The sequence below is a fragment of the Miscanthus floridulus genome, chromosome 7 (assembly GCF_019320115.1).
Source record: "Miscanthus floridulus cultivar M001 chromosome 7, ASM1932011v1, whole genome shotgun sequence".
NCBI lineage: Eukaryota > Viridiplantae > Streptophyta > Magnoliopsida > Poales > Poaceae > Miscanthus > Miscanthus floridulus.
Window position 1 is genome coordinate 83,095,038 of NC_089586.1, and position 72,089 is coordinate 83,167,126.

Below are 72,089 nucleotides of genomic sequence, written 5' to 3' on the forward strand. Positions count from 1 at the left end.
GAATACTCGGCAATCATTAATAGAATGAGAATTAGTGTTATGGAAACCACAATACTTTTTGTCTTTCACTCCTTCAGGACGTAGCATAGGATGTCCTTCTGGCAGCTTGATGCGCCCTTCCTTTATCAACAATGCAAAAAGTCTATCTGCCTTAGTAACATCGAAATCATAGGTCCCCTTTTGTTGCTTCAACCAGCGTTGACTAACTTGAGTGGGTTCCTTTGCCCAATTTAACTCAGCTGCAGCTATCTCATCTTCATCAATATACTCAGTCGCTTCATCCAGAAAACCTTGATACACCTTATTAGTGGCATTGTTCTTCTAAAAGCGATTATCTCTCCTAAATCCTTGGGCTTGGTTACTCATAGCTGCTAAACGCTGTGCAAGTTGGCCAAGATCATCAAACTCCAAACCGAACAACTTCTCCCTGATATTCGGTAACATTCCTGCTATAGCTATTCCAGGTAGTTGATCATCTGGTAAATTTAAAGAATAACACATATTCTTGGTCTCCCTAAATCTGCGAAGATATTCCAATGGTGTCTCATTTGTTCTCATGCTCAGACTCATGAGATCAACTAACTTCTTCTCATTAGTACCCGTATAGAAATATGAATGAAACTTCTATTCTAGTTCTGCCCACGTACCAATGGAATGAGCTGGTAGAGACGTGAACCATGTGAAAGCTGGTCCTGTAAGAGACAAAGGAAAATATCGAATTCTCCAAGCTTCATCTGAAGCAGCTTCTCCAAGCTGCATTAAGTATCGACTGACGTGCTCTATGGTACTAGTATCATCTTGACCAGAAAACTTAGTTAAATCTGTCGGAGGCTTCACCCTTGGAGGTAACGCCACTCTGTTGTACCATTCTGGATAAGGAGACTTGTATGAATAGGATTGATTCTTTGGCTTCAAGCCGAACTGATTTTGCATCATATCGGCCATCCTGTGCATCAAAACATCAATGCCTGGATCCTGATTTCCTTGTACTTGCACTCCAGAAGGCAATCCTGAAACACTTCTATACCCTGGATTTGGCATAGCATTGATAGCACTGTAATCAGTAAATTCTTGATACCCATCACCATACATATTCTTTTGCAATCTGTTTGATATTGGAGAAACTCTATAAGCCGAAGGTGGCACTTCCCCTGTGGTACCAAATGTCACCTGGCCATAGGTGGGATGTGATTGCTTTTCAGTATGAGTCAATCCACCTATATTTGAAGGCGACGCTACTTCTTTTCCAACAGGCCTCTCTTGATGCTTTGGAACATTGAAAAGCGTCGGCCCATTGAGTGGTCCAACATTTTCTTCGAAGTATTTATCAACCATTGGACCAAAAGTACTGATCATGATTGCCCGAAAGGTATTCAGAAAAGCTGTGTGATGGTTTGTCATGGTTTCTCCCATGGCTTTATAGATCAGGGCTGCCATCTTCTGAGCATCTTCCTCTTCAGTGTAATCAGTTTGATGCGGAAGAAGAACCCTTGGCATTGACTGCTTTTGAAACACTTTATTGCTCTTGTTTTTGGAAAAAGACATCAAACACTTCCGTTGGTATTGCTCACATGCTTGTAGCACTAAATCCTTGTAATTATCTGGCAATTCTGCCATGCTTACGTCCAGAACATGATCATTGTTGATCTCAGATGCCATCTTGAACTAGCAGACTGTCCCACCGGGCGTGCCAAAAAGTGTGTTGACACAAAATGTGACGTACTGTGCCTCACACACAGCAAGCCGAAAAGCGTGGCTTCAATTGGGTTCCCGGGTGTTTCGTGATCCGGAAGCGTGCCAGTCAGTTTGACCTGAAAACTAACAAGGGATAAAACAATTAAATGTCAAACCGGAACATGTCGGGTAATACCGGACAGTTCCACATGTACGGCCCTGAAGCCACTTACAACGACATACGGCTATAGAGAGCTGTCTGCCAACAAATTCATAAACCATTCAGCTAATCGTAAGGTAAATGCACGTAAAAACCTAATTGCCGAATGCATGTGCATGGGAAGACACGTTTGAACAAGTGAAATTAATTATGAGTTAATGCATAACCAAGCTCGGCAATCCAACCGAATTGGGATCCATGAAGAAGGAACGTACAAATAAAAGCGATTAAACTAAACTAAAACCTGCATCTGCCGCACGATACCTAGTTTCGTTAAAGCTTAAACGTGATTAACATGCATGAACCCGCAACATGTGACGATCTAGATTAAGACAATTCGGCCACTATGAGCATGTTATCTATTTTGCAAGGGTAATATAAGAATAGACAATGATCGTTGAAGCACGAGTAAAACCACAAGAGAAAGAAGTCCGAACAATATCAATCTAGATTGGGCAGAAGTGTGTTACAAATATATAAGAGGTTTAAAACATGCAACACTGGATAACTTAATGAATCTATTTAGATTTGCCATATCTAATATAGAGCCGATAACTATCTCGCCTTCACTAAGCATATGAGTAAACGCCTGCCGCACGGTATCTACTCATAAACGAAGCATAAGCAAAGACTTCTTGATTGTCAAGCAAAGATCCGCCGCACGACCATTGAAAACAAACAAGACTGCTTGCACCATGTCTAAATCCACCGTATGATACTAAACATGATAACAAGGTTGTCGGAACTTACGGAGGTCGACGGATCGATGATTCCTCTCGAAGAACTCGACGACACGACAAGAGGACTCGAAAGTTAGCACGGGGCCGGTTGTATTGATTTGGTTGTGAACCCTTCTTACAATGGTCGAGGGTCAACATTTATACCCTAGACAAAATGTGAGTCCTAAAGGACTACGATTTACAAAGGAACTTCTAAACAAACTTGGAAACTTACGATTCCTTACCCTAAACTTATAGATTCCTTTATTAATACAACTCTCATCTTTCCGATCGGTCTTGCCTGCCATCTTCTGTTTTCCCGAATGGAGTTACCGCCTTCCAGAATAACCGACCGCACAAGCATTTAGCCGACCGCTTGCGTTGTTTGCCGAACACCCTTCTTCCCGCATGTGGGTCTACCTGTCATCTTCCAGAATCGACCAAAATCCAGTGTTAACAAACAGTCATTTTAAAAGTTCATAGATGAAATTGAGCTCGAGAAATAGTTCAGGGATTAAAACGGCTATTCTGCTTTTTTTAATGCGTTTGGAGCGTGTTTGCATGCCTAGAGACAAAATCTGTTTGTCAGGCACTTTATCTTAGGCCGTTAGTTTTGGTCGTCTGACGATCAAGATCACTGCCACAGCCTGCGCCGGAGCCCTCCTCTCGGCGACTGATCTCGTTATGGCCCGTTTGGTTTGCTGAAACTTAGCTGAATTTATTGAAAACACTATTCTGCTGAATTGTTGTGAAAGAAAAATATTATTTTGGCTAAAAAACAAGCTGAATTGTTGTGAGAGAAAAACACTATTTTGCTTGAGGTTGATTCGTTGGTGCTGCAACAGGCTCTCCACTCGTCTTGCATGGACTTGGCTCCCTGTGGTATGGTGACTAGAGATGTTCGCGAATTACTTAGCGATTGTTTTGTGTGTAGCGACATCTTGTTAGTTCCAAGAACTTGTAATTTGGCAGCTCATAGTTTGGTTAGCCTTGGTTTGAGTTGGGACCCGGATGTGTCCTGGACTAATCCCCTCCCAGAGTTTGTAAAAAGTTTCGTGGCTTGTGATGTTGTCGTGCACACGGTCTCAATATCAGGGCCCTAGAGCCAAAGTTTGAATATATATAAAAAAAAATCGCTGCCAGTGCCACAAGCTGTCCGCGAGGCCACGAATCAAGCACTGCCGAATTCGTGCGCTGTGGGCTTTTGCCGCCTTGGTACGGACGTAAGGAGGTGATGGTCGTAGTAGGACCGACGCCGACGGGGTGATGGTCGTACGTGGGCTCTCGTCTGCTCTTGGGCCTTGGAAAAAGGACAATGAAGCAGCGATGAGCAGAGCGGCCTGCTGGATCTCCGGTCCGCACGTCCGTCGCTAGCTCGGCCCGTGTGGCTGGCACTGCTACGAGGGCCGGAGAGGGAGGGAGAGAGAAACGGGGTAGTTGGGTCAACACTCAACCGGTCAATTACATTACACATACATGAGATCGGAAAAAAAGTTACTCCTTTAATTGTTGGTTTCTAGCACATTGATCAAAGCACATGATTGCTAAGTTTCATTTTTACCACAATTTTTTTTTCTTTGTGAATGTAACGTAGAATCATCTGTAGGTTTGCAAAGTTTCATTTTTTAGGTTGTATATGTAGATTTATTTTTCAGTGGATTTACACCCGTTCCAATATTTAGTGCATGTTGTATTTGCATCAGATACGCACCCGCAATATATGTTTTGCCAAGGTGTAGTCCAAATAACGCATGTAACCCAACTCACTTGATTAAGGCTTTGTTTGGCTGCATATAAATCTACCCCCAATACACATGGTTTGGGAAAGATTGAGGTGGAGCCAAACAAGTCCTAAGGTGGGTAGCCCCTCTATCATTTTAAGCATGTAGTTTGATGATAGGGGAAATTTAAACTAATTTAACGAGACGTTCGTTGGTGTATTTATTTGGAAAAAAAATATAGTTAAATTGGAGAAATTTGATTCAGGATAAAACCAGAGTGAACTACAGCCGGGAACCGAGGGAGTATGCTTTACATCTACGGTAATTCTGGTTGTAGTTCATGGGCCACAACGCTGGCCTAACTACCCCTTCTTGTTTGCTCGGGAGTTTCTAAAAAAATTGGTCTTCCTACCTTGTGGCCCTCTTTCTTCCCCAATGCGTCGCACCGTCGCCTACAGCCCTACCGGCCACCAGTGCAGACGCGTGCCCCCACCGCCTCCTCGCTACCCCTGACTCGGCATCGCGCCGCCTGCCCCGCCCACCCGCCGCACCGCCACACGCTTCCTCCCCCACGCCCCGGACCACCGGACCGCCAACTCCTTGAACTCGGGGTGGGAACCGAGGACCGCCGGCTGCCCTTCTTTTGAGATCCGTCCATCGTCTCGTTGAACTCGATGTGGGCGCCATTTTCTTCGCTCCTCGCCCCGGTAACATATGCTGACGAGCCTCCATTCTCCCAAGCAGCAAGGAGATATTATGCTGAAAGCGCATGTTGCAAACATATATTTTCAAGTGGTTTAGATGTTTCAGAGGTATGTTGCAAGTGTTTCATACGGACGTTGAAAAGTGGATTGAGATGTTGCATATGTTGCAATGGTTGTACCCATATGTTGCAAGCTTTTGTCCCCAATGTTTCATCTATTTTTTCTAGATGTATGTTGCAAGTATGTTTATTTGAATGTTGCATATGACACATATGTTACAATTATTTTATCTGAATGTTGTGTATGTTTTACAATGTTTTTCAAATGTTTCAGATGCATGTTTCAAGTGTTTCATCTGCCTTCAGACGTATGTTGCAAATGTTGTATCTGGATGTTTCAAAAGTAGATCGGGTGTTGCATCTCTATCCTCGCTTTCTGTCGTCTCGCCTCGGTGTCTCCTCCCCGGTGCCGGCTGGCATCCACCGCCCCCTCCCTCTCTTCTCGATGCTGGTGACGTTCGAGGAGTGCGCAGGCTCCCATGGGCATATAAAACGGCACGAAAACGACACACAAAACAGCTGTAGGCACGGGCGTCCGGACGCCCCCGTCCGTCTGGACGCTAGCGAGCCGCTTACATGCATGAACACCGAGCATCGATCAACACTTCATTGTTCTTTCGTTATTGACGTTTGATTCGATTGGTATATATGGTGTGTGTATATATACACCTGGATAAAGATAATGATAGATTATGCAATGACCCACGCCCAGAGATATAGAGAAGGATCGGATGAGCAATCCATCATCCATGATGGTCTGTCACGAGCGAGTTTGATGGACGCTAGCGTGTGCTTGCATGCATGCATATTCAACAAGGACACGTCGATTGATCGATATGATTGATGATTGATATATATATCGCTAGCCGTGCACGTCGCACGTCAACCCAATAATACATGCGAGATGATCCATCAGTTGTTTAATTAATTTTGAGATTGTTGAGATGCATATGTGATTGCGACCCATCCATCTATCTATCTATCTTTTTCTTTTGAGAAATACACAGTACAGCACACTCATCATCCCTGCAAGTTCCACCACAAAAAACCTAATCAACTAACCTATGATCAGTTCACTATCTATCTGTTTATCTGTCAATATTAATTCAGTTCTTACTAGAACCCGATCGAGTGGTCGTGATCAATTGATCAATCAAACCAATCGTGATGCATGATCAAACTCGTGATTGGGCCTGCAGGCGTCTAGGTAGCAAGGAGTACATTCCATCACTTGCGGCTGTGAGCGTGCGCGCGTGTCGCCGTCAACATAGATAACTCTGAGTGCGAATATATGCTAATCTAGGTGGTCATCTGTCAACACGTGTAGAGACGGACCGACCGGCCATTGTCAGCCTCTCCTCTTTTGTCCTGCTCGCTGGCTTAACCCTTCAGCCTGTTCGTTTGACTGTGGTTTGTCGTAAACGATCAGAAATTTTCAGTCGGAATAGTATTTTTCTCTCATACAAACCAATCAACAGTACTTCTTCACGAACCAGCAATGATACGAACCAGCCAACCGAACAGGCTGCTTGTCTCTTTGTACGTAACTGTGAAGCTTAAACCCGTATTCTAGCACTGTAATTCTACTTAGAGGTGTGTGCAGGTTTGGCAAGGAATTCACCACATTATTGTCCCTCATACATACAGCAAAAAATGTACACACATGCCTCCCATAGATAGCACTACATCTATATTATATTATTATTAGTAACATGCATGCACAAAGTCTCCTTTGCATTATATATTCTTCTGACCATTGCTTTTAGATTGTCAATATATGAACAAAGTTTAAGAAAGCATAACGGTGTACAAGTATGCATGCACATATATATACATAATCATCGGTGTCATTCTTCTTAGGTGACAAATGTCAATAGTGTGATGTGTATAATAGCGGTTAGTCGTATAATTGTTTATTAAGCCCTATCGACTCCACATACATTATTGTATATTCTATTACTACTCGAGATCAGGTTCAGCTTTCGATTCAAACGGAGACAGTTTCTTCTAATCTTCTTCTTCTTCTTCTTTAAGAATTACACGTTACAACAAAGACGCCCACAAATAAGCTACCTGAGCTGAGCTAGAAAAACTTCGCATTCCAAACTTGTCATGTTTTTCAAGGCATTGCGAAATCAAATACCTTTCTTCAATTTTCATCCATTTTTTTTCGTCGACTCCACTCGCAGCAAATTAAATGATCTTTCGAGACGCTGGCTTGCCACCTGATCAGTTCAGCAGCACGAGTAATCAACACTTGACAGCTTCGTCTTGCCGTGGCCGGTGACACTCACGCTAGACACCCAAGGAAAAAGATGTTCCAGTGCATCACACACACGTACAAGCCAGCTCAGTTAATGATTGCCATTCGGAGAGCCGGGTCAGCGTACGTACGTCGCCCAGTTACGTTTCTTCTCCCAACAAGGTTGCCTATAGCTGGTCAGTGTCACAGCTCATGATCGATGTCTCAACAACAAAATTAGTATACGCCACTGGCACACAATTGGCAAAGGCAGCTTTTACCATGCCGGGATGAGATATATTCTTCTGCAAGCCATAACATAAGGTACAGCGACAAGCTTCGCAGAGTCAATTACGCAACCACAGAAAATCCAAGATCTGCTGATCTAGAGATGCGACACTGTCATGTTCGGGCGCAAGTACACCAGGCGTCGCGGAGCCAGGGACGTGCGCCGCGCCCGGGAACGCGCCGAGCAGCAGGCTCAGGCGGAGCAGGGCCCAGCCCTGGCCACAAGTCACGATAGTGGCTGAGAAGGAAGGAATTGTTAGCTGATTAATAGCCTTCCATTATTTGTTATCTTTCTATTATTAGTTCCTAAATTAGAGGAGCTTGTTGCTCCGGTTGGTTGGGCCTGAGGCCATTTATCTCCTGTAACCGCACATTCAGAGGACTAAGAAAAGATTATACCTATCTAATCCCTCCTTCTCTTCAGCCGCCAGGGGGCATAACCCGGCGACGTTCATCGGCGTGGGGGCACAACCCCGCCGGCTACCACGGATCAAGGCTACGAACTACGTAGCCGAGGTCCGCCCGTTCTTGGGCTTGACGCCCTTGACAACCTGGTATCAGCGTCGCGTCGATCCTCCCAATCCGCCGCCTCCAGCCCTTCTGCTTCCACCGCACCACCACCAGCCCCACCATCCTCCCCACAATCATCGGCTGCGTCTTGTTCTGTGCATCCAGCCATGGGTGACGGTGAACCCAGCCTCGCCGACGTCGTCCAGATGTTGAAGACCCTCTCCGCCGATGTGGCGGGCCTCAAGGAGAAAGCTGCCCAGTCCTCCGCGGCGAGTAGCCACCAGGACGGCCAACACCATACCGATCGACCGCCCCGGTTCCAAAAATTGGATTTTCCCCGATTTGACGGCAAGTCTGATCCGCTGCTGTTCATAAATCGGTGCGAGTCCTATTTCCGCCAGCAGCGCACCATGCCGGAGGAGCGCGTGTGGATGGCCTCCTACAATCTGGAGGACATTGCCCAGTTCTGGTTCATCCAGCTCCAAGAGGATGAAGGCACGCCGCCCTGGGGGCGCTTCAAGGAGCTTCTGCAGCTGCGGTTCGGGCCGCCCCTGCGTTCGGCGCCCCTCTTCGAACTCTCCGAGTGCCGCCGCACGGGGACCGTCGAAGAATACTCCAACAGGTTCCAAGCGCTTCTTCCTCGCGCCGGCCGTCTCGACGAAGACCAGCGGGTGCAGCTCTACACCGGCGGTCTGCTGCCCCCGCTTAGCCATCAAGTGCGCGTCCACGCACCGTCCTCACTCGCGGCGGCCATGAGCTTGGCGCGTCAGATGGAGTTGGTGGAGCTAGATCGCCTCAGCCAGGCGGCCCCCAGAGCGGCACCCCGGGCGATCCTGCCGGCGCCAGCACCTCGCCCGGCGGCTCCCGCACCGCCCGTCCTGCCAGCGCCCGCACAGCAGGCGTTGCCCGCGCCCAGGGTGCCCTTGGCCCTCCCAGCACCACCGCCCAGGGAAGGGAGCCCACCAACCAAGCGCCTTACCACGGAGGAGCAGGCGGAACGGCGTCGTTTGGGCCTCTGCTACAACTGCAATGAGCCCTATTCACGCGGCCACAACCGGGTGTGTCGCCGCATATTCTACATCGACGGCGTCGACCTCGCTAAGGACGACGAGCCCGGGGAGGCGCCCGTCTTCTCCCTCCACGCGGTTGCCGGGGTGGCCGTCAGCAGCACCATCCAGCTTCGCGTACGTGTGGGAGCAGCAGACCTCACCGCGCTCGTCGACACGGGTTCCACGCACGGCTTCATCGGCGAGGCCGCAGCCCAGCGCGCGGGGCTACCCGTCGAGACGCGCCCTCGCATGACGGCCACAGTGGCCAACGGGGAGCGCATCTCCTGCCCTGGTGTCCTCCGTCAAGCTCCGCTCGTCATCGATGGCATGACCTTCACCGTCGACCTGTACCTCATGCCATTGGCGGGCTACGACGTCGTCCTCGGCACCAACTGGATGGCGCCGTTGGGTGACATCGTCTGGAACGTGGCGGCCGGCACCATGGCCTTCCAGCACGAGGGGCAGACCGTGTGCTAGCGCGGCACTACACCCCCGTCCCCTCCACGTCTGCATGCGGCCACACCAGTGACCGAGCCCCTTCTCGACGAGCTGCTGGACGCGTTTGAGGACATCTTCGCGGCGCCAACCGGCCTGCCACCGGCCCGGGGGCGCGCCCACCGCATCACTCTCAAGCCCGGCTCGGCCCCGGTGGTGGTCCGCCCATATCGCTACCCCGCCGCGCACAAGGACGAGCTGGAATGCCAGTGCGAGGCCATGATGGAGCAGGGCATCGTGCGGCGCAGCGATTCAGCCTTCTCCTCTCCGGTGCTCCTAGTCAGGAAACCGGACGGCTCGTGGCGTTTCTGCGTCGACTACCGCGAGCTGAACGCCATCACGGTGAAGGATGCCTACCCCATCCCAGTCGTCGACGAGCTGCTGGATGAGCTCCATGGCGCGCAGTTCTTCACCAAGCTCGATCTACGCTCGGGGTACCACCAGGTGCAAATGTGGGCCGACGACGTCCACAAGACGGCTTTCCGCACCCATGACGGCCTCTACGAGTTCCTCGTCATGCCGTTTGGGCTGTGCAACGCCCCGGCCACGTTCCAGGCGCTCATGAACGACGTGCTTCGTCCTTTCCTTCGTCGCTTCGTGCTGGTGTTTTTTGATGATATTTTGATCTACAGCATGTCTTGGGTGGACCACCTCAGGCACCTTCGCATCGTCCTCACCGAGCTCCGTCGCCACTCCTTGTTCGTCAAGCGCTCCAAGTGTGCGTTCGGCGTTCCGTCGGTCGCCTACCTCGGCCACACGATCTCGGCGGCAGGCGTGGCCATGGACTCGGCCAAGGTGCAGGCCATCGTGGAGTGGCCGGTGCCCCGTTCCCCGCGGGCGGTCCGCGGATTCCTCGGCTTGGCGGGCTACTACCGCAAGTTCATCCACAACTACGGCTCCATCGCGGCACCCCTCACCGCCCTGCTCAAACGGGACGGCTTCGCTTGGAGTGATGAGGCGACTGCAGCCTTCGCCGCGCTCAAAGCCGCAGTCACCACCGCGCCGGTGTTGGGCATGCCAGACTTCGCCAAGCCATTCGTCGTCGAGTGCGATGCGTCATCCCATGGATTCGGGGCTGTTCTCATCCAAGAAGGCCACCCGATCGCCTTCTACAGCCGGCCGGTGGCGCCGAGACACCGGGCGCTCGCCGCCTACGAGCGGGAGCTCATTGGGCTGGTCCAGGCAGTCCGCCATTGGCGACCTTACTTGTGGGGGCGCAGCTTCGTCGTCCGGACTGATCACTACAGCCTAAAGTACCTGCTGGACCAGCGCTTGTCCACCATTCCACAGCACCATTGGGTGGGCAAGTTGCTGGGCTTCGACTTTTCCGTGGAGTACAAGCCGGGAGCGGCTAACGCCGTCGCAGATGCGCTGTCCCGGCGGGATACTGTGGATGGGGAGCTGCTGGCCATCTCCGGGCCGCGCTTCGCCTTCGTCGACCGACTCCGCCAAGCACAGCTCCAGGACCCGGCTCTGGTGGCACTGCACACCGAGATCGCTGCCGGGGGCCGGCCTGCGACCTGGACCATCGTCGACGGCATGGTGCTGTTTGGGGGGCGCCTCTACATCCCGACAGCGTCGCCACTGCTCCAGGAGCTCCTCCGGGCGGTCCATGAGGACGGACACGAGGGCGTTCATCGTACCTTGCACCGCCTCCGACGTGATTTCCACTTCCCTAACATGAAGGAGGAGGTGCAGGCGCTGGTGCGGGCTTGCGCGGTCTGCCAGCGCTACAAGTCTGAGCATCTTCACCCCGCGGGCCTCTTGATGCCGCTTCCGGTGCCGCAGGGCATATGGACCGACGTCGCGCTTGACTTCGTGGAAGCCTTGCCGCGCGTCTGCGGGAAGTCAGTCATTCTCACCGTGGTGGATCGCCTGAGCAAGTATTGCCACTTCATCCCGTTGGCCCACCCCTACTCCGCCGAATCTGTCGCCCAAGCATTCTTCAGTGAAGTCGTCCGCCTCCATGGGGTACCGCAGTCCATGGTCTCCGACCGGGACACTGTCTTCACGTCTCTGTTTTGGCAGGAACTTATGAGGCTGATGGGTACCAAGCTCCACATGACGACGGCGTTCCATCCGCAGTCGGATGGGCAGTCCGAGTCGGCCAACCGCGTCATCATCATGTACCTGCGGTGTCTGACGGGCGATCGGCCGCGGCAGTGGCTCCGGTGGCTGCCGTGGGCGGAGTACTTGTTCAACACTGCCTACCAGTCGTCGCTGCGTGATACGCCGTTCCGCGTCGTCTACGGGCGCGATCCGCCGTCCATCCGATCGTATGAGCCCGGCGACACCAGGGTGCCGGCAGTTGCCAAGACCATGGCGGAACGCGAGGAGTTCTTGGCTGATGTCCGTGCCCGCCTGGAGCAAGCTCAAGCCACTCAGAAGCTGTTCTACGACCGCCATCATCGTCATGTCAGCTACCAAGTTGGTGACTGGGCGCTGTTTCGTCTTCGCCAGCGCTCGGCCTCCTCATTGCCCCAGGCCACCGGCGGCAAGCTCAAGGCCCGTTTCTGCGGTCCGTACCAGGTCGTCGAGCTCATCAACGACGTCGCTGTGCAGCTTGCCCTACCAGCCGGCGCCCGCATTCACAACGTCTTTCACGTGGGGCTGTTAAAGAAGTTCCAAGGAGAGCCTCCAGCTGCAGCACCGCCTCTGCCTCCTCTCCGACATGGCGCCATTGACCCCGAACCTGCGCGTGCGGTGCGCTATCGCATCGTCAGTGGTGTGCCCCAGGTCCTCGTCCAGTGGCAGGGTGCTTCAGCTGCCTCGGCGACGTGGGAAAACACGGCGGAGTTCCGCGCCAAGTACCCGGCGTTCCAGCTCGAGGACGAGCTGATTCTCGGCGGGGAGGGAGATGTCATGTTCGGGCGCAAGTACACCAGGCGTCGCCGAGCCAGGGACGTGCGCCGCGCCCGGGAACGCGCCGAGCAGCAGGCTCAGGCGGAGCAGGGCCCAGCCCTGGCCACAAGTCACGATAGTGGCTGAGAAGGAAGGAATTGTTAGCTGATTAATAGCCTTCCATTATTTGTTATCTTTCTATTATTAGTTCCTAAATTAGAGGAGCTTGTTGCTCCGGTTGGTTGGGCCTGAGGCCATTTATCTCCTGTAACCGCACATTCAGAGGACTAAGAAAAGATTATACCTATCTAATCCCTCCTTCTTCTCTTCAGCCGCCAGGGGGCATAACCCGGCGACGTTCATCGGCGTGGGGGCACAACCCCGCCGGCTACCACGGATCAAGGCTACGAACTACGTAGCCGAGGTCCGCCCGTTCTTGGGCTTGACACCCTTGACAGACACACACGAGAGCAAGTATAATAGCGGGCTATAAAAAAGCTAAATGCTGAGGTGAAGAAAAGAGAAAAAGAGAGAAGAAGCGGAATGAGCCGGCTTAGACACGGAAACCAAGAAACAACTTTGTGAGAGAGACAAATGAGCCATATATTAATAGCGAAAAGCTAATTATTATATCAGTGTGCTGAGAGGTACGTTGAGCCGACTGTATTATTAGCCTTCTCTCCGGCCATTTACATCATCGTAACGTCGATTCGTGGGGTCTACTCTTAATTATACAAGCTTACACTACTATATGCATCGATCTCTTATAATCATTTTGATCATGGTTGCACAGAAGTAACTAGTACTCCGTATGTATTTACAGTACAAGTAGTCTACATTTACGCACACCGAGATCAGAGCTTTATTTTGGGCATCATATCACGAGGTCGCCGACGGCTGGCGGCGGAGCACTGGGTGGACGGTGAAGGGACCGAAGTGAGGCCTGGCGAACAAGGTTGGCACCGAGGATGGTGGTGGCACTACTGCTGGTGGTGCGCTGATAGCAGTGTAGTGAGTGTCATTATTATTATCGCATGAGGGGCACACTCGGGCAGTGCTGAACCCCGCTGCAGGCAGATGATGGCCGTAAAACGGGTAGGCAGCGATGGTGGAAACACGCTGGGCACGCAGCTCTGCCACCTCCCTCTGGAGCCTTCGGTTCTCCTGTGATAGGTTCTCGCAGCAACGCTTCAGATACTCACAGTCCACCTCCGTTTGCTTTAGCTTAGTTCTGCCATGGTAGATTCGATGATATGATGACATGTTAATAAGTTATAGGTAAGAGCCCAGGGCACCGGCACAGTCGTACCAGCTTAATTTTAGTAATGATGACTGATTTTGATGCCATCTGATAGAAAAGAGGTGGGTGACATTATATTACCTCGCTCTTCTGTTCTGAAACCAGACCTCCACCTGGCGCGGTCTAAGGCTAAGCCGGTTCGCCAAATCACTCTTCTGTTTCTGTGACAAAATATCAGTAAACAAATATTTGATCAGAACTCAGTGAAAATCGAAGCTTATTATTTAGTTACAGTGTAACAGAGTGCTCGTGCTAAAAGCCGGAGAAGCAGCCAACGATCCCAGTGTGAAACAATAATCTTTCTAGCCGATAATGGTTTTATAAGTTGATCCCCAATAGTTAAATTTAGAAAACATTCCATTTTGTTAGAATGATAAACCATTTCCCCAATAAACAAACCCACTCAGATTGTTTCACGCATAAATTCTTTGCCTGGCTGCCTGCATATTTTATATATAAGCTCATACTCATACATGCAAGAGTGCAAGCAGCATGCCCTTGATTCTTACAAAACTTCCCATCAAGGACCATAATATATATTAACTGAGTTTCCCGAGGGCAATATCTCTACTTTGCAAAAAGAATTGATTACTGTTTCTTGGTGATCATAAGACTGTCATACAGCAATCACAAAACAATCTGTACCATACAGGCACAGCTACCAATCTTTCTAGTCTAGAAAAGAACAAAAAACAAACAAACAATCATCCTGCTGTACTCTATAATTACTCTCATTATGCTGCATCACCTTAAATCCTTTTTTAGTTTGTCGCTTTAGATTACACATCATCGCTTACAACTTTTTGTAGAAATCTTAACGAGTCAAGGACATCTTACGAGGATAGGGCACGTAATATATTCCACAGATACAGGGAAATAAAGTAAACGCAACAGGATAGACACATACTGGGGAAAGTGTGCTGTGTGCCTTGAAGCTATCCTCCAGGAACGCAGATTGCTGCTTGGACAGCCTCAGCTTCTTCCTTGTTCCCCCGCCAACCCCACTAATCGCCTCATCCTCTGCAGCTTCCTGATCAGCTGTCTGCTGAACAGGAACCTCCAAAGGCAAGGACGAAGTTGACAAAGATCTTCCTTGTGCTGTGTCTCCATCCACCAAAACAGTGTTCACATCAAATCCTCGTACGCACACCTCTGAATTCATGGTTCCTGTACAGAGGACTTGTTACCATCCAAGAACTTGCAAGCCCTGAAGCCCATATGTACTTGACCACAACATACCTTATAGGTACCTACGTACTTGGAAATTAGAACCAATCAAACTAGCATACAATTTGCACATATAATGTGTTCTGTACCTATTTCTGCTGAGGCAGGCAGCAAAGGGCAGATGAGGCTCAGCTTGACAGGTGACTCGATGTATGAGCGTGTTTCTTCTTCTTCTTCCTGCACATCTTCTGCTTGCACGAGTGTCTTTTGATTGTCTTGTTCAGCTCTTTTGGCAGTCCCTACTCCTAGCTCTAGCGCAAGCTCATGGCCTTCTCCTTCACCTGCGTGTATAGGAGTCAGTGCAGGCGTGAAAGTGCTCTTTGCTGGAGCTCGAGAATCCCCCAGACTAAGCTCAAGCTCCATGTCAAGAATAGAGGAAGGATATGAGTAATGGGCTTAAGAGAAAGCATCAGGCAATATATATAGTACTGTATGGGTAATCAACTGTAGAGTCTTACCACCTGTGACCGGAAGGTCCCGGGTTCGAGTCGCGGTCTCCTCGCATTGCACAGGCGAGGGTAAGGCTTGCCACTGACACCCTTCCCCAGACCCCGCACAGAGCGGGAGCTCTCTGCACTGGGTACGCCCTTTTTTTTGTATGTGTAATCAACTAATCAGAGTTGACCAAAAGAACACAGTACCAAGAAGTAAAGAATAAAATAAAAGATTTGATTACTATAATGCTTTGTAAGGGTGCAATCTGGCTAATCATTATTGGCCCTAAAGTTTTATGACCACCTTGTCATTTGTTTAAGGTTCTGTAAGGTTGTTTGCACAGAGGATTTCCACGTGTACTTTCTATATACAAGATGTTGAATAGAAATTCTCCCTCAGAGGTCAACTAAGTTGACATGCTAATGATATAGGGCTCTTAGAAATAATATAAATGTAAAAGCATCAACATTAACTCTCAAGGTTTTCTTACTACTATTTGCATCTCTTGCCGACATAGCAGGACATTTAATCCTTTTTGTACATTAGGCAACTAGCCTTTTCCTATTCATATGGCCCTTGATATTTAATCTATAAAAAAAATCTTAATATTTCTGATAAGCAGAAAAGAACCATGCCAATTAATAAAATGCTTCTAGAAAGAAAAGGAAATCAGATAAAGAAAGTAACAAATATTTGTGCAACTTCTCCTCTAAGCGAAAAGGCACTGCAGAAAGTGGAATATGCTTTTGTCACTGAGGTGTTAAAACTTAAATTATCATTAGACTTTACAAACGATGACACACATGTTTGAATTAGAAGTGCACAGTTGAAAAATCGCACAGAAGTGCACTGAGCTGGGAGGCTCTATAATCTATATACTTTACATATGAAGTTGCCCGTGAGGCATGATATAATATCTGGACTAGAAAGCACACCTTGAAACAAAGTTTTTTTTTTACGGGTAAACTTAAAAAGTTTAAACGTAGATCTCATTAAATATGACAATGAAACTAAGCTAGAAGGCATTCGTTTACTGCATAAGTGATTAATGGCATGCATGAGGATTACAATAAAACTGAATCCAGTAGGGGCAAGGTGCGGTTTTCAGGACAGGCTGTTTTTTCTTCTTGTTTCATATATGTATCCAGTAGGGCAACCCTCTCCTGTTTCCTCAAAACAAGAAAACTGAATCTATCAGTAGTGACAACCCAAGATTCTGCAATTCGGATTATGTATGTTGCAGGCACTTTTGACTATTCCTACAGCAATCAGCAATATGCACCGATGTGCTCCAATCATCATGTTATTACTATTGGGATGTTAGAGGGTTATTACTATTGGGATGTTAGAGACAAGGACTGTCTCCTTTGTACAAGCAAAAGAGAAAACTGAGCAAGACTTGCTCTGGCAGGCTGCGTACCCAAACAAATATGTACATTTCTTTCAGTAAAAATTTCAGCAGAACCTTCCATTGACAATTAGAAAACTAGTAACATGTGTACAATACTGTTTCACTATATACTTTGCCTATATAATACAACAAATAGTTGATTGGGAAGGCATAGGCTATAAATAAAAATAACCAATTGCCTATTGACAACCTACATACCTGAAATTTAATAGGCAGAAAAGTTAGTGAATTAAGGTCATCAGGGATCTCCTGAGGCTACTCCCACTGCATTGTATGATGTTGCTCTCATCAAAGCAGCAATTTCATATAGACATATAAATGCAAGTATGATACAAATACAACAAACCCATTGCATAGTATATTGGTGTTCTTTCTTAGGAACGCTAAACCGATTAATTGTTGCATGTGCTGTATATATATATCACAATAGGTCCAAACCAACATGGTTTCTTAGTCTTGAATATCGAGCCCAAGTTGTATCTCTATGAAGATACATCTTTATTCTCTCTCTTCCTTAACTCTATGCTATGTCACAAAAACACTCATTTAATGTATATTATACAGTGCACTTGGAGGGCCTAACATGTAAACGAAACAATATAGTTTAGTTAAGGGCACAGTTAAACTCAACATACAGGATGAAAAGACAAAAACATTTGGTTCTTCTCCCAGATGATTAAGATATAATTCACCAATAAAGAAATAAGACACCAAAATCATAAGGCATGCTAACTTATTTCGATTATTTTTTGAAACAATATCTATCATCTATGGCTTGTTAATCAATAGTTCCTTTTCAAGAGACTGGATGGAAATGTCAACAGAGTTAATATTAAACAATGGAATGTCAGCTTTGTTTTTATAAAAAAAAACCTCTAGTTTGATGGATTTTTTTGACATTTTATATTAAATGTTGCACAAACAAAATTCTGAAAAACTTCTAATGTTGATATGGCTGCATTGAATTTAGGTTCCAAAAGTAATACTCAAATGTAATCAGAGACCAAAAAAAGGCTACAGATTATTGTATAGTTTGCTTTCATGACACATCATTGTCAGTCAGAAACCTTCAGCATTCATACTATGAAATCGATCACTCATGCAAAAGAGGAGATACATTCAGTTTTCTATACGCTTCTTAGCGTTTACTTTTTGTTCAACCAATTATTACGAGAATCTTGTTTACTAAGTCATTTTTCTCTTGTTTTTTTATGTTCGAGCAGTAGCTTTTTCTTTGTCATTTTTAATTGTAATGTTCTCAGTGCCATGTATGGAGGTAAAGACTTGATGAATGGGTTAGAAGTTATGCTCAAGGTTTGAACGCATATTAAATGTCATGACATTCGAGGAAAGCCCATTCCAAACTGACCACAATGCCGAAAGACAATGAGGTAACAGAAATATGTTAAAATCACACACATGTGAATACAGTGCAGCTCTACAAATTGCCTCACTGTCCATAAGGCTAACTGGCTAAGGTAGATAGGACAATGCAAGTAAGGAAGCTTAATCAGTGTGTCACAATCAGACAGTGTGATGCAGCAGAAAGATTCCACAACAAATTTTACTTTAATGAGCAATGATTGAGGTAACGAGACCGAAATTTCATGTTCTTAGTAATTTCTCTCATTCAGTGAACATCAGCAAAGGAGCTAAAATTACTGGGACTTATGTGATCACATATCAACCTCTCAAATAACAGATTTCCATTTATTATTGATCTTCTCAACCACAGTAAATAAGAGAAGGGAGATAAATTACACAGAAGTCTATATAATCGAGAGAAAAAGAATCCTGAATTCTTAGTCACAAATTATTTAAGTGTAAGTGGGTAGGGATGCATATGCAGCTAGCCTTCTAGGCATAATAGATTGAGAGTTTTGGAATTTCAGACAAATATAATGGCACCTATATTTTTCAACAAACTCTAGGATGCATATTGTTCAATTGACAGAAACTCAAGACATTTCGTTGAGGACTTTTTTTCTGACCCAGGTGCTATTCTTCAATCAAGGCAGAGTTTCAAAGTGTTTGGTGGGACTCAAGTTTTACCTTTCTAAGAAATGAGTGATGCATCAACTCCATTCTATATGCTGTAACAAAAGCAGTTGTCAAATATTAGCGCCATGCCACCTTTACAAACTAAGAAGATATGCACATAAATCAAATTCATCTAGTGCCATTCATTTAGACGTGGAATTGTAACAAGGTATATCCCCTTATTCATTAAGTGCAAGTTGGTATGCATATGATGCTTTGACACAGGAACATTCAACCAATAAACGGAAGAAAGACGGTTTCATTAGCCACATACCTCAGACCTGTTGGAAACTTACTTGCATTGCCTATCTTCTTCAAAATCAATCCAAAGTCAACAAAGTACTAGTGGGCTAGCGGCAGCTATAACTGGTTAATAAGCAAACATATCATTGATTCTCTATTGAAGGAGAACCGCATATCATATACCATAAGAAGAAACAACTACTGTATCTGAAGGACATGACTATATGCTCATCAATTACCTTGATACAAATTGTGGTGATAGATTAAAGAAAGTGTATAAAGAATTATTTTTATAACATAGCAGTACAGTATATATAGTACTACTGCATATAAATAGCTAATAAATCTGCACAGATTGAGCTGAATCAAGGGAAACAAAATAAAAGTACTCCAAACTTTGCTATGGAAAAATGAACAGAATTTAAAAAAAATCAATAGGACCACATCTTTATGTTGCGTGAAACCTTGACAATGCAAATTTCAATAGCTATTTGCTACTGCCAATTTCAATCATGTTTAGAAGCCACAAGGAATGATCCGTTAGGTGACAACAAATGACGATATCAGTACTACTTAAATTTTGAGCTATATAATCACCATTTTTTAATAATAGAAGCCAGTAAGGCTACACGTATAGAATGTATGATGTCAAAGAATCTGAAATGAATAATGCATTGCATTTCTATCACGGCACTGGATGGATCATGATTTGACGATTGAAACAATCCGTAAAGATCTATTGTTCATGCACACAATTATTGTTTTTGAATTAAGCAGCACATGACATGACATGCTAGCGTAACTTGCGTGTTCATTACAGGAATTGAAGTGTTCTCCAAATCAATTATTATCCATGTATAATAATTCTAAAATCACCATGATGACATAGTTCAGAATACTAGCATCGCAACTAAAAAAATTGATGTGCCATAAATACCAACTGATCATGTAACATGGTTGCTTGAATAGTAAATTGCACATAATGATCATTTATTTACTATTAAAGCTGAAAAGAAAATGAACACTGCTTGTCAACTGACTCCTTAAATAATCAAGCACACAACATAAGTTGTTAAGGGAACAGTGACGAAACACTTTGTATTCATGATCAACAGTTACGTACTTCCAAATATTGATACTTTAGAAGAGTGGCTAAGGTCTTAATCTTCAGAAGATGCTATAATTCTTGATTTTGGGCTGCTAACTATGATTTTGCTGATTTTAAACCCAATCAAACAAACGATGACTTAAGAAAGACAGATGATCTGAAGTGAAATTAGCAATAGATCATACAAATTCAGTTTTAAGCTCTGAGAAGTCAAAGTTCAGTTCTGTCTTGTATGAAGTGTACCGTTGCTTAGCTTGCTATTGAATTACTTTATCAGATGACAGTATGACACCAGAAACAACTGTAATAAATAACAATATTTAAAACAGAGCAACAAGCATTTTTCGTTTGCATATTACCCGATACAGTTATGAGTTATTTTGATGGTTTACAGTTCATGAGAACAAATTGGCTCTAACATAAAACTTTTGCTGGAAGATGCAAATTAAAAGCTTACTGCCAAGGCTTACTATGTACAAGAAGTCAAGAGAATAAAGTAGTAAAATACTGTCATTACGAGAGCACTACTAAGGTTGAATTAATTACAAAGGTTGACTTTTACGTTAGTTTTACTTCAGGACATATTCTTCCAGATGGACACGTGTTTGACCTTCAGCAAAACATGTGACATAACTTAATGCAGTAGATCTGGAGGCTTATGGAAGAATTTTTGTTGGAGAAAATCCTTCCTTTTTATACACTATGACTTCTGTTGTATATGCTGAGTCTAGTTCTTCAGATCTGGAATACTACATACCATTTGTTTGTAAACAATGTCCTCACATATCAACAATCAATGAGATATCTACGGCTCAGCAGTCACTCAGTTGGACATTCCTGATAACCTCAAGAAAATCAAGTTCTTGTTATTATTCATGGTACATGGAATTAGTTGAAAACAGAATTCCATATGACTTGATGTGTGGAAGAGCACAGATAGCAAACGCATACACCTCTGAGAGTAAAACCAGCATATAAAATAAGCCCAGTATCTGAGCACTACCTCTATTGATGGTATTATAATATCATCTTGCCAGACTTGGCATGTGGATATCTGATCCTATTTGCTCTAGTATTTGTAATCTTTCAATGGCATGTTGTGGGTAAAGCACGTGCAGTGGAATAAAGCAAATATTCATCACACGCAGGAGCAAGAGCAGTAGTTTTGCTAAATGCAATTGGACAAACTGAAAACGTGACACCCGGGAACGTGATTCTATTATATTACACTAAAACCCCAGCAAAGCCATCCTTAGGCTGCCCATATATCCTCGTGAATGTCCAGAGCGAGGATGTAAACCAAAACGTCGATACTCGATAGCAGAAATGCTACTGTACATGAGTACATCGCTCAAGCGAGATTTGGCACTACCACTAGCCTTTTTCAGTTTCGATCCTTGACCCAGACTGGGAACCCCCCATTGCGACTGGGAAGCATCCGCGCGGTCCCTGAAGCCGAAGCCACGCCTGACTGAAATAACTGTGCGAGGAGCAGAAGCGTACCTAAGCATAAGGAGGGCGAGGGACCAGGCCGGGATGGACTCATTGGTCGGCCGCGGCGGAGGGCGGCGGAGGCGAACCTACCGCGCCGCCCGCCTCGGTGGACGCGCCAATACAGGTGGGGAATGGAGCGGACGGAGGAAGAGAAGAGGTGGTGGTGGGGCGGGCAGCGGTTAGAGTAGGCCCAGCCCAAGAACCAGAACGATTGTTTATCTGGGCCCCAATCTCGGCCCCGGTCCCTTTTGCATTCAACATTCATCGCGTTCCGCCTCTCTCTTGATCTTGGCACAACAAGCTTCTGACTGTTCATTGAAGGATGCACAGGAATGACCGAGGGTCATGCCGGAGTGGTTATCGGGCATGACTAGAAATCATGTGGGCTTTGCCCGCGCAGGTTCGAATTTTTGTTTGATTTGGAACCTGATGCAGCCGCGTCCCCTCCCCCCAGCCATGCGTCCTTCTCTCTCTCCTCTCCCGATGTGGCGGCGCACCAGCCGGCGGTCGTAGCGGCGCTGATACGCGCTGCCTCATTGCCGTGCCCTAGGGCTGCCTGGCGTCACCCCTGCCGCCGTGACGTCGTGTATGGCTGGCCGCCCTTGCCTGCGTCGCCGTCACATGCCCTAGGGTTGGCCGCCCTCACCTGCGCCACCACCACGACGATCCCGACGAGTCGTCGTCACATGTCGTCGTCTCCGAGCAAACTGTGCCATGTGCGTGCCTACTCCTGATTAACGATTCCAGATGTCCAGGATCTTTTCCTTTCGTATTGATTCAGCTTTGGTTTTCACTATTGCTTCTTGTTTTCAGGGATCTAATCAGGGGCGGATCCAGGGCCCGGGCTGCCCGGGCTGCAGCCCGGGGCGAGTCTATGTAGCCCCTTTAACATATGTGGTGTTTAGCCTTAAAAAACTATGATCTTAATTAGACAAAAGGAGGCCTAGGAAGCAAGATCAGACTATTTTGAACGTGAATCAGCAGCTCAGCTCGGGGCGCAGCCCCGTTCTGGATCCGCCCCTGGATCTAATGGAGATGTGTTGTCTATTTATTTTTGGTGTGCCAACTAATGTACCAAGGTGCCTTCGTGATGATATCGGCTCCCCCTTCCTCCTCTAGAAATTGTCGCATTGGTAATTGCTGCTTTATCCATTTATTCATTTTTTCCCTTTCCTGATTATGTCCGGAGACACCACGGTGCATTGTGGATTGTGGTGGACGTGCATACTCATTGTTTTTTGCAAGTTCATTGCCAGGAGTGTATTGCTTTTGAGAAAAAAAAGTTTTCTTTACACGCTGGTTTCAAAGGCAAGACATGTTAGTGTTAGCATTATATATCTTTGTTATGGCTAGCAAAAAGATTCAGAGCCAACATCAAATTAAAATTCTTTTTGTGCATGCATACTCCCACGTTTTTCCCTAGCTGTTACTGATCATGTGTAGCATAGGTAAATAGAGCTGCTTACTTCATAACTGATTACTCCTCAAGTAATCTTGCTGAGTTAGTTTTAGTTTCTCCTAATCTGTCGCCACATAATTTAATTAGTACGTGTCGGTTGTTTTTGAAGCTAACATGTTATCACAGAGTATTAAGTTTGTCTTTATATATGGGTCTTTTAGAGCAATTAGAAATTTCGGCTATGTTTGATTTCTTATTGGCTAATTTGTTGCCTATGAAGGTTGGAGTTCGACACGAACAAGATGTTGGTCAGGAGATCCATTCCTTTTTTCCTCAAACTGAGCAGCTGCTGGGAAGGACTACCTCAGCGCATGGAAGGTGCTCGATGTATTGCCTGTATCCATACATGTGTAAAATTGTTATTATAGTTCGCTTAGATTTGTTTGCAATGCTGGTTCAATGAATGCAGCGGATATCTTTTTCTCCTATAGCTGAGAAGAAGCATGGAAAAACCTTTCTTCTAATATAAAAAGTAAAATTTTCAGCGATTACTTAAAAGGCTATGCTACCTTTTTTATCATCTAGCTACAAAATTAGAATTTTCCATCAGGAGTGCAAAACATTTCATTAGGTAATCACCTAATCCATTTCCACCCAATGTATGCGAGTACACATGTTGACTGAGTTATTGGAATAAACTTAGTTGCCTTAATTTATGAAAATACAGGAAGACGTAACTTGAAAGTGTTTTCTGATGATGATATGGCGTTGCCGCCGGGAAGAGCGCAGAGGAGAACGGAGGAGTAGGCTGGACTGGGAATTGGAGCGGAGAGGATAGCGTGGCAATGGCGCAATGGGGAGATCACCGGTGGCCCACTGAACCGCGCGCAGCCACCGTCGAAGAGGAACCCCACCCGCTCAGGGAGGTTCTATTCTTCTTCGATGCCAATTACATTATTCCTAAGCCACCTTTATAGTTTAGGTGCTTTCCTAACAAACCAAGACTCAGATCCTAACAAACCAAGACTCAGATCCTAAAATTCCTCCTGCCTGATTGCCTTTCCAAACCAACTAAGACCGACTCAGCCACTGTTGGCCGTGGTAGGCCTGGACCTACGCCGGTACTGCCGGCCTACAAATGAGTCCACAACATTTCCCTCCTCCCCAACAAATAGCTCGTCCACAAGTTGAAACGCTGGGTAGCGCTCCTTGAAGTCGGCAATCGGTTCCCAAGTAGCATCAGCAGCGGAGCGTCCATCCTAGTGAACTAATAGCTCCCAACAGCCCCTGTTAAGGCGAGCCCGGACCACTTGAGACGACGAAGGAATCACACGGCCCCTCAAAATGTCTGGGAGTGGCATGATGGCAGAAGGAGGGTCACCGGTGTACTTCTTCAGCAGAGCAACATGAAAGACATTGTGGCTACGTGCCTTCGGAGGGAGCTGCAGGCGATAGGAGACTGCACCAATTCGCTCGATCACCATATATGGCCCATAGAAACACGGAGCAAGCTTGGAGGGTTGGCGGACGTGATGCCCATAGCAGTCCGCTGATGGAGCCAAAGGAGCACCCAGTTGCCAATAGCAAACTCCACATTGCGACGCCTCTGATTGTGATGCTCCCGCATAGTGTCCTAGGCAAAAACAAGACGATCACGGATCTCTGCCAAGAATGTGTCACGATCCCGGAGCTGGTGATCAACAGCAGCCACACGTGCAGCGCCTGGCGTGTAGGACACCAGGGCCGGCGGAGCCCTGCCATAGACCACTTCAAACGCCATGGCTCGAAGTGCAGATTGGTAGGATGTGTTGAAGCAAAACTCTGCCCAAGGCAGCCACTGCAGCCAGGAGCGTGGGCAGTCGCCAGCCAAACACCGCAGGTACATAACGATGATGTAGTTGGTGACTTCCGACTGGCCATCTGTTTGGGGATGAAAGGCCGAACTTTGCAAGAGCTTGACACCGGCCAGTTTGAACAATTCCTCCTAGAAGTGACTAGTGAAGACCGTGTCACGATCGCTGACAATCGAGCATGGAAAGCCATACAACCGGATGATGTTGTCGAAGAACGCCCGAGCCATGGACTGTGCGGAGTAGGGATGGCTCAAGGCCACAAAGTGGGCCATCTTGGAGAAGCGGTCGACGATGGTCAAGATAACTGACTTCCCGCCGACCCGAGGAAAGCCCTCGACGAAGTCCATGGCGATGTCACTCCAGACAGAGGATGGTGCATGCAGGGGCTAAAGGAGGCCAGCCGAGTGGAGGTGCTCTATCTTGTTGCGCTGATAGATGGCGCATGCCTTGATGAAGTCGCGCACCAGCCGGTGCACACGGCTGTTGTAGAACGAAGCCCGTAGCCGGTGCAAGGTCTTCTAGACTCCCTCATGGCTGGCCTCATGAGCATCCCACAGCAGCTGTGGCCAAATGCTGGAGGTCTCGGGCACAAAGACCCGACCACGGTAGAGCAGCAACCCATCGATCAGCTGCCATCCATCTAGGGTTGTGCCAGCCATGAGCTAATCCCGGAAGGCCTGAGCCACCGGGTCAGCCTGTAGCTCCTTGCGGAGGGTGTCGTAGTCTGCAAAGAGGGGCCCGGTTAGGGCCAATGCCGTGCCCTCCTCATCCCGCCGAGACAGCGTGTCGGCGACGGTGTTGAACCTCCCGGCGCGGTACTCAACCGTGAGGTCATAACCGAACAGCTTGGAGACCCAAGTATGCTGCGGAATGGTCGTCAGGCACTGGTCAAGGAGAAACTTGAGGCTCTAGTGGTCGGTTTGGATGGTGAACGCGCGACCCTAGAGGTAAGGCCACCAGTGACGGATGGCCTTAACCAGCCCAATGAGCTCCTGCTCATACGCTGGAAGCTTGGCATGGTGAGGCGCCACCGGTCGGCTGAAGAAGGTGATGGCGCCATCACCTTGGTGCAGCATAGCGCCAAACCCGGCACCGGACCCATCGCAGTCCACCACAAATCGCTTGGTGAAGTCTAGAAGTTGCAGCAAGGGAGTAGTGACCAGGGCTGATTTGAGGGCGAGGAAGGCGGACTCCACGTCAACCGTCCAAGTGAAGGCCTCCCGCTTGAGGAGGGTTGTAAGCGGCGCCGCCACACCACCATAACCGACGATGAATTTTTGGTAGTAACCGGTGAGGCCCAAGAACCCCCGCAGCGCTCGGGCCGTACGGGGGCATGGCCATGCCTCCATGGCCGCCACCTTGTCGGCATCCATGGCAACCCCCTCAGCTGAAATGATATGGCTGAGGTAGGCCACTGATGGCTCGCCGAAGTAGCACTTGGACCTCTTGGCAAAGAGACCGTGATCACGCATCAGCTGCAGCACAGTCTTGACATGTTGTAAGTGCTCAGCCCATGTGGGGCTATAAATTAAGATATCATAAAAAAAACCAAAACAAAGCGGCGGAGGAACGACTTTAGCATGTCGTTCATAAGCGCCTGAAACGTCGCCGGCGCGTTGGTGAGGCCGAAGGGCATGACGAGGAACTCGAAATGCCCGTGATGCGTCTGGAAGGCGGTCTTGGCGATGTTGTCCGGATGCATGCGCACCTGATGGTATCCGCTATGAAGGTCGATCTTGGTGAAGAAGCGGGCACCCTTGAGCTCGTCCAAGAGCTCATCGACCACCGGGATCAGGAACTTGTCTTTAACGGTGACGGCGTTGAGAGCACGGTAGTCAACGCAGAAGTGCCAACTCTTGTCGTGCTTGCGGACCAGGAGCACGGGGGAGGACAATGGTGATGTCGACTCTCGGATGATCCCCTGGCCGAGCATGTCCTCGCACTGCCGCTCGATTTCGTCCTTGAGGAGCTATGGGTAGCAGTATGGTCGCACCGCCACAGGTGGGGATGCCGACAGGAGGTGGATTCTGTGATCATGTTGGTGTGGTGGCGGTTAGCCCCGGGGCTCCTCGAAGATGTCGTGGTACGAGTGCAGCAGCTCCTCCAGCACGGCACGGGGGTCAGCGAGGGCACGATGAAAGGTCCTTGTTTGGTTTTGGTAATTGAGTGACAACTTAGGTGGACTAATTGTGTTTATGTGAGATACACAGGTGATTAGTCCATAGGTACATGTGTGTGAGCAACATATGCCATGAAGGTGAAAATGGCTTGGAGATGTTGCAAAGCTCACACATGTGATGATGAAGGAGCTTAAATGCACATGAGACATGACATTGAGTCATGTGATCAAGGCGGAGAAGATCAAGACAAGACTTGGCTTGGTGGACCGGTTGCAAGCGTGAAGGGCAAGTCGAAGGCTTTGGAGTGATGGACCGCGTGGCGGTGAAGCTTGAGCAAGACTTGGCGCCGATGGACGATGGCAACGGTGAAGAGCAAGTAGAGTCAAGATCGATGAACCTATATGATCATGTGATGATATGAAGTGGGTCATATCATTGTTGATCGTGTTGGTGCATGTGTTGCATCGACATTGAAGGAGATGGAATGGAATACGCAAGGCAAAGGTATAACCTAGGGCATTTCATTTCACCGGTCATAGGTGTGTAGAGAAGTTTATGACCGGGTTTAGGATAGATGGCCGTACTATCAAGAGGGGCAAACTTGTTTGCATATCGGTCATCTAGTGCCACTCGAGTGATCTAACTTTGCATTGTCGCTAGGATCGAGTGGCGTGGCAAGTTGAGTGGCTAACATCCTTTGGGAAATGATTGTGAAAATGCTAACACACATACACATGGTGGTGTACACTTGATGGTGTTGGCACATTTACAAAGGCGGTGGTGTTTGTAGGGGTGAGATGGGTTTGGGTCCCTCTCTCCCTCCCGCCGAGCTTGTGAGGCGGGATTCGGCGCTTTCGGGAAAATGGAATGTCTATTTTCTATTGCGCCGGATGCAAATTCTTATGGTTAGCACACTTGAGCAAGGGTGAAGAAAATGGAGAAGATGCTGGCGTCGGTCAACTGACCGGACGCTAGATCTGAATGCACCGGACGCTGGCAGGCTGCGTCCGGTCGCGCTGACGTACGGTGACGCAGTAGCTGGAGAGTGACCGGACGCTGGCTGCGTCCGATCGCGTTCGACCGGACGCGTCCGGTCATGCTCGGGAGCTTACTGGAAACGACCGGACGCTGGGGGTTCAGCGTCCGGTCAGTTGAAGCTGGAGCGTCCGGTCAGGTCAAGTGACCGTTGGAACCGGGACACGTGGTCGTCTGTGAGCGACCGGACTCTGAGGTCCAGCGTCCGGTCAACACGACCGGAGCGTCCGGTCGGCCCGACCGTTGCCCAGTGAAGGGGTAACGGCTAGTTTAGCCCTTGGGGCTATAAATAGAAGTGGCCTTCGGCCATGGCTGGTGTGGAGCACCTTAGGGGACTTTGTGTCCATGCTTGAGAGTGCTTGGGAGCCCTCCATCACACACATACTTGATAGCGATCATCCGATTGTGTGAGTGAGCGATTCTAGTGCGATTGCATCGTGAGGTTGCATCGAGTGGCACTAGGTGATCAAGTTGCAAGCCGGTGGTGCTTGTTACTCTTGGAGGTTGCCACCTCCTAGACGGCTTGGTGGTGGTCTCCGTCGAAGCGCGCAAGAAGCTTGTGCGGCGCTCCGGAGAAGTGCTTGTGAGGGGCATTGTGCTCGCCCCGCGGGAGTCGCGAAGAGCAACTTTAGTAAAGCGTGTCATTGAGCTACCCTCACTCAAGGGGTAGGTTCTTGCGGCGCCCGACGTGCGGGCTTAGCGGGTGATGCTAATTAGCCGCCGAACCACCAAGTGAGCGGTCGACACAACGGGGACTAGCGTGTTGGCAAACACGTGAACCTCGGGAGAAAAATCATCGTGTCAACCTTGTTCTTCCCGTTGGTTTGCATCCCCATTACACAAGCTTGCAATTACTTTTATACATATTAAGCTTGTGTAGTTGCTCTTGTAATTAGATAGCTTGTGTAGCTTGCTAATTACCTTCTTGCTTGTGTAGCATAGAAGTAGCTACCTTGCGTGGCTAATTTGGTTTTGGTAACCTTGTTAGTCACATTACTTAGTTTGTGTAGCTAAGTATTTGCGCTCTCTAATTAGGCATTGGTTGCCTTGTTATTGAGCATTGCTAGTGAGCTTAGTTAGCTTTGTGCTTTTGCTTACTAGCATGTGTAGGAGCTCCCTTGTTGTTTAAAGTACTAGTGGCATAGGTTTGTGTGACCTTGCTCCTAGAATTGTTTAGGAGAGCTCTAGCTAGCCCGGCACCTTAGTTGCATAATTAGTATCTTTGCAAGGTGCTAGTGAACATATATAGAGGGGTATAGTCTTGGCTAGACCGATTGTTTTAATTCCGCATTTATATCGGTTAGCCGAAGCGATTAAGTTTTAGAAAAGACTATTCACCCCCCCTCTAGTCGCCATCTCGACCCTTCACACGAGCAGCCACGCCCTGGTTGTGCATGCCGGTCTAATGGTGGGAACGACCATTGTACCAGAAGGACATCGCTAGGGCGCCGAAGTCCTAGACAATTGGTCCCAGCGTCCGAAGCCACTGGACGCCAAGCACCAGGTCGAAGCTGCCCAAGTCTAATGTGAAGTAGTCGATGGCGAAGGCCTCGCCGCCGATGGTGACCGGGGTAGCGAGATAGACCCCCGGACTACGCACCCGATCACCGTTGGCCACCATGACATTGAGGCCAGCGCGTGGGGTGACATTGAGACCCAGGCGCTTCGCGAGCGTGGAGTGGATGAACGTGTGGGTGGAGCCGATATCCACTAGGGCGTGTAGCTGGACACCCCCACTGTCGCCTGCAGCCGCATAGAGTCAGTAGAATTGAGGCTAGTGAGGGCGTGGAGGGAGATCTCTAGGTCATCGATCTCGCAGAGCGGATCTTCCTCGTCGTCCGCTAGGTCCATGAGGAAGACGCCCTTGGCGGCGCACTTGTGGTCCTTGCTGTATGGCTCAGGGCAGAAGTAGCACTGCCCATTCTGCCATTTCTCCTGCATCTCCGTCGGCGTGAGCCATCGAAAGCGTGGCCGTGGACCCTCCGTCCTGCCGTCCATCACCGCAGCACCGGAGGGAGCGGCCAAGGCCGATGCCATAGCATGGCGGCTCGAGCCCTTAGGTGCCGTCGAGCTATTGACCATGGATGACTCGGTCTGACGCTGCTTGAACGCCCGAGCGAGACTCATGGCCTTCTAGAGGTTGGTTGGGTACTGCATCTCCACGTCATGGGCCAGCGGCTGTCCCAACCCGCCCGTGTAGAGGTCGATGATGGTCCATGTGGCGAGGTCGTCGCAGCGCACGAGAAGGGACTAGAAGCGCCATGAGTATTCCTCCACCATGCCCGTACGGACCAAAGCCTTGATCTCCGCGATCGAATTCGTGCGGATTGGGGGCCCAAAGCGGAGATTGACGAAGTCGACGAAGCGTGGCCATGGCACCATGCCGAAGTCCCATTCCATTTGATAGTACCACTCTATTGCGATGCCGTCCAAGTGCAAGGAGGCCATCCAAACCTTCTCGTCTTTCAGAACTCGATGGCCGTGGAAGAAGTTCTCACACTTGTTCAGCCAAGTCAGGGGATCAGACTCGCCGTTGAAGGCTCTGATACCAAATTGATACGGCGTTGCCGCCGGGAAGAGCGCAGAGGAGAATGGAGGAGTAGGCTGGACTGGGAATTGGAGCGGAGAGGATAGCGTGGCAATGGCGTAGTGGGGAGATCACCGGCGGCAGCGGCTGAACCGCGCACAACCACTGTCGAAGAGGAACCCCACCCGCTCAGGGAGGTTCTATTCTTCTTCGATGCCAATTACATTATTCCTAAGCCACCTTTATAGTTCAGGTGCTTTCCTAACAAACCAAGACTCAGATCCTAACAAACCAAGACTCAGATCCTAAAATTCCTCCCGTCTGATTGCCTTTCCAAACCAACTAAGACCGACTCAGCCACTGTTGGCCGTGGTAGGCCTGGACCTATGCCGGTACTGCCGGCCTACAAATGAGTCCACAACAGATGAAAATGTAACTTCAAAGTGCTTTGCACCTCATGTTTTACGTTGATGATGTTTACCATGCAGGTTTTTTATGGGGGCTTTTCACTATCCTAGATCATTGCGGTTTCTTGACAGAGATTTTGCACCATGTGTTCAATGCATAGTTGGTTGCACCACCAAGAGGGGTATGCTCTAACATAATACCATGTAATTTTTTATTTTGTATCTAGATTAATGGTTCACACTTTCCTTCTTTAAATTCTACCTGGTGAATGGTGCTGCGTAATTGTTGGAGATGGTTCACGTTGTCCTTATTTATTAATGGTTCCCGTCAATATTACAGAGCTATATGTTCTATGTGAGTATTTTTAGTCATCATAGGTCCCATTATATGGTCGACCAAAACCCAATTTTGAAATTGACCTCACCTTACATGTTGCACCAGATGACCCTTAAGCAGTCCTGGGCTCCCGTAGGTGGCCAGAAGGTGATTTGTTCAATCTACATTCTTAAATTAGTACAATTCCATTTTTTTGTCCTTGGGAATGAACCACAAATCAATTTAAAATACTTTTCCCCTACGAAGTACTAGGTTAAGTCAAGAAAACCATACAATTCCAAGTTATTTTTTAATGTTTTATTGGTATATGGTTGTTTTCTAAAAAAATGTTAGGCAGTTCATTTCTCAGGTATGGTTCACCGCTTCTTCGTATCTACTTGCCATTGCTGCCCGCGCTTCACTAGGGGTGATGTGTTTGTTATAGGAAAAATCTTGGAAAATATGGCTCATATGTCTAATATATTTTCTCATCGCGTTGCTACGAAAGGCTGGTCTATTTGGTACATTAAATGGAAAATTATGGGAAGAAAAGGTAACATGACTTTTTTTATTACAATGTTGTAAACAAACATAGAGGTTGGTTGTCATTACATGGTGCCTATTCTAGGCCAGCAAATCAATGACATATTAGTGGAAAGAAGTATTTGATGGAGTTGGGCTCAAGCAACTAACACACTTAAATTCAAAGCACAACATTAGTTAGGATTACATTATAGATGAAAAGAGCAAAAACTACAACACAAGTACATCTCCTAACACGAGGGTTTACAAAAGAGTGAATTAGGATCCACTCTCGTTAGGCGAAACTATAACACATTTTGTAAATCTAGAATTACACGAAAGATTATACAACGTCGAACACTAAATTACACCAAGATTTAAAGTTACATGGTTAAGAGCAACCTCGTACAACCAAGGCTTACTCCAGAAGTCGAGATAGACAAGGGTAATGGAGAAACAACGAGATAATAATTATGCAAAACATGGCGTATGACCAACAGATCTAGAAACAGGAGACTGAGAAGTCAAACATCATGAACCCTAAGACCAAACTAACCAACGGTAGACTTGAACTTCTTCAAAACCAGATCCCTTCTTCTCAGATTACACCATCGCCTTTGTCAGACGAACCTAGTTCCACAATGACAACTAGATCTCGTAGCTCTGCTTTAGATTCGAGAGGGATGGGTATGAAGAAGAAGAGCAAGGATCAAGGGCATCTTATAGTGGCGAACGGAGATGGGGCGTAGCGCACCGGAAGTGGAGACGGCATGGATGGGATACACTACTGGTTCACGCTGCGGGGATACAATCAGCCATGGCGCGCTCTCTGCGCAAGCGAGCGGAGGGGGGGGGGAATTGTAACACCCTCGGTGTTACATTATACTGTTCTTGCTAAAACATCGCATGAGCATCATATTTATGTGCATATGTGTACAACATGAATTATAAATCAATGTTAGGCACTTGAAACATTTATGCGAAACATGAAACAATGTTACGTGTCATGTCACTTGATTGAATTTTTGTCGAACAAAAATGTTATAGAACGTTTTTGTGAACGGCGATGAAACATGTGCGGTCGAGGGCAAGGATAGCTAGTTAGTCCATCAAGTGGGTCGGATTTGGGATTCGACGCGAAACCATTCGAAGTTAAGTCGTTCCGCATAGGTTTAAAAGAAGGTCGACGAAGCCACCTTTGGCAATAATTGTAGAGCGATCGACTTAGGAAGTGGTACGATATCTTGACTCCGATCGACAGCCCAATGTACCCTCTTGTGCATCGAACAGTTGGTTTGGCCTTTGGAGCATCGTGTACAAGTTTTCAAGCTGCTTTAAAAAGCGTGCACGACACATGACTTAGCTCTGGGCGTGGTCACCACTTGGCCTGGCACCGCTGCTGGCTTGCCAGCGCACTACCACGCCTACACATGTACGCACTTGCCTGGCCATGTCACTATGGGCCTTGACCGCCTGCCACAACACTGGCCGCAACCACCACCACTGCCCGCCCTGCCGCAGCTGCTGGCTCACCCAGCGCGTCGGAGTGCCGGCTGCGCCCTCGCTGCCGCCCGTGAATGCATAGGCCCTGGCTGCTGCTGCCTTGGCTGCCTGCTACCCTCGCTAGCGCACGGGTCACTTCATTGGCTGACGCGCTGCGTCCAGGGCGCTAACCATGCCTGCCATGCCATGCCCTACTCTACCCTGCTTTGGCCGGAGGTGCGCTGGGTCCACGCTATACGCCGCCCGTCGCCACACCGGCACTGCTCCCATTGACTCGCCTTGGCTGCACGCGCGCAGAACGATCGCCTACCTCCCCATCACCCGATGTCGCGCTGCACTGTGATTGTCTTGTCTGGCGCTATCTGCGGTGATGTCATACCACGCCTCGTCGGCTTGTAGCCTCTACCGTGCGGACAGTCGCCTGGGCATGCCTCGTCTCCATCGTTAGGTGCACGGGTACGTTGCGTTGACGACCACGGCTGTGCCAAGCCATGCCTCACCAGAGCCCATGTCCTCGCTGTAGCCATGACCAGCGGGACCTCCTTCATTCAATTCGCCTTGACCGTAGCAATCTAATCAAATTCGTCACCTCCTTCATTCAATTCGTCGCGCGCGGGTCTTCCCTCGTCGTAGGCCGTTGGTCGGCTGGGCCTCGTGCGCGTGTGGGCCACGCTGTGCTGGCGTGCACGTCGCGCCGTGGCGGGCCGAGCCGTGCGTGTGGGCCGAGGTGTAGAATTAGGTTTTCTTAATTTCCAGAAGAATAGAAATGTTTATTTATTTTAGTTATGAGTCGAACTTCGATAAATCATAGTAAATTGCGTAGTTGTCCAAAAATAGTGAGACTAATTTTGTTAGGTTTGCAAAAATACCATCTACTTAATAGTATAGTTGGATTGCAGTTAGCTATGATGAGTATTAGGTCATAAATTCAAAACTAGAGAGCTAATATTAGGTAGGTTAATACTTGTAGGAATATTTGTGGATAATTGGTGATAGATATAGCCACAAAAATTTTACAGTAGGTCCACTAGGCTGTCATGTACTCACTATAAATTTTGTAGCCTTAGAATGAGTTGCTAAATGACGTAGCTACTACCCTTACTTTATCGTATTTAACGTAAATCAGCGTTAGGAGTAAGAATAACTGTAGTTGTTATAATAATAATGAATGTCATACCTCAAACTTATGGGTAACAATAGATGACTTAGCATCATAGTTGGTATCATTAGCTTAGGAGTTAAATCAATGTACTATTATTTTAAGAATTTCTGTTGTCGTATTATTAAATGTTGTATCATCATTTCATGTAGATCACGAACTGGTAGACTTCGTGCCTGTCGGTGAGCCGGAGTACGATGAGGTGATCGAGGAGTACGAGGAGGAGATCCTCATGCAGGAGGGAGCCCATGAGCCTATTGGTGTTGACCCTGCTAACCCGACGCCTGCCCAAGGCAAGCCCTGGAGCATAACCCATATTTTTATGATCACTAAATATATATATATGTGATGTGCATTTAAGTTATAGGCATTTTATGGAAACTACCTGCATAAACATATCTCCCCATGAGTCCTACTAGCATAGGTCGAGTAGCTCCTATGCTCAGGATATCGGTAGCGTGAGTAACCTGCCGTTACTCGCAAATAGATAATAAAATGTGAACACTCATGATAAAATTGTGGAAAGGAAAACGGTGACCGGACAGGGATATGGATTGGGTACTGGTGGGTGTAAGGGATTGTGTCCTGTGGCCAACAGGGCATGACTTGGTTACACTTTTTCCCTGTCCGTGTCGATTAAGGACCGGTCGTTGCATATGGCTCTATGCAAGTCACAGATTTATTGTCCCGAGCGCATACTTGGGTATGAGCACAGGGAAGACTTGTTGCTCTCTTGTCGTGGATCTGGCTCTTTTTGGACTGACTGATGGGAAGAGAAGGTGGTGGAGGTCCTTGCACCACACTGAGTCCGGGACTCAGGATGTGGGGGCTTGGAGTCCAAGTTTGGATAGGGACCTAGACACCCAGGACAGGAGAGTGATGGGTTAGTCCTGCTTATGCCTAGGGTACAAGCGGGGCGTGTGTTTTTGGGGCACCCAGCTGGGCACATTGATTCACGAATCACTGGGAAATCCGATACGGTTTGTCTACGGTTTAGCACCGTAGTAAGAACTGAAAGTGGAAAAGGAGAAGAAATATAACTGATTGCTCAACTCTTGCTTGAAAGTAGAACAGGTGCTTATATAGACTGGCTAGATGATAACTTAATATGATTGATAATAATAATACATAAATAAGGACTCACTATTAGTATTGCTTTCTGCTGAAGAAAACCAGTAAACCATAAAGCCTATCATATTCCTTGGAGTCGGGAAATTATTCCCACTAGTCGGGTAAGTCTTGCGAGTATATTGTGTACTCAGGGTTTATTTACCCCTGTTGCAGGTGATGCTTGAAGAGTACCTTTGTGTGGAGGATCCTTCTGGTGGGCTCAGACAGAATCCTCGCCCCTACCGCTAGATGTTATTTTTAAATTCCGCTGTTATTATTCCGCACTCTGGTATTTGGTATTGTAATAATATGCTTTTAAGAAACTCAGATGTATGAAATGGACTTGTATTGTAACTCGTTCTCATTATTGGATCCTTGGAAAAAATGTGGATCTTTCGTCTTCTCCCTCGGGGTGTGCTCGATGGACACCGCTCGCTGTAGCTTGCTTTTGAGGTGCTTAGTGTCTGGTGGAAGATGAGCGCCTCCATAAGTATGCTATTTCGGGTGGTTCTGCCACAGGAATAAAGGAGAGGAGAGAGGGTTCGCTCGACGAGGGAGGCGTGCGGGCGGCCGTGTCCCCAAAAGAAGAAAGAAGGGAGGGGGTTCGGTATGGGGACGGGACGAGGATCAAGAGCGGACTGGAGGCCAGGAAAAGGAGAAGCACACAGTGTATGAGGACAGCGAGTGCGGCACGATGTCACGGACATGCGAGGATAGGGTGCTAATGGGCCCGACACCGACGGCGTCTGCGGGGCACGCGGTGACAGTGACCCGACGTGTGTAGCGTGGTCGAGCTGGGCACAATGCTTGGGACTTGACATCCACTCAGGCTTTTCTAAGCACTCCCTACTATCCAAGGCTAAGTTTCCCTAGGTATTCTTCTTTCCTTCCCTTTCTTGTCCACAATATGCGCCAACCTTTGTATGAAGTGAGATCGCAACATACATGCATCCTCCGAAACCACCTCCTCTTGTTTACTTTGAGATAACACTATTTCATCAATCCGTTGTGGATTTCCTGTTGAAACACCCGAATATTTGTATCAAAAGTGGTATGGCGGTGTAACTTGGTAAATGTACTTGGTCAACAACCTCGATACCAGCGCATGTCGAGTAGCGTCACCATGTGGCAGCTATTCCACAGGGGCCCTCGGTTTTATCATGGCACCATAAGCTATTAACCAGGCAACTACTACCAACTTACATGCAATGAAGACGGTTGCGTCATAGACCACAGAATCAGAGGAGTATTGCAAGGGAAGATTCAAACAACAAGGGTTCCTTTCTCAACAAGGGACAAGGACTTCAAATCTAACAATGGATTTGATTTAAAGAGATTCAAGTGTTCTACTGGGACATCCCCAATTAGTCGATACAGTGTCCTATGTTATCCAATCACGGCTGGTCTACTCGCATCCGAATGGTAATTTCTCTTGTAACCCACTTAACATCGCCCTCAAAAACCCTAAGCATGTCTAACGAGACTTAAGGTAGATGGACGCAATAACACAGCGAAATAAATAAAATGCATATTCTGAATGTCCTTATGCTGGTACAACATGCAGGCACTTACTCTCCCATTCTCGACATATCGTTCACCTTTCCTACGATCGGACTATCTCAACAACTATGGACGGAATACAATGAAAATATTACAATACCGGTGGACAGCGATGAAAGATACTACTAACTACGGGTATATCATCCCAAGGCGACTAATCTACTTTGGACCACGCATCTTCATTCTCGGGCTTGATGGATTCTTCTACCGTCCTGGCTATGGATCTACCTCCTCTCTTGGCAATGACTGAGTGAGAGGAATCAAGGGTTCTACTTCTGATATTTCTGAGGGTGGAGGTGCTGGCGGTACTGCAACACCAGTTCTCCTTCTTTCTGATGGGTGGATAGGGATCCCTTCCACGATCAAGGGATCCTGCCGTTCAGTAGCCAACGTCCTCCGCTTGGCCCTGGTGACAAGGTAGGCCTCTCCCAACTGATGGGCATATCGATCTTCAGCCTCCTTCAGAGTTTCCGACATGGCAGTCTCCTGACTCTCAGCGGCTACCGCACCGGCATGCGCTTCAGCAAGCTACACTTGGAGCATCCTAGAGAAGATCTCAGCTTCCTCGGCTCGTTGAAGGCACTTCTTTAGCTCCGAGGCTTGCCGGTCATACTGCTCATCAAGAGCAAGCATGTACATGGTCAAGTGCACCGTGGTAGGACTATCTTCTTGCGCATCCCACCCTTGGAAAGCCTCCATGCGATCCCTCCATGCCTGTCGATTCCTTTTCAAAGGTGGAAACAGCGGCAAAGCCACAGTGCATGTGTCGGGGTCATGCGACCCCGATAACTTTGTACGAATCAGTGGAACCCCGCGTATTCTGTCTAGCTACGACCCCATCAAATTGAGTTCATGAATCTGTGCGACCCCGGCAACAGTTTAGTTTAGATTCGCCGCTGGGTGGAAAGAACCTCATGGGGGTACGGGCAATGGGCTCTTCATAGATCTGGCAAAGGTACCGCAAGGCTTTGCGGGCCACAACCTGGTAGATGTCGATGAAGCAAAATCTAGTTGCGGTCACATTCCAGGCTTCATTGATGTCGGGGAACTCTTCACTCTTCCTAATGTAGACGGTAACTTCACACCGCTCAGTGCCATACTTTTCATACTCACAGCCCTCATAGTCAGGACGATCTTTGACTCCGAGCTTTTGTAGGGTGGCATACAGGATCTTGGAAAAACCCTTAGTGTTCAGGCAGTAACTACTAACCCAGGCTCCTGCCATCGTTGGTGGTGGTTGCAAGGAAGGACTAAGCGAAAAGCTGGCTCAAAAGGAAAAGCTAGGCGAGCTAAAGTGCACCGGGTGGTGGTACTATAGCTAAGCCAGACCCTGCTTATAAAGGTAGAGCGGTCAGTGGTCCTGGCGTAGTCCACCAAGGTTCTAGCACGAGATCACTATAAATGAATCGACCAAATTTTTTGCGCGTTAGAGGCGAGCGAAGTCCGGGGCCATTAATGACTATTACGGCTGCAAGACATGGTTCCGACAAGAGCCTAGAAAAGAGAATGGGGAGATGCGGGTTATGGCAGGCATGAACAACAAGCGACACAAAGCACAAAGCCACAGTTTAGCATTAACTCCAAAACAGGAACAAGTCAGTTGTGCACCATACGACACGCGTGACACCTATGGATGATGTATCTACAAGCAATACGGGCACTACAATGCACAAACATGATATGCATGAATACACGTCCTATACGTCCTTCTACTATTGCCAATATATAGGGTGACCGTTCTTAGATTTTGGCACACCGATCTCTCCATGTAGCTAGTCGATACTATAAGACTATGCTCGGGGTCAGTGTACCTGCAGAGAACTTGATTAAGCCTACCTAAGTCAGCAGAGTGTCATCTATCCTGGATACATAACCATAGTAATAGGGCTACTTATATAACTTCGCATGCAACATCATAACTTTTTAAAAAGAATTTGTTGTCAAGTTTTAGTTTAGAAATAGGTTTCGAAGCTTTATTTCCTCATTTATGCCAATGGTGCTGCTGGTAGTGTAGGGCACATGAGCGGTGCAAGGAAGGCAGCAGATCTTCGGCCGTGGTCCGCAATGATCACCCTAATGTTTGCCATGGTGAGGTGGACACAGAGGTGCTAAGGGATGATGGGACGCTGCATGGCTGGGAAGTTGAACCTGCACTGGCTAGGGAGCTGTATTAATGGCGACCAACTCCAACCACTGACCACCTCGGGAGCAACGTGCATGCAACCCAAGCCGTCTCTTAGATGCATGGATGCATGTGTAAGTACAAATGTTCCAGCATGGTCAGTGAATTGTTTTTATCTGATGGTAAGGAGGAGAGGCATTAAATGTGTCCACCTGCCCGGCTTGTTTTTATCTGATGGTAGCATGGAGGGGAGGCATTAAATGTGTCCACCTGCTTTTGACCCACCCTGCGTAGGTGAAGATGTCCAGTGCTTTTAAATTTACTGAGTGAATTTCTGGAGCTTAGGGAGGCACATGCATGGAAATTTACTGTCTAGTATCTATTGATAGTAAATTCATTAATGTAAAAGGAGAAGGCACATGTGATGTAAATTCCTTCTGTCATAGTTACTTTTTTTTATGTAAAGGACTCGTAAAAGCACAGTGATGTAAATCCCTCTACCGTAATAACTTTTTACATGCAAAGTACACCTACAGTTATATTGTCCTTGCATGTATGGTCATTTAATTTTTCATCTACTTTATTGAATGCGTCCACTTGCTTCATCTATCCACTGTCGAATGCATGGAGGAAGGCTGGTTGTGACGCGCTTTATCTGAGTCATGAAATTTCTATCTAACGCACCAACTAAATGGAACATACGTGGACATCCTGGGAGGCCGCCTAAACGGCGTGCCTTCATATCTCTAATGTTCATCATGATATCAGTAACTTCAAGTTTAATTCAAAGAAATTGGCTGCTTGTGTGCGCGGATAGGTCCGTGAAGAATTGTTCTAATGTGTTTTGAGGGCTCCTGTTTTAATTGTAACTTTTCAGCAGCGATGATCTTAGCGATTTAGGCCTGCGCCTTGCTGCCTGTATTTGTAGACAAAAAAACGTTTCTTTGTAGGCCTAATCGTGAAAAAAATGGTCCTTCGTAGGCCTTCTTGGGCTTCAAAGCATTAGATGCAACCAAAAAAAAAGATGCTTTAATCAATTTACGTCCATCGTGAAGTTCCTTCCTACATATGCTTGTGATTTGCACCGGCTATAGTCAGGAAGAGTTGATGCTACACCAGCTGGTGATTTGTTGTGCCTATATAGTTATGCATGAGTAAAGTATCCAATATATTTTTTCTGAGTCTTCAATTCTTGATATACTTCTTCCATGGATCAATCCAGTTGCAAGCCTGCATTGCACATTTGAACATTTGCAGCTCAGTCATAGTTTGTGGCACTGTTGCATTGCAGGTATGATATTTTGGTTCAGATCCTCATGGACCTTCCTCATTTCCCATATGCGTGATTCATCTACCGTTGTCTACAGATATATTAGCTCAATAGCAAAGCATCCACTAATTGTATGCTGTTTTGTCCTAGGATAAACTTTGATTACTTCACTATGGTTCAGAATTCTGATTTTACAGTGTATGTGCAATAGTGATTTTTATGCGTTTCTGTACTTCAGTTAGTTTATTTATGTCAAATTGAGTTGATTTAGAGAAATAATATATTTACAGTCCGCTTATTTATGTTTAGGATGTGCTGGATGGAAGCTATGTGCAAACTCAACAACTAAATAATGGATTTTTCATTGTGATATAAAAAATGACAAAGCCTTCATATTCCAAACCCTACAGTGCAGGGAGTAGGGTGCAGTATCAAGATGATAACCAGAGCAACCTCCCCAGTTCTCCAGGATGTGCACAGTAGCAGCCTCCACACTAAGTACTTATGTGCATATTTTTTTAGCCACCTCTCTCTATGAAAATGATTCAGTCTTTTAACACAATGCAGACATAATTAGATAGGCATCACTATGCCCATCACTTTATGGCTGTGTTATTGTGCTGCAGAACAATAGACCAAATGCATGTATTTGTTTCTTCTCTAATGTGTTGACAATTCTGCATCTGAGGCTTTACTAACTTTCTTTGTTAATCCCCTGCTTTCAGTATCCCAAGCTCGCGATGTAAACTAGTGGGGCCAATTCAGAGTCCATAGCTTATACGTAAGTGCTCTCATCTAAAACACCTCACACCCCTTCTACTTCAGTTATCTGCTGTCTTGGTGATGCCTGCAACCCCCCCCCCCCCCCCCCCCGTGGTGCTTTACTGAAACTGGGTTACGTGACGGAAATAGAATTATAGTGCATCTTTCATATGTCAGTTTATAAGGAAATTAACATTGTACCCCTGCTTGATTAGGCGTATGCCATTGCTGCGCCCCCCATAATTCTGTGATGCCGTGGAAGACTCATACTCTCATATAAATGTCACTGGAATCCTGTTGCAGTGTGCAACAAGTCAATTGTTTGGTTTTATCCAATCATATGAGGGTGAATTATCTAACTCTAGAAGTTTTTCTTTGGTCCATCTCCATTGTCTCAGACTCTCAGTTTACATATGCCTCCATGTTCCACTTGAACATCTACTTCAGTGCTTTTCACAAGATGACTAAACATTGCCAACAGTACATAGTCAACTTTAGGACAACCATCTCCATGTATTAGCAGAATTTAGAAACAGTTCGGTCCTCAAAATCAGTAAAGTATGTTTTCCAAGGTAATTTAAATCCCTACACTTACGCAGCAATTCAAGATACGTAGCCAAATGCAAAGCGTTTACCTTGCCATCATTACATGTATGTCAAATGGATTTTCCAGTACCCTCTTACCTCCCTGTTACTTTCATAAATCTATGTACTTGCTTGGACGTGGCTCTTCCCTCATTTTTTAAGATAATGGTGCCTCGTCTTATGAAGGTAGGCTTCTCCAGTTAATCCATTTATATTAATATAATTTTTCAAATTGGCTTGGAGACCGACTTGACTTACCTATAATGTATCCTTCATTCACTGAATTCTTTTTTTTCACATTTATTTTCCCATACATATCAGCTTCAACCTCCCATAGTTGTATCAGATTCAAGTAGTTGGCGGATGTTGTCCCATTAACATTCTGTATTCAAACTCCCGGTAGCTTAGGCTGCAGGGAGTAGCGCCACTCGCGCATGTAATGACTATTGCTATCCTCTACTTATTATAAATCAAAGCTGGGCAACCAGATCTTTCAAAAAAAACATTCTATATTTAGCGATGGATGACAACTCAGAAATGGTATTTCTGCTATAGCAGCCAATTCAGACTAATATTGGATATATATTTTGGCAGTAGAAATTAATTTTATTTACCTCTCTAATTTCATCTTCTACTCATGAATGCCTCACTCATGGATGATGCGCGCCACGTGGTTAATGATTTGTCTCTACAACAATTTTGGTTGCCAACCAATAACCATACTCAGCTTTCTGCAGGAAGAAGGATGCACACGGACATATCTACAGTGAGTCTTATGTGTCCGAAGAACCAAACAAGAAGCACAGAAGGTACCCTTGCTCAACAGTTCATTCAATTTTCCAAGCAATAATTTTTAAAAATACCTATCTGGGATCAAGGTCACTATATGCGTTAGTACCTTATTATAGACTGATGCAGCCATACTTCTCACCAAACATAATGTACATTACGTGTCAGGCAACTATTTGCAGATAACACTGTCACTGACAAGGTGACCTCACCAATCTATGCCTGAAAAATTGCTGCTCTACCGTTTTCATAGTCTTTACTATCTCGGAATTTGGTAAACCATTTTACCTTTGTTTTCAAGGCATTATATGATTCATTGGTCATGCACATAGTCTTATTATCAGCCACTAATATACTGCTTTCATACAATTATTTTTTAATAATCTGAAACTACATATACTTTCTGATGTCCGTTTTTAGGCTGCGTTTAGTTCGCGAAATGAAAATTTTTGGATGTCACATCGGATGTTTTGGGGATGTCGAAAGGGGTTTTCGGATACTAATAAAAAAACTAATTACATAGCTCGCCTGGAAACCGCGAGACGAATTTATTAAGCCTAATTAATCCGTCATTAGCGCATGTTGGTTACTGTAGCACTTATGGCTAATCATGGCCTAATTAGGCTTAAAACATTCGTCTCGCGATTTCCAACCAAACTGTACAATTAGTTTTTTTTCCGTCTATATTTAATACTCCATGCATGTGCCGCAAGATTCGATGTGACACTTTGGGTGAAAATTTTTGAGAACTAAAGAGGGCCTTACTCTTCCTTCAGTACCTCTGATATATATGCAATCAACTGTTTCTTAGACTACATACTTGGTAATTGTAAAACACACAACAGATTCCTTACTTAGTGAAACTTTTAAATTTCTTAAAAAGTTCGTTAGATTCCTTTTAAGATAACACTGAAGCAATACCATGGTTAATGTAGAACTAAACAGCTTCGTTGCCATACAGCCATTCTATTCCAATACAATTATTTGTCCAGTCAACAGTTTTTATTTTCCCTCAAAGCAGGTCACAGCACTTGAAGGTAGCGGCCTCACCCTTTTGCAACATGCGCAGGATCATACCTGACACCTACAAGATAGGTCATATTTCCCACTGTACAAAGAAGCATAAAACCAATTTCCAGGCCTGTTGATTGTATAATAGCCAGGCCGTTGCAATTTCATCTACCATTAGTTAGCTAGAGCCATCTGGCGCTATCGCAGACTTATATGCCTGTTTATCCAGACACTTAGAATAGTCATGTATGCTACCCGTACTGATATACGGTATGTTCGTTGGTTGGTTTCTGGGTTGGTTTGGGCTGGCTGGTGCTGGTTTGTTGTGAGAGAAAAACACTGTTGGCTGGCTGGTTTGGGCTGGCTGAAACCAACAAGCGAACAGGGTAATAATATGCATCAAACTGAATGTGCTGTAATCGTTCCTCGTATTTATGGTTCTCTGTACTTTAGCTATGAAATCCCGGAACAAACATGCCACATCCTTGAAATTCCACATCTAAATCACCCTTACCATCCCCTGGATAATTACACGACCGTGCGCGCCTACACTAGTCGTTTTATATCTATCATTCTATCAATACCTCCCCTCCACAGCCTTTCTTTTAGGGCCAGCTTGTCCCAAACCACCCTTGTCAAGATTTCTTTGCTCCATTGGACATGTTATTTTCTGTATAATCCTTCATATGCTTTTCCTAGTCGTTCCTTCAATTGTCTTTCTTCATTCGCCCCTGCAGAGTAGGTAGGCCAAGATACGGAGTATATATTTGCAGTCAAAGGAGGCCAATTCTATGTCCAGGACATGTTTGACCTTCTGCTCCTGGTTCTCAGAGCTGAAGTTTTCGGGTTAAACATAACAATGGACCACTATGACGGGTCAATAATTAAGCTGCCACATCTTGCATATGTCTCGAGGTAAGGCTTCCTTCACATGCTCGGCTTGTTCACCCACGGCACAAAAGATCGAAGAGCAGTATCGTCAGCTGAGAGCAAATGTGAGATTCCCCTGCTCATTTGAAGGTCCCTTGTTTACCTAAAATCAGGTCCTTGGAACTACTGAAAATCGTCTAAATAGTTCTTTGAGGCTTGGCATGTTACGTATGTGCGGACATCAGCAAGCAGTAGAATAAAAAAACTCAACATAAACCTCTAACATACGTAAGAAGATCCATAAAAAATGATAGAGCTAATTAAGAAAAACGTTTGAAAGCCTAGATGAAGATGAGACAATATGGCTATTCGTATTTCCTGGAAATGATCCGAATTTTTCTCCAAGTTGTTTGCACCATCGTCCTTGCCGTGTCCGCAGTTTTGGAAGCATGCAGCCCCGGTCGAGCCGAGCGCGGCAAGCAAGCAAGCAACATCCGGGCGACAGATGGAGCGGATTGGCGGCCTGATCGATACGAGCAAAGGCCCCAGGACAACGTTTGTCTCTGTCGATGATCCCTCGCTCAAAACTACAAATACGCGCGGCCCCAAGCATGTTCCTGTGTGCCGCGCCGTCCGTAGCAAGCCAGTGAGGGAGGGAGAGATCGAGCAGATGGCGCTGTCGAGGATGGCGTGGATCGCCGCCGGCCTGCTTGCGCGGCTGCTGATGATCGCCGTCCTGGCCATGACCGTGCAGTCGAGGTTCGCGAACAGAGTCCATTACGACTTCAAGGCCGCCGGCTACAACAACGATCTCCAGAGCTACACGTACGTATACGTCTCCGCCGGCGCCGGCGTCGTGGATACAGCTTATTAGTAGTTTAGCACACTCGAGGACTTGCTGAAACGGTTAATTCTTGTGTATGCTGCGTGTGCTATCGGAAATTAAAAAGGTACGTGGTGGTCGCGGCGGTCGTCGGGATGGCGGGCAGCGTGCTGCAGATCCCCGTCGCCGTCTACCTCCTCTGCAGGAGCAAGCGGATGACGCCCAGATCCCTCATCCTCGACGTCAGTATGTACGCCGACATTGTACGTGCTCTCGATCGCGCAGATACTCCACTCATGGGTTTCAATCATGGTCTCTGCTGATAGCGGTGTTTGCGATCGTACGTGCGTGTCACACTCACAGATGCTGCTGCTGCAGGTGGTGACCGTGGTGATGGCCAGCGGCGTCGGCGCGGGCTTCGGCGCCACTGACGACGTCCTGGAGTACGTCAAGCATGGCTCGCGATGGGGAGACGACGCCACGCAAGACCTCGTCAAGTACTACCAGAAGGGGGTCATCGCCATCGTCTTCCTCCTCATCGGCATGCTCCTGTCCGTGTGCGCCACCGTCGTCTCCACCAGGCTCCGGGTCAGGGCAGCAAGCAACGACGACATCGCCTACGTCTGACCGGTCGGCGGCTCGATCGTGGCACGAAAGATTAAACAAATTCAGCCTGTGTTTATTTCAGAATGTATGGCCCTCCTTTGTGGTAACCAGTGGAGACGAAATTGGGCTCCCCCCTCTTCTCTCAGAATTTTGTTAATAGTGTGTCACATGATATGTGCAATTGTGTGATTAAGTTTTTAATCCTCTCGTTTGTTTTTTAGTCGAGGACCTGAGATGCCTTCCTAGCTAGTTTAATAATAGTACTAAATTGTACTAGTTGCTATTGAGACTAAACTTTATAATGTTTCTTTCAGTGATCTAGCACTCCTGTTGCTGATAAATCTGTAATTCTACCCCCCCCCCCCCCCCCCCCCCCCCTCACACAACCACCACCACCACCACACACACACACACACATTCCCTCCTTGATTATCGGTCACTTTTGATTGGAAAATATTTTGAATGGAAGCAACTCCAGCAATGGTACCAAGGCTGCTACTTTTGATTTGAGCGCTCTTCTACTTTCAAGGGCCCCTTTTTTGAGCTTATTAACTCTAACAGCAGACTTCAAATCAAGACGTACTTTTATTTCTCTCCCTTTTAATTTGTTTCTCTCCCTTTGGTCATGTACTCTATGTAGAGCATGAGGGTCTGAAGTAGGGCATATGGGAATGAGAGCTTGGTTACCTCATTTGAGAGCCAAGTAGGGGCTTGTGGACTTTTTTTTTTGCTCTAGCTCTCGAAAAAATGAGTTTGAAGGCCTAATACAAGTAGGATACTTGTTGGAGTTGCTCTTAGCCGAATATTATTAAGTTTATCATTTATCAGTTTTCTTAGTGAGTCTTCTAACATAGGTTCGATCTAATCCTTGAGAGCCCCGACCATCAAATTTTATAAATGGAGACTATTGCGTTCATAGAATATATGTTAATTGTTAATCCCCATGAGTGAAAGGATCTCTAGATGGTTAGAGCGGGGAGTGAATAGTCCATTAAAACTCTACAAATATCAAAGACACTAGACAAGCTGATTAGTATAAAAGACAATCCTAATAGACACCACTTACCTAGCCTATTCACTCCAATGCAAGCAATCCTACACAATTCTAGTAGCAAGTTTATCTAAGTCAACTAAACCACTTTAACTACTAGAGGCAAGAATTATAATTAGTAAGCTACACAAGTAAAGCAACTAAGTTACTTCTGCTCACTAGAAGAGCTACAACTACACTACTTAATAAGCTATCACTATCACTAGTCAAGCTACGTATTACAAGCACAAGTATGAAATGTAAATACACAACTAGTAGTGAGGAAACCAACGAGGAAAGTGACACAAAGATTTACCCTAAGGTTTGATGGCTTGCCGGCAACCTATGTCCCCGTTGAGGCGGATCCTATTACATCACCGCTTCACTAGTCTTGCAAGTACACAAGCTCGGCCCCTCCACGTGTGGAAGCTGATGGATCACCAGCCTCGAGATATCCACTAGAGTTGCTCTTCATGAAACTCCCGCGGAGATGAGCACAAAGCCCCTCACAAGGTACCGATCGGAGTCCCCCGCACAATCACCAAATGGTGTTCAATGATCCACCACGACACCAAGCCGTCTAGGTAGTAGCGGCAATCGCCAAGAGTAACAAGAGCTCCTCAGCGAGAACGAATCCTCTAGTGCCACAAGATGCAAACACTCGATTGCAATGCACGAGAACTCTCCCAGTCTTAAACAAATGAGATCTCAAGCTATGCAAGTGATTGGGAAGTGTTTCTCAAGCTGTATGGGTGCTAGGATATCAGCCAAGTGTGGCAAGAAGGCAAAATGGACAGCCACACCCATATATAAAGAGCCCAAGAGCTCCGGTGGAGCACCAGAGCTCACACCAGAGTTATCCCCAACGGGTACTTCCAATTATCCGCTAACTTGTTAGAGCTCCACTGCTCCGGCGCTTCCTCTGGTGAAGGGCATCAGAAGTTTCTGGTGAGCACAACACTTGAAACTCCTAAAAACGAGCTCTCTGGACCTAGCCACACTCTGGTGGACACTCCGGTGTGCCAGCACCGGAGGTATTCGGTGGCCCATTTCAAAATCCCCACGCTTTCTTAGTGCATTGTTATAAAACTCTGGTGCCACCTCTCCGATGAGCACCAGAAAGCAAGGTGAACACCTGAATTTTCAACAAAAAAAAACTGTCATCCTCACTAAAGCTCCGGTGGGGTGGGGTCTTCGGTGACCCCACCGGACATTTCCGATGAATGCTAAAACCCTTTTCAGTAGCTTTTCCTACCCTCTTCACAAGCGTGCTAACTCCAAAAGGTTCTACAACAGATGTGTCATTGAGTTAGGATTTTTTAGTCCGACCACGTTCCGCCTCAACACTTCCACGTAAATAAAACACAAGCTGCATGCAAGCACAAGTTCACGACTTGACTCAAAATCAATCCGAGTAACACCACTCACACAAGTTTATCAAAATTGTACCATGATGACAGCACTGTTATGAAAGCAACCATACACAGAAACACACACCACGGCTACACTGTTATGAAAGCAACCATCCGAAATGATATGTTTGTCGCATATGGTTCCGAACTCGGGGCGAAACTTCCGGCCTAGAATATGTACGTTTCCTCGCAGAATGCCGTGTCCGTAGTTTTTGCAGCGCCGGACGGCGTTGGAACTAAGGAAGCAAGCAGATGCTCAGCTCGAGCGTCATAGGCCCCCTGTAGTTTCCGGCCGTGACAGTTGTAGCGGATATACTACACATAGGCGTCCCAATGGACACGACGTTGTGAGCAAAGACAAGCAGTAACGAGCCGCATACAAAGCACTAGCTGCTGATTGCCTGCTTCCCAGAAACTTACACCTCGGTCGTTCCATGCACTACAAATACGCACGCACACACGCACTACATGGGGGCGTGGTGTCCGTACGTACGTGCGTCGCCGTCGTCGTCCCTAGCTAGCTCACGGCTAAGGAGAGAGAGAGCAGCAGGGCGATGGCACTGTCGCGGAAGGCGTGGATCGCCGCCGGCGTTGGTGCGCGGCTGCTCATATCATGATCGCCGTCCTGGCCGTGAGCGTGCCCCTCACGCTCCACAACGACACCAAGCGCAATTACGGCGGCGATGACTTCTACAAGCTCCAGAGCTACTCGTACGTGCACGTGCAGTACCCTCTCGCGTGTGATCCGATCGAGCAAGGCCGTGCTGGAAACCGGTCGTGATTTGATTTGATCTGTTCCGTGTCTCGTCGCTGCTGATGCTGCGTGCATGTGCATGTGATCTACAAATTGAAGGTACACGGTCGCGGTGTCGGTGATGGCGCGCGATGGCCGGCGGCGTGCTGCAGAGCCCCGTCGCCGTCTACCTCCTCTGCAAGAGCAAGCGGATAACGCCCAGCTCCCTCGTCCTGGACATCAGCCTGTGCGCCGACGTGGTACGAGGCATGCATGTCACACACGTTGCTGTGCTTATGCATACTCCTAGCTACGTACAATGCATGCAGCATGTGTGTGGTGCATGCAGGTGGTGACCGTTCTGCTGGCCAGCGGCGTCGGCGCGGGGTTCGGCGCCACCAACGACGCCTTGCGGTACGTCAACTACGTGAGATGGGAAGATAACAGCAGAAAGGACGATCTCATCGACTACTACAACAAGGCGATCGTCCCCGTGGTCTTCCTCCTCCTCGGGACGGTACTGTCCATGGCCGCCACTGTCGTCTCGGCCAGGCTCCGGGCCCGGGCGACCGACGACGCCGACGCCCGACGTCTGAGGCATCTGTCACCAGCTCCGTCGAAGCCAAGATCATCAATGCCGTCCGGTCCCTCCCAACTCAGTTTGTGTTTCCAATTTCCATACCAATACAGCATTTCAGATCCATTCCGCATGCGCTTGGGGGATTTCAGAATTCAGACCAATAATGCATGGCTCCGATCCGGTCGACCTGGCTCTGTTAGGTTGATCTCCTCCGGGTCAATCCAACGGCCGACTCGGGCCTTGATCCGCACCCTGATCGGGGGCGTCCAACCAAGCCATGGTTGGTGGACCCCCGTCGCACAGCGCCATATAAAAGGAGGTGGGGGGGGGGGGGGGGGGGGGGGGGCACTTGGTACGAGGTTTACCGTGTTGCCACAAACCCCACTAACAAAATCCTAAACCGATCTAAGAGGGGGGCGCTGAAGCGGCGAGAAGCGCCGCCACCGACTCCGTGCCACCACCCGTCTTCACCGACACCGCACCACCACCCACCAGGGCTGCCTAACCTTCCCCATGGCAACCTCGAGCTCCTCTGCCAAGACCGATGGTCAGACATTCCTATTTCCCCTCTCTCTTTCTCTCGCTCCAGTTCATGTTCTAGGTTTTTTTATCCCAAATAGTAGAGAGTTCATCCACTGATCTATGCCTAGATGATCCAGTATGTCTATCATTGGTATCGGTTAGCCAGGTCTAGCGCGTAGATCTGGTGCGGGGAAGATTTTAGAAGGAGTTGGTTTGATTTCAGATTCTCCAAACCTTAACCCTAAAGAAAATGGATAGAAGGACGGAGGGGACAGGGTGCCTACCTAGGGACCGCCCGCCCCATCGCCATCGCCAGTCGTTGCTTGGACGCTGCGCGGGAAGAAGACCCGTCCCGCGCGGGAGAACCAGCCGAGCCACGCGCCGTCGGGCACAGAGCGCCGCCGTAGGGGCTCAGGCTCAGGGCACTATTGCAAGGCCGCTCAACGACGGCGCACTCACCCTCGAGCGAACGCGCGCGCCGGTGAGGGGGCCTGCGGCGGCACCGCCATCTTTCCTCCGGCAGCCACCGCTGCTCCTCTGTCGCTCGTTGCGGTGATGAGAGAGAAGGGAGGGGGGAGAGAATGAGACCTAGGGTTAGGGGGAGGGCGGTCACGACGCGGTTTTGATCCACCGTTGTGCGCGGTCAGCCGTCGGATCGTCATCGATGGCCGACAGAGCATGGGCCGGATTTGGCCCAGGCGGGAAGGCAGTTTCCCGGCCCAGGCCTAGGTTGTGGCCTAGGCGCGGGGAGGGTAGCGCGCGTGGCTGGGCCGTGGCAGCGCGCAGCGCGTGATGGGCCTTCGGGCCGAATGAACAGTATGCCCTGTGAATTAGTTTTATTATTTTTAGAGGCATTTCTTTCATGAATTTAGTCTATATTTTAATATCTACTCAAATTTAATTGGGATAATTTGTTTAGAGAGTAGATAAGTACATAGTGATGCTTCTGAATAAGTATTATTTTCAAGAATTTTTTTATATTTCCGCTGCTATGATTATATTAATTCTCTAATTAAATTGGAACCAATGGGAAAATTATAATAAGAGGAGTAGTCATATTTGTTTAAGTTAAATTATTATATTATTATTTTTTCTGACCAACATTGATGATAACAATATTACGATCTTTATAAGTTTGTTCATGAGTTTTCCTTGCATTAATTCTAGAATTAATGTAGAAGAACCTTGTATTTATGATATTGCTATTTTCTGACCAAAGTTGATGATAGCAATATTATAATTTTTGTTTATGAATTTTATGCATTAGTTCTATTTCTACCCAATAGTGATGTAGAGTTAATGTAGAAGCACATTGTATGTTTTGATTTTGACCAACGTTAAATTACGGCATGCAATTACTATATCATGTTTCTCACTTTGTGTGATGTTTTCAGGATACAACCCAATGATGTTTATCTCGTCCATTCCGCCTCTCAATGGAAGTAACTATAACGTATGGCGAGAGAAGCTTGAGATAGCACTTGCGCTGTCCGACAATAATCTAGCACTTATCTCTCCGTGTCCAACTGAGCCTGAGGACCCGGTGAGGACAGAAAATGAGACTGATGCAGCTTTCGCTAGTCGGCAGTGTGACCATGCATAAGTAAGAATGAAGTACGATCTTGATCATGCAAAGTGGGATAGTTCAAACCGTAAGTGTTTGATGGTGATTAAGGGCTCTATTGAGGATCCAATAAGGGGATCAATCCCAGAATATATCACCGCCACTGAGTATCTCAAGAAGGTGGAGAGTCAGTTTACTGGCTCTTCAAAGGCTTATGCAAGCACTCTTATTAAGAAGTTAGTCAATGAGAAATACACTGGTGGCGGAATTAGAGAGCACATATTAAAGATGAGCAACATTACATCCAAGCTCAAACCAATGGACATGGGGCTCAAAGATGAGTTCCTAGTTCATTTGATTTTTGCATCTTTACCCAAAGAGTATGAGACCTTTGTTGTTAATTATAACTTACAACCAGATAAGTGGGACATTGAAAAGCTCATTGCCATGTGTGTGCAAGAAGAGAAGAGGCTTAAAAGCTCACATGGTGACTCTATCAACCATGTGAAGGAAAATAAAAAGAACTTTAACAACAAGAACGCTAAACTTAAAAGCTCACATGGTGACTCCATCAACCATGTGAAGGAAAATAAAAAGAACTTTAACAACAAGAACGCTAAACCACAAGAGAAACCTCAGTGGGACAATAGCTCATTCTCTAAGCCACAAGAAAATGCCCCATAGAAAGATTACTATCAGAAATTCAACAATATTCAAGTAGAAAAGGATACTTGCAAATGATGCAAGAAGAAGGGACACTACCAGAAGGATTGTCCAAAGTTCCTAAAGCACCTGATGAGAAAAGATGGGGACATTATTACATTTATAGACGAGTCCTTGTATTTAAGTTATCCAAAATCTGCTTGGTGGATTGATTTAGATGCAACTATTCATATTGTAAATTCATTACAGGGATTCCATATGAGGTGGACCCCGCAAAGAGGAGAAAGACGCATTAAGGTAGCAAATTGAGTCAAAGCTGAAGTTGAAGCCATTAGAGAACTCCCATTAGAATTGAATGATGGCTTTGTACTTAAGCTTACAGATATCCTTTATGTACCCTCTTTGCATAGAAACTTAATAAGTGTTTCACGTTTAGACGATGATGGATTTGATTATCATTCTGGTAATGGTCAATGTAAGATTATGTTTAATCATAAGTGTATTGGTCTTGCCTTCTGACAAGACGAGCTCTATTTGTTATCACTTTTGTGAGAATGTGAATGTTGTGAGCACTAAAAATGAGAATGCCTCCTCATCTATGAATGAAAGAAATAAGCGGAAGAGAGTTCATGATGTATCATCGAAATTATGGCACTGTCATTTAGGCCATATTTCGATGGGGAGAATAGAACGATTGATTAAGAAATTAATTCTTCCACCATTAGAATTTTTAGACTTAGAATAATGCATTGGTTGTATTAAAAGAAAGTATGTTATAAAAATAAAGAAAGATGTCAAATGAAGCGTAGGAATTTTAGAAATAATTCACACAGTTATCTATGGTCCTTTCCCTATAAAAAGTGTGGATGGTTATGATTCATTTATAATATTCATAGATGATTATTCTTGTTATGGCTATATTTATCCAATTAAGAAAAGATCAGAAGCATCGGATAAATTTAAGATATTTAAGGCTGAAGTAGAAAATCAACACAATCCAAAGATTAAGATAGTAAGATCTAACCATGGGGGGAATACTACGGTCGACATAGCCTATATGGCCAAGTTCCTGGACCTTTTGCAAAGTTCTTACAGGAAAATGACATAGTTGCCCAGTACTCTACACCGAGCGAGCCTCAACAGAATGGAGTAGCTGAAAGATGCAACCGTACATTAATGGATATGGTGAGAAATATGATAAGTTACTCCACTTTACTGATAAATTTATGGATGGAGGCGTTAAAACCCGCCATTCATATTCTCAATTGAGTACCAAGCAAGTTGGTGCCCAAAACACCATGAGTTGTGGACAGGAAGGGAACCCTCACTTAACCATTTACGTGTGTAGGATTGTCCAGCTGAGGCTAAAGTATTTAACCTAAACATTAGAAAGCTAGACTCCAAGACAGTCAGTTGCCATTTCATTGGCTATCCAAATAAGTCAAAGGGTTATCATTTCTATTGTCCTGACAGACATACGAAGTTTGTAGAAACAAGACATGCTGTGTTCTTGGAGGATGAGATGGTCAGGGGGAGCATGATAGCGCAAGAAATTAACCTTGAGGAGAAGCGGGTACATGTGCCTACTTCGATGGTTCAGGAGCCATTTTTCTCATTACTATTGCTGCTACACCAACAGTGCAGGATACTGTAGTGACAACACTTGTTAATTCTCCCGTGGCAACAATAAATGAACATGAGGAACATGTCCTTTAGGATCCTATAGAGCCCGTTGTTGCACATGAGGAAGAGCAACAATAGTCCCATATGGGACATGCGCCAACTAATGAGGCCCCTAGAAGGCCTCAAAGAGCCAGAAAGTCAGTCATTCCTGATGACTACAAAGTCTATGTTAGTGAAGAATTTCAAATGGAGGGTGATCCCATCTCTTTTGAAGAAGCCATGAGAAGCGCTCACTCGTCAAAGTGGCTTGAAGCCCTGGAAGATGAAATGAGATCAATGAGCACCAACGAAGTTTGGGACTTAAAAAAATTCTTAAAGGAGCCAAGACAGTAGGTTGTAAATGTGTCTACCAAACTAAATATGACTCCAAAGGGAATATGGAAAAATTTAAAGTGCGACTTGTGGCAAAAGGCTTCACACAAAGAGAAGGAATAGGTTACAATGAGACATTTTCTCCAGTCTTATGTAAGGATTCTTTTAGAATCATAATGGCGTTAGTGGCACATTACGATTTAGAATTACATTAGATGGATGTGAAGACGGCCTTCCTTAATGAGGATTTGGATGAAAATATTTATATGGCATAGCCAAAAGGTTTTGTCATGAAAGGAAAAGAACGTATGGGATGTGGCCTGAAGAAATCCATCTATAGATTAAAACAAGCCTCTAGACAGTGGCATTTAAAGTTTGATGGAACAATAAGGAAGTTTGGGTTTAAAGAGAATGCGAAGGACAATTGCATTTATGCAAAGTTCAAGAATGGGAAATACATTTTTCTAATGTTGTATGTGGATGACATCTTACTCGCTAATAGTGATGTTAATCTACTACTGGAGACGAATAAGTTTTTGTCCTCAAATTTTGATATGAAAGATCTCAGTGAAGCTTCATTCGTTTTAGGAATAGAGATTCACCGAGATAGGAGAAAGGGGGTTTTAGGATTATCGCAAAATGCATACTTAGAAAAGGTTCTAAAGAAATACAATATGCATGCATGTAAGCTTTCACCTGCTCCCATAGTCAAGAGCGATAGTTTTGGGAAATTTTAATGTCCTAGGAACCAATATGCGATCGATCGAATGAAAGTGGTTTCATGTACTTCAGCTATCGAAAGCTTATAGTATGCTCAAGTTTGTACACACCCTGACTTAGCTTTTGTTACCAGGGTACTTGGTAGATATAAGAGTAATCCAGGAATAAAACACTGGAGAATGGTAAAGAAAGCTTTGTGTTATTTGCAAGGCACAAAAGGCCTCATGTTAACGTACAGAAGATCTGATTCTCTACATATAGAGGGGTATTCAGATTCAGATTTTGTAGGAGATGTAGATGATAGAAAGTCCACATCAGGCTATGTATTTACTCTCGCAGGAGGAGCTATATCGTGGAAAAGCTCTAAGCAAACCGTCACTACATTGTCCACGATGTATGCCGAGTTTATAGCATGTTATGAGGCCATGGGGCAGGTGAACTGGCTAAAGAAATTTATGCCTGGGTTAAAAGTGGTCGATGACATTCATAGGCCACTCAAGTTGTACTACGACAATGAGCCAGTAGTATGTTATGCTCACAACAATAAGCCAAGTGGTGCTGCCAAACACATTGACATAAAGTTTTATGTTATGAAAGATAAAGTCCGGGATCGTTCTATTTGTCTCAAGCATGTAAGTACAAAAATCCTTGCGGATACGCTTACAAAAGGCTTACCGCCCAATGTGTTCAAAGAACACTTAGCTAGCATGGGTTTACAGGAAATCCTATGATCTCTGGATAATAAGGGCCTAGTTGATAATCTGTTTCAAAAATAGAGAGGTGTATTGTAGCTGTTAATCCAATGGTACTGACTGTTGTGACAAGGCACGCTCTATACGCTAATCTACGATGGAATGGGAAAAGATAAAGTATTTTAAGTTTAAGTGATAAGTGGACATCAAGGGGGAGAATGTTAGGTTGATCTCCTCCGAGTTGGCCCAAAGGCCAACTTGAGTTCATGTAGGAGGTGACTGTTCTGCTGGCCAACGACGTCGACGTGGGGTTTGGCACCACCAACGATGCCTTGCGGTACGTCAACTATGTGAGATGGGAAGATAACAATAGAAAGGACAATCTCATCGACTACTACAACAAGGCAATCATCCCCATGGTCTTCCTCCTCCTCGGGATGGTACTATCCATAGTCGCCACTATCATCTCGGCTAGGCTCCAGGCTTGGGCGACCGATGACGCCGATGCCCGATGTCTAAGGCATCTATCACTAACTCGATCGAAGCCAAGATCATCAATGTCATCCGGTCCCTCCCAACTCAGTATGTGTTTGCAATTTCCATACCCACACAACATTTTTAGATCAATTCTACATGCGCTTGGGGGATTTTAGAATTGAGACCAATAATGCATGGCTCCGATCCGGTCGACCTGGCTCTATCAAGTTGATCTCCTTCGAGTCAGCCCAACGGCTGACTTGGGCCTTGATCCGTGCCCTGATCGAGGGTGCCCAACCAAGCCATGGTTGGTGGGACCCCATCGCACAGCACCATATAAAAGGAGTTAGGGGTCCGAGGCACTTAGTACGAGGTTTACCGTGTCGTCATAAACCCTACTGACAAAACCCTAAACCAATCTAAGAGGGTGGCGCTGAAGTGGTGGGAAGCACCGCCACTGACTCCGTGCCGCCACCCATCTTCACCAACATCATGCCACCACCGACCAGGGCTGCCTCACCTTCCCCATGGCAACCTCGAGCTCCTCCACCAAGACCGATGGTCAGACATTCCTATTTCCCCTCTCTCTTCCTCTCGCTCTAGTTCATGTTCTAGGTTGTTTTATCCCAAATAGTAGAGAGTTCACCCACTAATCTATGCCTAGATGATCCTATATGTCTATCAGGTTCCTCTGATGATCGATCTCTTGTATACATCGTGCTTTTCATGTGAGATTTTTAGTTTGATTATCATTTAACAAACGCTATACATCAATGGGAAGGCCTCCTTCGGCTACCCTGGCAGTCACCCTCTTTTCCATGTAAATTTTGTACATACTAGCAAATGTGTTTGTACGTTGCAACGGGTCTTTTTAAGTTATTGTGCAGTCACCTAGACAATTTATATAACTCAAATATTTATTCAGTGGTTGTGTTTTTTGTTCCAATAAGTATTAAAATCGGACTTCATACTATCGGTAGACATGTCTAGCAAACGTGGTCAAGCATTATAACGGAACTTATCACTTGTTGGACTACTATATAAGTTGTTATTTTAGACTACTACTTTCATTTACGGAGGCAACATATATCAAATATGTCTCTCAAAATATAGACTCATTTTCAGAGACTTATGTGTCATTTATTATAGATGCAGAGGAGTCTATGTAACTCATTTTTAAAATTCTAATCCAGCCCTAACTAAGCTCACAATAGACAGCCATCGCACAAAAGTTGCAGGTGAACTAACTCCTTGCATGTGCATTAGGATCTAGTGAGCTAACATAACCCTTTGAAAATGCTTTGGAAAAATGATAACTCACGTATACAAGTGATTGAAATACTTAGAGCTAGCACATTTGGCAAAGGGTTGAAGAAAAGAAGAGAAGGAGGCTTCTGCACTGCATCGGATAGAACATGTGTTTTTATTAGACAAAAATAGTTTGTGTCTGATGACAAACCTAATAACTCAGGCACGGTGCTGGGCTTGCATCGGACAATGGTATGGAGGTGCATCGGAAGATCCACATCACTGTTCAATCAGTGACCGTGTAGGTTGTTGGCGGTCATTAACGATCGAATCCGACCACAAATAAAGTCCAAAACAGGAGAATTAAATAAACTTTTAACACATATGCATATACTATTGGCCTAGTTCTACTTGTATTGGAGAAATCATATTTTGTAGGGCTCATATTTGAATACAAGTGGGAAATAAATGAAATGCGCAATCAAGCAAAGCGTAATGTGGATTTTACAAGATAGTACCAAGCAAAGGCCCACTCCAATAGCAAAATTTGGGCCAAGCACCAATGTGGCAATTGTCAGGACCCACCTAGGAACCGAACACATGAAGGCGGTCACGAGGCATTCCCACCAAGGTGCGGGCATACCCTAGGTGCAGCCGTACCCTAGCTACCGCCCCTCAAGCCCACGCTCCTTTAGTGGTTGTATGCCTCCATGCATATGTGGTTTTGGCCGGTTTCCTAATTTATCAGCGCCCAGGCGACCATGCTTCACTATATAAGAGGAGGAGGAGCTCACCATTCAAACACACCATTGGAGCTACACACCTCACCTCTCACTACTTGTACTCTCTTAGTTTTAGTAGTAGTATTTGGAGCTAGCAAAGGTATCAAGGAGGGCTTGGCTCCTTGGAAGAAGAGTGACATCTTGGTATGAATAATACTATGAAGAGTTCTTCAATAGTCATGCTCTCATATCATTTATATAGTAGTGCATATGAACTAGAGTATAGTTGTCTTGTTATAATCATGATATATGAACTAGCATATAGTTTGTGTGTTATGATCTTAACATGTTCAACTTCATGCTTAATCATTGATATGGTTTGTATGAGTAGAAGTAGGGTTAAGTTGAGGTGGTGGCTCATCGTTCCTTTGAGTTTACCCATATCCTTTACATGTCGATCTATAGGGCCAGGGACCCGAGGGGATATGAGTAGTTTCTTTGCACACGGGCATGGTGCTTGGGTGCACGGAAACCTTCGGATATGATGGTGCCATCCGATTGAGGGGTAGGTGTTAGGTGGTGACAACCCTGTCCATCCCTTGTAATCCCCCCACATTTGGGTACTATGTAGGAGTTTTAAAGTCTCTCACGCTTGCTGGCAGACCAGTGATCGAAGATCTCCCCTTCCATCTTAAACTTAGTTCTAACTCTAATCATATAACTTATATGATCATTAGCTATTCTTTGCACGGCTATATTTGAACATGCCGGCTCCATGTAGGAACATTCTTTTGTTCTTTGTTTTCCTTTTATCCTTGAGGTTGGCCCATATGTGCGTTCACTCTCCTTGATATACCGTTTTTACCCCTGTCATGAACTGCTGGTTTACTAATGAAAGTATGTAATCTTGTTCATGCTCATGCTAGACTCTTATGTAACACCTCTGTGTTAAGCATTGCAATTTGCACTTGCATTTCATGATCATAGGCATCATCTAAGCATTCATGAACATGAGCATATGAAATTTCATCTCATTCTTATACTTTGTCACATGAAATGTTGATTCATATATATATGTTAATGCTTACATATGCTAGGATTTACATATGACCAATGTATAAAATGTTTGTGGGACCTTAGGAGTACCTTAAACATGTTTAGAATATCACATGGAACAACTTTGGTATTCATGACTTGGACCCATTTGGCCTCTAAGTCATGGTTATAGTGTAGGCTTTCATTTTCAAGTTGTATGTTTGACCTAAGTTGAACTATAGCATAGAGTGTTTGCATGGCAGTGCACCCTTAAGCAAAGTTGTAGTACTTGACTAGGGTAACAACTTTTATTTTTGGGTCAAGGTCTAATTTAGTGCATAGCAAGCTTAAAAATAGCTCACAAGTTTCAACAAAATGTTGTTTTGGACTTGCAAAATTTTTCTTAGTGATGTTTAAAGTTTCAATGTACCTCATTTTGGAGCAATATAGTTTGTCGACCAGTGAGAATTAGATGATGGTTCTTAAAGCAAAGTTGGAGATCTCATGTAGCTCTATAACTTTCATTAAGGAAGTTTTTGCTAATTTGTAACGGATTAGGAGTAATTGGATCACCAATTCATGCTATCAGTCGACGAAGGCAGCACCTGAACCGTGCCCGCGTGCCCGATAGTGGCCGACTAGCCACAGGACGCGGCCACCACATGGTGGCCGTACGCTGGTGTTGGCCTAGCTGGTCAAGCCAACGCGCGCACTTAAGCGCCGCGCACCCACCGTTCACTCCACTCACATGCCATTGCCTTCTCCTGCTCGTTCCACCTCATCGCAGCGCTGCGCTGAGCTCGTCGAGCACCACCGCAGCTCTGCCATAGTCGCTCACCACTAACATAGCTCCACCGACCAATTTGTCTTGGCGACAGCTGCTATGCCATCACATCCACCTCCTCGAGCCACCAGCACCACCTATCGAACCTAGGTAGAGCTGCATTTCGCATCGCCGCGGCTGCTGCTATCATCGGAGCACCGCTGCGCTCGTGGCTCACCGTGGCTCCACCATTCCACCGCACTGCATGCCTTCATTTTCTTTGTTCCAGCACCAAGCTAGAGTCTAGCAGCTTAGGTCAGAGTTAGGGATGACTCTACCGTGTGACGTCGTCGAAACGAGTCGCTGCCCCATGCGCGCCCACCATGGCCGCCGTGGTGCTCGAGCTCGCCACCGTCGAGTTGGTTCACCATCTCCCTCCTTTCTCACGTGCCTTAGGTCAAGTAACCCTAGGCCTCGCTAATAGCATGACAGAGACCCACCTTTTGCCGCTGTTTAGCTAGAATAGCATGAGCACTGCCGTGCTCCGTGCACCACCACACAGCCATGCATGCGGTTGAGCTCACCGGTGCCACCTCATGCCCTCATCTACATCGTGTAGCTTCGCTAGGTCACCAGGATGGAGTAGCAGTCTTCGCCTGAGTGTGCCGTAGCTAGAGATGGTCGACATACCGCCGCTATTGCAAGAACTGCTTATGTCCCGCTGTGGACGAGGAGTGAGCCCTAGACAGGCATCTCTTATTAATCCTTCTTATATGCTTTTGTGGGAGTGTGATCACGAAATGGCACTATGTGTTTGAACTATGATGGCAGATGTTAGTTTCAAACTTTAATTTGCTTCTGCTACTATTTACTAAACTTAGTTTGTAATCACCTTAATTCATACTCTGATGAATGAACCATATTTGTGAACCTTACGTAACATGTGACATGTATGTTAAATCATGTACGATCTTGGTTGTATGTTGATGGTTAATCACGACCCGTCGTGGAACTCGATGGACTACCGGGTTTATATGGACTCAAGTATGACAGTGCGACCGCTTGTGGGCTACCATTGTACTTGTGCTCTTATAAATTGGTTGGTTCTGCGACATCTTATACCTTGCCCTCCTTTGAAAAAATATAAATAATGATACCCTGAATACTTTAGGATGAAATGCTACAATGATAGATCCACACGCTTGCGGATATTTTTTGTAATCGTTAAGAACTATCGTAGTTGATGTTTCTTGGCGGTGTCGCTAAGGTTAACTCAATCTTAGTGATAGTGCTAAGAATTACCAACTAGCATTTCTGGCGCCATTGCCGATGATGGACTTAAAACCTCCACACTTGGTGATTACGCTAACAAAGGCCAACAAGCATTTTTGGCGCCGTTATCGGGGAGGGCATAGGTTAAAGAATCTAGTAGGACATGATCATGAGCACATGCATGTAATGGTAGCCATAGTTTTTGCGGGCTAATTCTGCTTGTTTTCCTTTTGTTGTGGATGAAAATAGGATAGTGTATGAGTGGTTTTGATCTGCCGAACAACTACACTGATAATCCGGAGGCACTTCTAAGGAAGAGCCGGTCTCGTACTGCTTCTTCTTCTGCTACTCCACCGGTAGTTGAACCAGTCACCCCTGTACCATCCGCTACTACCGTTATGGCCCAGACACTCTGCGACTACTCCACCGTTGCTGTTGCCAACATGCCTGTTGGGCCCGTTGTCAACATGGGAACTAGAAACTTTGAGCTACGCACTGGCCTCATCATGATGGTATAGTGCACACTTGCAACACTTCCTGAGTTGTGCGACACCATAGTCATCAAAGACATAGCACTAGCTAGCATCAGGCTCCGCCTGTTTCCCTTCTCCCTCTCGGGGAAGGAGAAACATTAGTTTTATAAGGAAAAGGAAGTTGTCAGTATGTGGGACAAATGTTCCACGACGTTCCTCATGAAGTTTTCCCCATGGTTAAAACCAATGCCCTGAGGAGGACAATTTCAAACTTCTAGCAGACTTCACTAGAATCCATCCCCAAGGCATGGGAAAGGCTCTAGGATTACATCTAGGCCTGCCTGCTCCATGGAATGGAAATTTGGCTCATGCTCTAGAACTTCTATGAGGGGCTTACACCCATATCAAAGGGGCATGTAGATGCCGCTGCTAGAGGAGCATTCCTTTCCCTGACCATCGCTGATGCCACAGCCCTCATTGAGAAGATGGTGGCCAATCAAAGCTGGAGGGAGGAAGCAAGCAACAAAAAGGCATGCATACCATGAAGGAGGCAGATATGCTTTCCGCAAAAAATAGATCTGTTACTATCAAAACCGAATAAAAGGGCCCATGAGAAGGAAGCCATGAAGGCCACCGTTTAGGCCATAGGCTCGCAAATGACCTGCGAAGTCTATGGTGAGGTCGGACATTCGAGGAACAACTGCCCCGAGACCCATGAAGAAGCATCGTACATCAACAATGGGTTCTGACAAGGTAACAATAATGGGTGGAACAATCAGTCCTACCCACAAAGAGGTAATTCAAACTTCAACTCAAATTACAATTCAAATCAACCTTCCTTGAAAGACTTGGTCCTAGGCCAAGCAAAAGTTAAAAAAAGCTTACCAAAAAAAGTTAATGTTTAATGATAAAATGATAGAAAATAGTTATTCAAAACTTGAAAATTTATCCTCCTCTATGAAAAACCAATTAAGTTTTAATAAAATGATAGAAACCCAAATTGCTCAAATTGCTGCCCGCTATTCTAGTCAATGAATCGAGGAAAATCCTGAGGCAACCTGAGAATTCCCCCAAATTTGTTCATGCAGCTGCAGAGCAATGAAGGAGGATAAGTCTTGTCGATGGACTATAAATGTCGAGCCCTTGTAGAAGGTAAATTGGTAGTTATCTTTTAAAAATCCAAAAAATTAAAATTTGTTGTAAAATAAACTTTTTAGAAAAATAAAATAAAAATCATTTTCTGATAGTATAGATTTTTCTGTTATCATTTCTCAACTTTAAAAATATTTATGAAAATTCAAAATATAATAAAAGTTGTGCGGAAAATCAAATTTCAGAGCAAATATTTTGATACAGAGGAGAGCACCAATGGCCATGAGCTCAAAATGGCCGTTGGAACCAGCCATCCAAATGGGGGACTGAGCCGGCCCACCATTGGTGCGGCCGCACCCTGCCTGATGCCGCTACGGCCCCCATTCCTCTAATGGCTCCTAGCCGTTGCTCCCATCACCTTCAGCTGGTGCTTCGCATTTATAAAAGCTGAGAGCCCGGGTTGAGCTCTCCTCACCCTCACACTCTCTTGCTCCATCACTTGCAAAAATATTTTTCCGTAAAGCACAAGAGCAAGGAAACTCTACAAGAAATTCCTAAGCTCATCACCACCAAGCCAAGCTCACGGATTGTTCAATTTGTTTTCACTAACGTAACCCCGTTTGTGAGTTTTGTCATTGTCTTTTTTCGCCATGGGCAAGTTCAGGAGAAAGCTTGCCGGTGCTTTCAAGAAGGCTATAGGGGCGAGCTCAAGTCGCTCCCATGGAAGTTCAAGCGCACGTGAAAGTGCAATCAAGCCCTAATTGTGGTGATAATGACCATGCAATTAGAGAACTAATGAGATTTATCAAGATGACAAGCAGGGAATTCATGTTCGAGGATGATACACGAAATGAAAGAGCCCCCAATTACAAATGTAGATGGCTTCAAACTCAAAGGAGGTTTGAATTCTTTTATATTTTGAATTTGAGTATAGGAAAAACTGTACTATAAAGAGGGACACAATGCTTAAGCTAACATGTGCTACCAAGTGCTCAAACCTACACATGTATCCTCAGATTCATAGCCAAGACATCCTAAACTTCACTCTTACCCTTGCTATCTTGACAGGTGTGGCACTGCCGCACTTAACCCACGGCACTGCTGCAACTTAAGTGACCATTGGGGCTGAGGGGGTATTTATACCCTTCCTCTTCCTCTCCAACGGCTATCTTCTTCCTTCTGTTCATTCCAGCTCGTCCAAAGATAGAAAAGGAGCTCTCTCTCCCCATTAGTGACCTTGAGCCCTCAAGTAAATCCATTGATTTCCCCATCAATCTTTGAGAGAAAAGGGTCCAAAACTCAATTAGAGAGCAGCTCCATTGATTCCTCAACTCAAAAGAGCACTTGGTTCACATTTTGGTCGGTGGTTGTGTTTGTTACTCTTGGAGCTTGGCTCCTAGCCGGCTAGAGCGTCGCCTATGGAGCTTTCCAATTTGTGTGGTAGCCCCGGGAGGTTTGTAACCATCTCTTGAAGCTAGTAAACTCACCCCTCATCTCAAGAGTTAAGTCTCTTGACTTGAGAATGAGGAAGGGTTAGAAAGCCCTAAGCCTTAGTGGCTAACCTCAACAACATGGACGTAGGCAAGCCTTGGTGGCGAGTCGAACCACGGGATAAATCATTATGTCTCTTGTGCTTGATTTACATTACTTGCATGTCATATTGTTGTTGAAGTGATTTCTAGGGTTTCTAGTCGATCTACTTGTGTGTGGTGTTCCTACTACTTATAGCTCTCGATCTGTGACTATCATACCAGCAGTAAGCTGAGAAATTTCTCTGATCTAAGTTTCTATTCACTGATTTTGAACTGTGACTTGAAGTTGTCTGTAGGTGCAGCAGTGCCACAGGGTGAAATTGATAAAAGTTTGATTGTTTGTTTTGATAGGCCTATTCACCCCCCTCTAGGACAACCAGAGATCCTACAAGTGGTATTAGAGTGGGTTATCTCATATACGCTTCACCATGTGAGGCATGGAGCTTGAAGGAGGAACTAGTGGCGTGAAGCGGGTGGATGTCGACACGGATAGTAGTGAGCTGAGCACGTCGACAACAAGCAACACCACGCTACCACATCTTGAGGCTACCAATGCCGAAAGAGCTCTCTGTAAGGAAAATGGACCCTAGGCTCATTTACTTTGGATTTTGGTGTTTGATGACCAACACAACCAAATTGGACTAATGAATTTGCAAGTGATTATTTTGTAGTTCAATAGGATGTAAGATGTGACTTGGACGAAGGCAACGTGATGATCCGATGATCAACACCATAAGCAAGACCTTAGAAGCACAAGAGAAGACCCAAGATATCAAGCAAAGTCCAAGCACGAAGATAGGAACCAAGCCGAATGCAGGATCATGAAGAAACGAGCTCACAGAGGTGACAGGACGCTACACAGGACGCTGCACCAGACGCTACACAGGACGCTACATCGGATGCTCCGATGCATAGGATGCTGCACTGGACGCTCCGATCAAGAGGCTCGGCAATAGCAGAGTCAACAGCAGCGACCAGACACTGCACTGGACGCTGCACAGGACGCTGCACCGGATGCTCTGATGCACAGGACACTAAGTGCTAGAGTCCGGTCTACATTAGTAAGGTTCTAGAGAGCCATTTTCGTGACCAGACGCGTCTAGTCAGTGCTGACCGGATGCTGGTCAGAGTCCGGTCAGTAGCAGAAAAGCGGAATTTCATCCCTAACAGCTACTTTCTCAGTGGGGCTTATAAATAGACCCCCAATAGGCCATTTGAGTTGTGTGGAGCTGAGAAAACATACCAAGAGTGTTGATACACCATTTTAGTGATCTCCACTTGCATAGTGCTTAGTGATTCAGTAGGTGATTAGCGTGGGTGCTTTGTGAAGTGCTTAGGCTGATTAGACCACCGCTTATGCACTTGCTCTAGATTTAGGCCTAGTGTTTAGTGAGGTTTGCATACCTCTTACCACTCGATGCTTGTGAGCACCATTATTGTACATTAGAGGGGCTTTTAGTCTTGCGAGATCACACCAACCATGTTTGTGGTGTGGCCGCCACCATGTACTGGAGGGAACAAGGCCCGTGGCGTTTTGGCTAGAAGCTTGATAGTGAAGACGGCGGGGAGCATCCGGGAGAGGCTTGTCAGAAGGTACGTCGGAGACCCACTTGCATGTGGGAAAGGCCCGAGGCTATCCACGGAGTTACCCGACCGGGAGCTTGGCCCTTGCGAGGGATTCCTTGCGAGGGGCTCCAACGAGGACTAGGGGGAAGCTTGCGCGCTTCTCGATACCTCCGTAAAAATACCGGAGTCATCGACGAGAGTTTGCATATCTCTACCTTGCTTTTTAGCTTCCGCATTTACATTGATTGAATTACTCCTTTTGCGGTAGAGATAACAACACACTAGCAAAACCGTAGTTGTACATTTAGATAGTTTATCTTTTGCATAGGTTTTGCTAAGGTTAGAAAAATAGGCCATAGTTTAGAGTTAGAATTTTAAGTTGCCTAATTCACCCCTCCTCTTAGGCGTCATGGTCCCTTCAATTGGTATCAGAGTCGGTTGGCTCAATTTGGACCTTTAGCTTAACCGCCGTTGAGCCGACGCTATTTAGAGTGGTTGGGATGGATACCTCTAGGCCTCCGTACTTTGACGGCACTAACTTTCCTTACTATAAGGCTAGAATGGCTTGCCACCATGAGGCAGTTGATTTGGGTGTATGGAGAGTCACTCATGACGGGATGAAACCTATCAAGAATCCTAAAAAAACCCACAAAGAGTGATGAAAAAGAAATGCATTTTAATGCTAGAGCTAAAAATTGCTTATTTGAATCATTTAGCATGGATATGTTTAACCAAGTGTTCACTTTAAATACAGCACATAAAATTTGGTTAAAACTCCAAGAGCTCCATGACAGCACAAGTAATGTCTGTGAGCAAAAATATTGTCTAGCTAAACAAAATTATGATTCCTTTACAATGAATGATGATGAGCTTGTTCGTGATATGTATTCTCATTTGAATCTAATTATCAATGAGCTCCATTCAATAGGATTAATAAAGCTAGATGATGTGGACATCATGAGGAAGATCATCTCCGTGCTACCACAAAAGAAATATGCAAGTATCATCACCATCCTTCACAATATGGAGGACTTGAGCACCATGACCCCAGGCATAGTCATTGGCAAGATAGTGGCATTTGAAATACCACATAAGATGGGTCAAGAAGAAGCTTCTTCATCAAGCAAAGGTAAAGCTCTCACATGTAGCGAGAAAAAGAAGATGAAGGGCAAGCAAGTTGAGACAAGCTCAAGCTCAAGCTCCTCAAGTGAAGATGAAGAAGAAGATGAGGATGATGATGATGAAGATGAAGATTCAAGTGATGATGATCAATCTTCCTCCTCCACCTCCGACCTTGATGAAGAATCAATCAAATTAATCAACAAGGTGGAGAAGATGATCCAAAGGCTCAATGTCAAGGGTGTGCCCATCCAAATTCAAGATCTCATTTTCACCAATCAAAGAAATGAACAAAGAAAGAGAGGATGCTATGGATGCGGTGAGTTGGGGCACTTTGTGGAAGTTTGTCCAAACAAGCCCACACCCAAGACAAAGAAGAAGGCATGCAAGAACCAAGCCCTCACATCAATAAGATCATAGGATGATTCTTCAAGTGAAGAAGAACACCATCACAAGAGGCGAGACCGCAAGCACTCATCATCAAGCTCTTCTCGTGTGTGTCTTATGGCACGAGGTAATGAAAGCTCATCCTCTAGTGAGAGTGATAGTGATGATGATATGCCTTCTTATGATGAAATTATGCAACAAAATCTTAATTATGCTAAAGCTTGCACTAGTCAACAAAAGAAGCTCAAAAGTTTAAAAGAAAAGCTAGATAGTTCACAAGAAGCATATAAAACTTTGCTTGAACAATATGAGAACTTTGCTAATCTCAATGTTGAACTATCTACTAAAATTGAGCAACTTAAGGCTAGTGCAACAACAAATGAATGCACAATCAATGATGAACAACTTGTAAAGAAAAATAAAAAATTAAAAGAAAAGTTAGCAAGCTCACAAGATGCTTATAAAAGTTTGCTTGTAAAAATGGAAACCATGTGCAAACATTGTGATGAGCTAACTAATAAAGTTGCTAATATTGAAGCTGTTAGTACAACCCCCACCAAGGCATCTAAAAAGAAAAGTTCTATCTTTAACATGTCTAAAAAGGATGCCTCTACTTCTTGTAATGATTTATGTTTAGACTCACCTTTGTGCAACCAATTTTGTGTTGAGAAAGTTGTTGTAGATACATGCACACAAGAGGTTGCAAAGGAGAATGAGCAACTCAAGCAAGAAGTAGCTCGCCTCACCAAGGACTTGACTCAAGTGAAAGGCAAGGTGAAGCAAACCCAACTTTATCAAGATAACACCATAAAGGGAGTGAAGAAGCTTGATGAAGGACAAACCGTGGCTTGTTACGTGTGCCACAAGGAAGGTCACAAGTCCTATGAGTGCAAGGTGAAGAATGGGGGAGGAGCAAAGAAGAAAGAGAAGAAGCAAACAAGCAAGCTCTCCAACACCTACACCAACAAGGTGGACAAGAAGGCCTCCACACATTATCTCTTGAAGAAGAAGAAAAATGACAAGGTGGTGGCCATCAAGGTGAACAAGCAAGCCAACAATGGGGTCAAATGCTTTTGGGTGCCAAAGGAGATCATTTCCAACATGAGGAGCACCAAGAAGGTTTGGATCTCGAAAGGGAAGTGAGAAGTCCAATGGACTTCGGGGAATTTGGAGACTTGGCAAAGTATGGGTGCATTTCATGGGGTGCATTGTGATGGACAAAATCATTGCCAAGTGGGTTAGTGAATACTATGGACCCATATTCCCCTTCCCATGTTAGGTAACTAGATGTCATTACTCTCAATTGGTACTTCCTTTAAGTAGTATTTCTTACAAATTGGTATCCTTAAGCATCTAGTTGTTTTTCATGCCTAGGTTTGCATTTGCATGCTTATATCTTTTGTCATGCATATACTAGGTATATCTTATGGTAGGCTTGCTCGGTTTCATTCTTAACCCTTGGAGCAAACCTACATGGTTTAAAATTGTTTAGGAGCATGGCACATAGATTATCTTATAATTGTTCATCTAATATGTGCCATTGTCCAAATTGTAGATAATCTCTCCCGAATATCATCTTCGAAAATGACTCTCACATTCATGTGATGTCATCTTTCAAGTGGTATTTTGATTCTAAAATCAATGTGCATGATTCTTACAAGTATTCCACACTTGTGTGCACAAATTTAGGGGGAGGTTACTCTACAAGTTGGATGCCTTGAGACTAACACCTTTTCAAGCTTATCATATGTGTAGTAGTCTCATTGCAAGGAAAATGGAGTCCCCGGAGTTAAGCATCATACTTCAAGTATCCACCACCTATTGCAAGTGGTAGAAATCAAATTAGGTTCCACATGTGGTATTTCTAAACCAATATCATCATGTTGATTTCATTTTGATATTTATATGCTTTCTCCATGCATTATATAGATTAAATTCCCTTGAGCAATATTTTGCCAATTATGCATATGCTTTGCCTTCTACCATATGTATGCATATATTTAGGGGGAGCTTATTCTATATAATGTGAGAGTCAAATTTTGTGACCTATTCTACTCTACACACAAAGGATCACAAAGTTTGACCCTCCCTTGTGCTACTAATGTCTTCCTTTTTGGTGTTTGATTCCAAAGGGGGAGAATTTTTAGGACCAAAAGCAAGTATTAATTTGTAGGACCAAAAGCTAGACTATAATGGTCTACAAGTGGCAATGGTCCGAGAAAGGGAGGAGAGTGGATTATGAATTGCCTATGGAATGGGGAGAATTTATAGAAAGTAAGACTTAAATCCATAATGCCACATGGGGACATTTGCAAGGGAAAGATAAGTTTTATGTGATATTCCTTAGTTTTACAAGAAGTATCTTTTAGCATCATATAATCTTGCCCCTTGCATTGCATCCTAGCAAGTAGGTAGTTTTTAAATTTCAAAATTCTATTATTTGCTTGCTTTGGTCGTGTTGTCATCAATCATCAAAAAGGGGGAGAGATTGTAAGGAAAATGGACCCTAGGCTCATTTACTTTGGATTTTGGTGTTTGATGACCAACAGAACCAAATTGGACTAATGAATTTGCAAGTGATTATTTTGTAGTTCAATAGGATGCAAGACATGACTTGGACGAAGGTGACGTGATGATCCGATGATCAACACCATAAGCAAGACCTTAGAAGCACAAGAGAAGACCCAAGATATCAAGCAAAGTCTAAGCACGGAGATAGGAACCAAGCCGGACGCAAGATCATGAAGAAATGAGCTCACAGAGGTGATAGGACGCTGCACAGGATGCTGCACCGGACGCTGCACTAGACGCTCCGATGCACCGGATGCTTCAATCAAGAGGCTCGGCAACAGCAGAGTCAACAGCAGCGACCGAACGCTGCACCGGACGCTGCACATGATGCTGCACCGGACGCTCCGATGCATAGGACGCTGCACAGGACGCTGAGTGCCAGAGTTCGGTCAACATCAGTAAGGTTCTAGAGAGCCATTTTTATGACCGGACGTGTCTGGTCAGTGCTGACCGGATGCTGGTCAGAGTCCGGTCAGTAGCAGAAAAGCAGGATTTCGTCCCTAATGGCTACTTTCTCAGTGGGGCTTATAAATAGACCCCCAACAGGCCATTTGAGTTGTGTGGAGCTAAGAAAACATACCAAGGGTGTTGATACACCATTTTAGTGATCTCCACTTGCATAGTGCTTAGTGATTCATTAGGTGATTAGCGTAGGTGCTTTGCAAAGTGCTTAGGTTGATTAGACCACCGCTTATGCGCTTACTCTAGGTTTAGGCCTAGTGTTTAGTGAGGTTTACATACATCTTACCACTCGATGCTTGTGAGCACCATTATTGTACATTGGAGGGGCTTTTAGTCTTATGAGATCACACCAACCATGTTTGTGGTGTGGCCACCACCGTGTATCGGAGGGAACAAGGCCCGCGGTGTTTTGGCCAGAAGCTTGATAGTGAAGACGACGGGGACCATCTGGGAGAGGCTTGCTGGAAGGCACGTCGGAGACCCACTTGTGCATGGGGAAGGCCTGAGGCTATCCATGGAGTTACCCGACCAAGAGCTTGGCCCTTGCGAGGGATTCCTTGCGAGGGGCTCTAACGAGGACTAGGGAGAAGCTTACGCGCTTCTCGATACCTCGGTAAAAATACTAGAGTCGTCAATGGGAGTTTGCATATCTCTACCTTGCTCTTTAGCTTCCACATTTACATTGATTGAATTACTCCTTTTGCGGTAGAGATAGCAACACACTAGCAAAACCATAGTTGCACATTTAGATAATTTATCTTTTGCATAGGTTTTGCTAAGGTTAGAAAAAGGGGCCATAGTTTAGAGTTAGAATTTTAAGTTGCCTAATTCACCCCCCCCCCTCTTAGGTGTCATGGTCCCTTCACTCTCAATGAGAATGAGAGAAGAAGGAAGGAGGCAAGATAGCTAAAATGAGAAGCAAGAGAGAAGAAGAAGGAGGAACAACGGTTAGAGGACAAGAAGCAAAGAAAAGAAGAAAGAAGGTTCAAGCGAGAAGCAAGAAGAAAAAGGAGAGAAGCTAGTAAGAAGAAGGAAGAAGAAGAAAAGGCAACAAGTACATCATCAAGCATATCAAGTAGTTTTAAAGATGGAGATAATGATGAGTCATACCAAGTGTCAAAGGGGAACAAGAAGGAGAAGAAAGGAAAGGGCAAGGCCGACAATAACAAATATGTTGTCGTATCCTTTAACTATTCTTCTATTCCTATGACTAACCATGATCGGAGGTCTTTCATCAATGTGCCCATGGGCAAGTTACCTCATTTCAATGGGACTAACTTTGCCAAGTGGAAGCACTTGATGAGAGCCTATCTTATAGGTCTTCACCCCA

At 45.9% G+C, this 72,089-nt stretch overlaps 3 protein-coding genes and 1 pseudogene across 4 annotated transcripts; 3 read left to right on the forward strand and 1 right to left on the reverse strand.

The window, feature by feature from the left end:
• Positions 1–13,123: 13,123 nt before the first annotated feature.
• LOC136467188 (homeobox-leucine zipper protein HOX7-like) lies at positions 13,124–21,912 on the reverse strand. Of its 2 annotated transcripts, XM_066465781.1 has the most exons (6): positions 21,790–21,912; positions 15,508–15,636; positions 15,139–15,330; positions 14,730–14,989; positions 13,904–13,983; positions 13,124–13,753 (listed from the first exon to the last, which is right to left on the reverse strand). In XM_066465781.1, the coding sequence occupies exons 1-6, from the start codon at positions 21,830–21,832 to the stop codon at positions 13,402–13,404; spliced, it is 1,056 nt and encodes a 351-aa protein (XP_066321878.1). In that variant the 5' UTR covers positions 21,833–21,912; the 3' UTR covers positions 13,124–13,401. The 2 variants fall into 2 exon arrangements, with proteins under 2 accessions (XP_066321878.1, XP_066321879.1); XM_066465782.1 differs by lacking the exons at positions 15,508–15,636; positions 21,790–21,912 and having other exon boundaries at positions 15,139–15,427.
• A 23,458-nt stretch (positions 21,913–45,370) lies between these two features.
• On the forward strand, positions 45,371–46,150 carry LOC136465759 (CASP-like protein 4D1). The gene is made up of 3 exons (XM_066464369.1): positions 45,371–45,525; positions 45,651–45,786; positions 45,902–46,150. The coding sequence occupies exons 1-3, from the start codon at positions 45,371–45,373 to the stop codon at positions 46,148–46,150; spliced, it is 540 nt and encodes a 179-aa protein (XP_066320466.1).
• Positions 46,151–49,125: 2,975 nt separating this feature from the next.
• Positions 49,126–52,925, forward strand: LOC136463615 (uncharacterized; annotated as a pseudogene).
• On the forward strand, positions 52,016–52,654 carry LOC136465761 (uncharacterized). The gene has a single exon (XM_066464370.1). The coding sequence runs from the start codon at positions 52,016–52,018 to the stop codon at positions 52,652–52,654; it is 639 nt and encodes a 212-aa protein (XP_066320467.1).
• Positions 52,926–72,089: the final 19,164 nt, after the last annotated feature.

Coding starts and splice junctions, on each gene's coding strand:
- LOC136465759 (XM_066464369.1), top strand. CDS start 45,371: ATGGCGCTGTCGAGGATGGCGTGGATCGCCGCCGGCCTGCTTGCGCGG. Junction 45,526..45,650: donor AACGATCTCCAGAGCTACAC/GTACGTATACGT, acceptor GAAATTAAAAAG/GTACGTGGTGGTCGCGGCGG. Junction 45,787..45,901: donor TCAGTATGTACGCCGACATT/GTACGTGCTCTC, acceptor CTGCTGCTGCAG/GTGGTGACCGTGGTGATGGC.
- LOC136467188 (XM_066465781.1), bottom strand. CDS start 21,832: ATGAGTCCATCCCGGCCTGGTCCCTCGCCCTCCTTATGCTTAG. Junction 15,331..15,507: donor GGACCTTCCGGTCACAGGTG/GTAAGACTCTAC, acceptor CTATACACGCAG/GTGAAGGAGAAGGCCATGAG. Junction 14,990..15,138: donor GCCTGCCTCAGCAGAAATAG/GTACAGAACACA, acceptor TCCTCTGTACAG/GAACCATGAATTCAGAGGTG.
- LOC136465761 (XM_066464370.1), top strand. CDS start 52,016: ATGAAGTACGATCTTGATCATGCAAAGTGGGATAGTTCAAACCGTAAG.